The sequence below is a fragment of the Vulpes vulpes genome, chromosome 4 (genome assembly GCF_048418805.1).
Source record: "Vulpes vulpes isolate BD-2025 chromosome 4, VulVul3, whole genome shotgun sequence".
In the NCBI taxonomy this organism is placed as follows: Eukaryota; Metazoa; Chordata; class Mammalia; order Carnivora; family Canidae; genus Vulpes; species Vulpes vulpes.
The window spans coordinates 33,856,029-33,928,117 of NC_132783.1; the positions used below are offsets into that span (position 1 = coordinate 33,856,029).

Genomic DNA, 72,089 nt, shown 5'->3' on the forward strand with positions numbered 1-72,089 from the left:
CATATTGTTAACATGTACAGTTTCTAAAAATTTCACATACATGGTATTGTGCTATTGCTATCACTCTTCTTTGCACATTCCCTGCCCCACCTCTCCCTGTCCCCCTACCTTCACCAGCACTCTATCTGGTGTGTTCCTTTTATCTATTGTGTAGTACTTTGTAATGTTCCCCATATTGTATCTTTTCAATACTTCCACAAGGAAGGATATCCAAGTAGCCTTCATTTCCTGTTACCACTAACAACACTACAGTAAACAATTGTCATATTTTTTCCATTTATAGATCTTTTGAAATTTCAATGGGCTACATACCCAGGTAAATACTTAACTCGATTGAATACTGCCAGTGAATTCTTCTTTAGGGGGCTGACAGCTTCCATCAATGGTGTCCACATTCTCATCAACATGTGGCTTTCTATTGCTTTATAATTTTTGCTAGTCTATAGGGTATAGACTGAAATTTCACTGTGGTTTTAATTTGTATTTCTCTGATTAATAATGAACTTGAGCCTCTTCATTTTCATATAAACTTTTTGTATTTCCTCTTTCCTAAATTATCTATGATAGCTCTTTTTCCTTTTTCTATAGGGGGAAGTTGATTAGATTTAAAGACAGCTGTAGCAAAAATTCCTTTATTTTTAAAAATGTTTAATGTCATCATTACCTCTTATTCACTTTTATTTATTTCTTGTTGCGCAAGTGAATTTTTTTAACCTTAAGTTTTAAGATACATATTTTTGTTATCTACTTCATGTAGAAATGATAGTAATTTAGGTCTTTCTGTTTTCTCTAATCTGTAATGAAATATCTATGGTACAAAAATTCACTGCAGACACAATGTAAGTGAAGATTACAAGAGAGATACATTGTAGAGCTCTTGGTCTCTCTTTACTCTCTGCCAGCCAATAGTACTAGCATATTTTTGCTGAAAGGAAAATAATGTGATAGTAAACCAAGACAAGCCTTGCTTGCTGCTGCAGTGTCCAGAGTGTCCAGGCATTCCACACACACTTGTTGAAAAAGACACCCTATGAATATCTTTTCTTCAGAGATGAATGTTGATATATTTCTTCAAGGCAGCTGAGAGATATGTGCAAATAGTCTCTAAGGATATCTCCCCCACCTTCCCTAAGTCATTATGATTCTTTTATTTTTTCTTTTTCTTCTCCTTTTTCTTTTCTTTTTTTATTAACTAAGGAAGGCTAACAGGAATGGGATCCAAAGTTGCAGAAGAAAGAAAATGAATCAGGAAGCCAGCACATTATGATCACACCTCTCTTTTCCTGAGTGGCAGTGCCAAAGGCAGGCATGTTCAGATGGGGTTTTTGCTTCATACGTATTATTAAATTTTTGTAAAGAAACTGTTTTGCACGGTCTTTGTGGCTAGGCCATGCAAACAACATGATTACGAATAATCTTTTGCATTCAAGTTTCTGTGAAGACTTCTGGGGCTCGTTGGTATTAGCACAAATTGTTTTGTTGTTTGTTTGCTCTTATACAAAAGATTAAGGATATAGCTTCTATAACTCAAGTTGTCTATATATAATTGTTGGGAGAAATAGAGGTGTAGAAGGATGAAACATTTTTGGCAGGATTACAGGTGTTAATTACAAACATATCACAGAGGAAAACGCCGTATCTACTGAACTCCATCTCTTGCTCTATTAGCTAGAGGCTGCTTTCAGGACAAAGAGTCAATGTCAACTTGGCACATTAAAAGTACTAGACCTAAAACAACAAAGTGGAAGGTTATGAAGGTGACAATTTCATATTTGTTCATCTTCTTTGACTTCTTTAAATTTCCATTCTTGACTCCTCAAAAACATTCAGTTTCACATAAAATAACTTTACCTTATACTCACTGTTCAGTCTTTGTTCTGAGATTTCTTATCGAATTTTTAAAGTCTGATTCTTTCATGATGCTCCTGACCACCAAATATGTTGTGTTTTCTCTTGCTTTCTGCCTACAGCTTTTCTTTGGATTCAATTCTCAATATTTTATTTGTGCTTTTGTTCCTTACCCCATTATTCCATCAGTCACCTCAGATATGTAATCTTAGTTGCATTTGACTCAGAAGCTTTTTTTTTTTTTTTTTGACTCAGAAGCTTTTTACACTGAAACCACTATAAAGAAAGATGCTTTCATGAGCCTTGGCCTATATATTCAGAAGAAATAAGATCACTTAAAAGCCTTAATTAAGGTTTTAAAAGGTTAACAAAATATTTTAACAGATACTTCCAAAAAGAAGACATATGAATGACTGATAAACACATGAAAAGATGCTGAACATGGATAGTCAACAGGAAAATACAAAAATAAAACCACAATGAGATACCACTGCATACCTATTAGAATGGCTAAAAAAAGATGACAATACTAAGTGTTAACAAAAGTGTTAACAAGGGTGAAAAGCATATAGAACTCTCTACATTGCTGGTAAATAACATGATATAATCATTTGGAAATCAGTTTGACAATTTTTTAAAGTTTTTTAAAAATTATTATTCATTTGAGAGAGAGAGACAGACAGAGAGACAAAGAGACAGAGAAAGCACAAGCAGGAGAAGGGGCAGAGGAAGTGGGAGAAGCAGACTCCCTGCTAAGCTGAGAGCCCAATGTGGGGCTCCATCCCAGGACCTGGAGATCATGACTGAGCCAAAGGCAGATGCTTAACAGTCTGAACCACCCAAGTACCTTGACTACCCATATAAAGTTAAATACATAGTTACCGTGGGACCCACAATTAACCCACAGTTAATGTTATTATCTTGACTGTGATGGTGGCTACATGGGTGTGCATGTTTGCCAAAACTCATCAAAGTATACACTTAAAATGGGGACATTTTATTGTATATAAGTCATACTTCAACAAAGTTGATTAAAAATAAATAAAAATAAATGGCAAAAGAGAAATCCCCCCAGAGAAAAATCTTAATTAGAAGTTGTAGGAATTTGGGGGAGTTTACAAAAGATGTACAATAAACTAGGCAGTATTATAGTCAAAGCATGTTGCTTTGGAAAAGTGGAATCAATATCATTCCTTATATTCCTATTTTGTGTTAGAAACTATTCAAGTACTTTGTGACTGTTGTCATGTTTAATGATCAAAATATCCCAGTGAAGTGGAGTGGCCTCATTTAAAAGAGTACATTTCAGGAGTAAAAGATATTTTGAGAGGATTTGTTTAGAAACAGGATATAACTGGAGGACAGTAGGCCTGATATATGTCCATAATAAAAACTAGTGCATTCTCCTATTTTCTATGTAAATAGAAAAGTGACTGAAACACCTTGAACAAATAATTTATATTCTTCAGTAATATCATTCACATCTGATTATGAGTAATGCTATTGTAAAATATTTAGTGTTTTTATTAATATAATTTGACTAATATTTTTATAGATGAGGATTTAGCACATTCTTCATATTTTATGTTGTCAAGAGTCATTTTTTTTAAATGATTTTATTATGGTAAATAATTATGAGTGTTCTTAACAAATCTTAAAGCACTTAATACAATATTGTTGACTGTTAGTACAATGCTGTGTAGCAGATCTGTATTTACTTTGCTTAACTGAAACTTTATGCCTATTGATTAGTAACTCTCCATTTTCCACTCCCATCAGCCCTGGCAACCACCATTCCATTCTTTGATTCAATGAATTTGACTATCGTAGATACTTTACGATAAAGTAAGTAGAATCATGCAATATTTGTCTTTCTGTAGATGGTTTATTTTACTTAGCACAGTGTCCTTAAGGTTCATCCAAATTGTTGCATATTACAAAATTTCCTTATTTAAAAGATGGAATAGTAGTCTATTGTACATATGTACTACATTTTCTTTATCCATTTACCTTCTGATAGTCATTTAGGTTGTTTCTACATCTTGGCTATTGTGAATAGTGCTACAATGAACATGGGAGTACTAATATCTCTTTAACATCCTGATTTCAGTTCATTTGGGTAAATACCCACAACTGGAATTGCCAGATCATAAAGTAGTTTTGTTTTTAATTTTTAAAAATTTATTTATTCCAAAGCAGCTGCACCATTTTGCATTTTTGGTGTTGTATCCATGAAATCATTGCCAAGACCAATGTCATGAAGCTATTCTTTTGTGTTTTCTGCTAGTCTTATATTGAAGTGTTTGAGTCTTATATTGAATTCTTTAATCCATTTTTTTAATCCATTTTGAGTTTTGTGCATGAGTATGTGTATTTGATGTTAGGTAAGGGTCCAATTTCATTCTTTTGCATATGGATATCCAGTTTCCCTTTACCATCTATTGAAAACAACTATTCTTTCCCCATTGCTGATTCTTGGCACTCTTTCCAAGATCAGTCAATAGTATATGTATGAATTTATTTCTGGGCTCTGTCCATTGGTCTTTCTTTATGCCAGTACTAGCACAGTTTTGATTACTGTGGCTATATAATATATTTTGAAATCACAAGTGTGATGCCTCCAATTTTGTTCTTGCTCAGGATTGATTTAACTATTTGTTGTCTTTTGTGGTTCTATATAAATTGTGGAATTTTGATAGGGACTGCATTGAGTCTATAGATTGCTTTGAGTAGTATGGATACTTTAACAATATTAAGTGTTCCAAATCATGAACATGGGATGTGTTTCCATTTGTGTGTTTAATTTCTTTCATCAATGCTTTGTTATTTTCAGGGTATATTTTGTAACATAGAAAATGTCTTTGATCCAGTTTCTGGAGTCTCTGATATCATGAGTTCAATAATCTACTTCTGTGGGCTGTATAGGTTATGGTTAGCTTTTTGAGGGAATCACTGGTAACTATACTGTCCCCATATAACCCTCATTTTTTTTTTGCTTAGTTCTTGCATCATTCTGATTATTATTTGTCAACCTTAAAGAGGAAAAGAGGAAAGCTAATATTTCTTCAACTTTTGACTTTAGTTTTCTTTGTGATTTAATGTCTCAATTTCTGTTTTCTTTCTTAGAAAGTGTTGAACACATCTTCAGTTTATGTACCTTGTAAAAGCTCCTTTATCTATCCACATACATATTTCTCCCCTCTTTTTAAAAATCCCAATATACTTAAATAATAAAAATTGAACTTGCTTCAGTGACTTAACAGCTAAATGAGGAACACAGTTGTAAATACTATGTATAGTTTAAGGTTAATTACTTCTAATCTTCCATTTCTCTGGTCTATATGTCTCCATTCATAACAGTAGCAGAAATGAAAAGGATGAAAGGATGAAAAATGAAAAGTTTCATGAAATACAAGCTAATAATTTCAGTGTCTTCTTTAAAAGATGAGGTGGAGGGGAATGGGTGACGGGCACTGAGGTGGACACTTGACGGGATGAGCACTGGGTGTTATTCTGTATGTTGGTAAATTGAACACCAATAAAAATTAATTAAAAAAAATAAAAAAAAATAAAAGATGAGGTATTGCTTTTCCATAGTTTCCAAGAACTCAGCCCATTTTATTCTGAGATCAGTAGGCCTCCTCCTTTAGCAGATAGATGAAATGAGAGGACCACACTACCATCAGACTAAATGAAAGACACAAATGAGAACATTATAGAAATGCTTGTTTTCAGTCACTGTTTCTTTGTGGAGGATAGAATTCATTAGAAGAGAAATGTAATTGCTTATTTCCGTATTTTAAACACTTGCTTATCAATTTGTAGGACCTGAGTGGATAGAACTTGTATTTTCTGAAAAATTGTAAGTGCAAGATTTTTACCAGATTATCAGAACTAACGTAATTGTATATCTCATAAACAATTCCCATTTTGTATACCAGGTTTATCTTAGGACAAACTGCAATAGATTGATAGATTTGTCACTTTTGCAGGTAACCCAAGTCTGAACAACAGAATTCCAGGCATCCTGTAGCTTTATTTGTTCTCTAAATTCTATTACCTAATTTTGATGTTTAGTGATCTCCTTTGTTGGCTAATAGGACTTGTGTTTTGAGAGATGGAGCTAAACTCAAGTCACTGAAGGCACTTAAGTATAATGCCAGCACTTGACACTTTTCCAGTGCTAAATCCTTTGATATCTGTGTTTATAACTTCTGATTTCCAAGAAACTATTTTCTAAAATTACAAAAAATTGATAACAATTCTAAATGGGACAAAATATATAATGTTAAATATATTGATATGTACTCATGTGAACAATGCTTGGAAAGTTAAACAATGGGAAAGACATTAGGATGGTGAGATGTTAATAATTAAAAATTATTTAATTTTATTATTATATTGTTTTCTTGGAGATGGTAACCAGTAAAATAAGACTTAATGGTGAGAGCTCTTTCATTTTCAGAAATTATAATTTGATTTGATAGCTGTTAATCACAATGAACGGGGCAAACAGCTGATTTTATAACTATTATTTAGCCACTAGAACACTAGAGGTCACTGCAGCTAGTATTTGTGTCACTATTTCAATGATTTTGTTAAATTACTAGCAATTTTTTATTTAATTTAAATAATTGAGGGTTTTAGAGGGAATCCCATCTTCCTGATGTGATAGAATAGTTTATATATCTCTACATATTTATGTTCTTAGATAACTCTACCTATATTTTTAATTCTATTTTAGAAAACAATTTTTAAAAAGGGAAATATACAAGACAGATGAGAAATGCGTATGTCTGTCAAAATTGGAAAGTATATGTTTTTGCTTTGCTTTAGATGTTCTTTGTCCTACAATCAAGTCCCAATTTCAATTTCTCATGTTATTAGCCTGTAACAAAATAAACTTCAGGTGACAGATGCAAGTCACTTAGGCTCCTAATTGGTTAACTAATGCCAGATTTAATTGCAAGCCCTCAAGAGAAGTTGTTAGGTGGAGGGTGGAGATACTGCTCACTTGTGACCCTACATTATCATATTAATCCGGAAGGAAAACTTGTGATCTAAAAGTTGTCTTGGAAACAGGTCTCCAGCCTCTTCAGTGGCTTTAGGAGAGTCCAGTTTTACTGAAGTCAAAAGCTGGGTCTGCCTCTTCAACCTGTGTAGGCGGTGGGAGCAGAGTTCTTGAGTCTAATTGGTATTTATTGTTGCCATTGTTTTGCATTCCAGACCTTTGATAAACCTTTCCCAGCACAGCAAACCCATGGTTAACTCTACAGCAGTGAGGAAGCTATGGTAGCAGAACTGCAATTAACCTTCATGGGCAAAACAAAACATAAAAAACCGTGAGGTAGGCTCACTTTTTGCAGATGCAATTTTTAATGACAGCTGGCAGGTGAAGACAATATACCTTAAAATAAGAACATATTTGTGTTCATACATAATAACGAGAGAAGAAACATTTATCTAAAAAAAAGGCTAATTATTCATATTGAAGTGAAGAAAAAAAGGAAGAATGTAAAAGACAAAATAGTTATAATTAAAAAGTAGATTGTTTCTAATACTGGGATTCAAGTATAAGTGTTGTCAGGTGGCTTTTTATTTAAGTGACAATGCTCAAAGAGTACAAAAAAACCTAACCCTTTTCTCAAAACTTTTTCCATGTTGTTATGTGTAAGAGGTGGTATTTATAATGGGAAATATTATGTCTTACGAAGCTGCAAATTCCAGGTAATTATCAGTGGGCAAGACACTTGCTTTAAGCCTCAATTTCAGTATCTGAAAAATTCAAAGAGGCCCCTTAGCAGCCTGTAAGCTGAAGGCTCTGGCACATTATACTTTGAGACCCTTTGGGGCTCTAAGCTCTATGACTCTGTAATGCTTTGTAGCAGAACCTCTTCAGTAATTTATCCCTTAACAGACTGCTTCACATGTTAGTAATAACAGGAGGCTGAGGAAAGTTCATTAGATGAAGATTAAGGGAAATAAAAGTCAAAAGAGAGAAGTCAGGCTCTGAAAGTAGAAATGAACAGTAGTTGGAGGTAGAGGAAAGTGACCTACGTGGGAGAAGTAGCTCTGTTAGGGAGCAGAGGCAAGGTAGAGGTAAAAAATAGAAGAAAGGAAACCAGGAAAGGGACAAAGGTCAAGAGGGGAGACCCATTTAAGAGGTGGGATGAGCTACCAGAATCGGTGAGTCAGTCTTGTTGGTAGGAGGGGTCAGCCTAGCCCCCCTCCGAGTTCTTACCTGAGCAGTCACCATGGTTGTGAATTGGCTGTGCATAGTGCTTGTGAGCTCACTGGCGCTGCTGACTATAGAGGCTTATAAATTTGAAAGGCATATATATCTTCCCATATTCATTCCAAAGCGTTTTCCCTTCTCAGAAGCTGTGCTTTGAATTTAGAGGCTGCCATGAAGGTTGAACCCTCAAGAGAGTCAAGGCAATGCTGTATGTGGGATATGGTTGAAACCTGAGCCGAGGCCCAGAAGTTCTGATGCTGTGAATCTCTGAGTGTCTGCCTGGAACCTCTGGGAGTTGCTGATATTGTGGGCTCTCAGCTGGAATATATTCAGTACATTAAAATTTTTTATTGTGTCAGTTTTCATTCCAAATTGCTTGTCAGCTTGGGAATATGTTGGTATTAGCTTGTCCCCCGGTGTTATGGTTTTTCTTCCCCTTTTCTGAATCTGAAGCTATTGTATTATTAAATGAAATGCTATGTGGAGTAAAGCCTGGCTCCTATCTTCTCCCTGGCCATCTCTTTTCCCTAAAGTTTAGTCGTATTATTTAAGATTCAGAAGTTCTTAGAAATTTTATCTTAGTACTTTTGTTACTTTAAATCGATTTTCTATACAAGGGAAGTCCTCCTGGATTTGACCTCTATCTGTTTCATCTCATTTTTACATACACACCAGCTGTTACCAGGTGGTGAAGAAGATTGGACAATGGGCCTTAGCTGGAGACCAAAGCATCACTTTCTCCCCTTCTCTCTGAACTGTGCTGACATTCCCAGTGGCCGCTGGGGGGAGCCACATACCCATGTTCTCTCAGCCTTAACCTAGTCCTTCTTTAAGGAAGTTGAGATCATATTTACCTTGTGGCCAGTATGAAAAGTAAATTGTTTTAAATGCCTTTGAAAGAAAGCAGCAATTCAAACTGACAAATTTATGGGTTTTAATTTGAATCAAATATTGTACTTGACTTTCTCCCGTCTTTTCTCTAGAGGTTGTGAAAGCTAATGAAAAAGGGAATGTATTTTGAAGGAGAAATGCAGACTTGCAAAGCACTGCTTTCCTATCTTCCTTTTGCATGCACTTCTCAGGTTGGTAGTTGTGAGATTGTTAAAACTTCATTTATACTTGTCTTGTTATATAGGTTATAAGCCCATGTTGAGTATTATAGCTTCTAGATTGTCTAGAAAGATCAGATGAACAGCATATTTTTATTTCATTCTTTTTGTTTTGCATCTCTCAAGGGTCTCTAAATTGAATCTATTTTTTTAACAGTATCTACAAACAATCTTAAATTGTAACATCAAGAGATTTGGCATACTATGGGAAATAGAAAGATAAGTAGTAGAGATATAGGGGCTACTACTTCTTTATCAGTTTATACCAGTGGCTGTTTTGTGTACTGTTTGAACACAGCAAAACAAAACAAAACAAAACAACAACAACAACAACAAAAAACTGAGAAAAAGTAATGAAGTTAAAAGGAAGAATGGCATTTCACCTCAGGAACTGGGATTTATTTTAAATCTTTTTTGGAGGGATGGGGTCAAACGTATATTGAGAAATACTGGATGTGGGATTTAAGAAGATAGTAAACCCAGTGACTCGAAACCTTAATTAGTGTGTTGCAAAGAGAAGGGCCAGTGCCTCTGACACCCCTTTGCTAGGCTTTTCTGTGAGGAGGACCCCTCATTTGGTTATACTGTGTTAGTAGTCTCTTTATTTTCTCATCATGCATTTTACTGAGTTTCACAATCTTGCTCCCACTTCCACTTAACAGCAATGTAATCAGCTATCTCTTTGAAGAATAATAAAAAAATTCTAAAATTTTAAGCAGATTAATGCTGTGCCAGATTTACGTGAACTATATATTAATGCTCATTATATTTGAAAAGACACTCTTCTTCCAAAAAAAATTAAAGAGTATTAGAATTCTATGACCTAAAAGATCATATCAATCAAACCCTTTGTTTTTCATGATTAAAAAGAAGAGTCATACCCATGTTTGTGGCCAGACTTAATTTTGGAGAAAATTTAGTTATAGATGTGATTGGAAGATTGGTTGTTCACTACCAATTAAGATACTGTTTTTGTAAAGAAACATGCAGTATTAGCAGATTATTTTGGGGGATTTGTCTTGTAGAAAATGAAGATTTGTTGAAGATTTGCTCTGTACCAAACATTTTATATACATTTGTTCATTTACTCTTTCCAATAAAAATGCTATACATTTTACAGATTAGGAAACTCAAGGGCAGATGTTAAATAATATATACAACTTTGAGCAGCTAATGTCAAATCATAGTCAAAACAGGTCTCTGTCATACCAACAGCTATTCCCTTAAGAAAAAATTTGCCCTTTTGCCCCAGCTTTCTTGAGAAATAATTGACGTACATCACTGTATCAGTTTCACATATACAGCATGATGACTGATTCACATATACCGTGAAATGATTATCACAGTAGGTTCAGCTAACATCCATTTTCTTATATAGATACAATAAAAAAGAAAGAAGAAAGAATAAAGGAAAAGAATTCTCCTTATGATGATAATTCTTAGATGATAACTCATCTCCTTCTGATGATTTACTCTGTGAACAACTTTCCTGTATATTACACACTGTTATTAACTATAGTCAATATGTTGTGTATTACAGCCCAATACATATTTATCTTGTAACTGCAAGCTTGTGCCTTTTGATCACCTTCCTCTGATTCTCCCTCCTTCTACTCCCTGCCTTTGGTAGATTATATGAATTTGGGTTTTTTGTTTTTGTTATTTAGATTCTATGTAGAAGTGAGATCTTACAGTTACTTGTCTTTCTCTGTCTGACTTATTTCACTTCCATAATATCTTCAAGGTCCTTTCATGTTGTCACAAATGGTAGGATTTCCTCATTTCTTATGGCTGAATAATATCCCACTGAATATATATACCACAACATTTTACCCATTCATTCACTGATAAACAATTAGGTGGGTTGTTTCCACATCTTGGCTATTGTGAATAATACTCTATGAACATGGAAGTACAGATACCTTTTCAAGTTAGTGTTTTTGATACCTTTGGATATATTCCCAAAATGAAATTGCTGGATCATATGGCAGTTCTAATTTTTAATCTTTTTGAGGATCCTCCATACTGTTATCCATAGTGGCTGTACCAACTTATAGTCTCACCAGTAGTGCATTAGAGTTCGTTCTTCTCCACACCCACATCAGCATTTGTTATCTCTCATCTTTTTGATGATGATCATTCTAATAGCCATTGTGGTTTTAATTTGCATTTCTCTAACAACTAGTGATGTACAGCATCTTTTCCTAACTGTTGGCCTTACATGTATTTTATTTGGATAAATGTTTCTTTGAGTCCTTTGCCCATATTTTACATTGTTTCTTTTCTTTTCTTTTTCTTTCTTTCTTTCTTTCTCTTTTTTTTTCTTTGATGTTGAGTTGTTATGAGTCCATTGTATTTTTTGGATATTAACCCTTACTAGATACATGGTTTGCAAATAATTTTTCTGATTTTGTAGATTATCTTTTTACTTTGTTAATAATATCTATTGCTGTGCAGAAGCTTTTTATTTTGATGCAGTCCCATTTGTTTATTTGTTATTTTTTGTTGCTTGTGCTTTTGGTATTTTAGACAAAAAATTATTACCATGACCCATGCCAGGGAGCTTTGTTCCTTTTTTCTTCTAGGAGTTTAATTATTTCAGATCTTATATTTAAGTCTTTTATCTATTTCAAGTTAATTTTTGTGAATGGTGTAATGTATGAGCCCTGCTTAATTCTTTTACATGTGAATAGAATCTATAGATAGCTTTTGGAAGTATTCACATTTTAACAACATTAATTCTTTCAATTCATGAACATGGGACATCTTTTCATTTATTTGCATCTTCTTCAGTTGCTCACATCAGTGTCTTAGAGTTTTCAGCATAGAGATCTTTTACCTCCTTACTTAAATTTATTCCCAAGTATTTTATCCTTTTTGATGCTGTTGTAAATGGGATTGATTTCTTTATTTCTCTTTTAGAAATTTCAGTGTTAGTGTATAGAAATGCCAGTGATTTTTGTATGTTAGTTTTGTATCTTGCAAATTTACTGAATTCATTGATTAGATCTAAAAGTTGAGACTTTAGGGTTTTCTACATATAAAATCATGTTGTCTTCAAATGCAGGCAATTTTACTTCTTCCTTTCCAATTCTGATATCTCTTATTTCTTTTACTTTCCTGACTGCTTGAGCTAGGACTTCCAGTGCTATGTTGAAAGGGAGTAGTAAGAGTGCGGGAGCTTTTGTCCCTGATCATAAAAGAAAAACTTTCATTCTTCCACCACTATGTTGTTAGCTATCAGCTTGTCATATATGGCCTTTATTATGTTGAGATATGTTCCTTCAAAGCCCAATTTTTTAGGAGTTTTTATCATGAACGGATGTTGAATTTCATTGAATGCTTTTTTCTGAGTCTTTTGAGATAATCATATGTTTTTTTTTCATTCTATTAATATCACATTGATAGATTTGCATATATTGAACCATCTTTGCATCACAGGGTTAAATCCCACTTGATCATGGTAAGAGATCCTTTTAATCTGCTACTGAATTTGATTTGCTCATAGTTCATTAAGAATTTTTTCATCTTTATTTATGAGGAATAATGAATGGCCTGCAGGTTTGTTTTTTGTTGTTGTTTGGGGTTTTTTGTTTTCTTTAGTAGCGTCCTTTTCTGGTTTCAGTGTCAGAGTAATGCTGTTCTTGTAAAATGAGTTTGGAAGTGTTCTTTCTCTTATTTTGGAGGAGTTTGAGGAGCCTTGATGTTTATTATTCTTTTTGTTTGTTTGTTTATTATTCTTTAAGTGGTAAAATTCACCAGGGAAACCATTTGGTCCTGGTTTTTCTTCCTTAGGAGATTTTTGATTATTGATTCAACCTCCCTACTAGTAATTGGTATATATATATATATATATTTTTTTTTTAGTAATTGGTATATTAAGATTTTCAATTTCTTTCTGATTTAGTCATGGTAAGTTGTATGTTTCTAAGAATCTTTCCATTTCTTCTAGGCTATCCAGATTATTGGCATATTTTGATCTTTTGAATTTCCATAGTATCAGTTGAAAGTCTTTTCTTTATTTATAATTTTGTTGCTTTGGGTCTTTCTTTGTTTTTGTTTTGTTTTGCTTTGTTTTGCTTGGTTAGTCCAGCTAAGGGTTTGTCAATTTTATCTTCTCAATGAACTAATTCTTTATTTGGTTAATCATTTCTATTGGTTTTCTGTTCTCTATTTCACTTATTCCTTTTCTAATATTTATTATCTCTTTTCTTCTGTTAAAGTTTGGATTCACTTTGTTCTTTTCCTAGTTCCTTAAGGCAACATGAGATTGTTTATTTGGAATCTTTCTTACTTCTTAGTTTTCTTAGTTTATTATTATAAACATCCTCCTTGAACTGCTTTTACTGTATTCCACAAATGCTGGCAAGTTGTGTTTCCATATTTGTTTCCAGAAACTTTTTTCTTCTTTGATCCATTGGTTGTAAAGGAGAATGTTTTTTAATTTTCATGTGTTTGTTAATTTTAGTTTTCTTCCTCTTATTGATTTTTAGTTTCATGCCATATTGTCAGAGAAGATACTTGGCATGATTTCAATCTTCTTCAATTTTCTAAGATTTGCTTAGTAGCCTAACATATGGTCTATCCTAGAAAAATTTTCACATATGCTTGAAAAAAAATGTATTCTACTGTTGTTGAATGGAATGTTCTATATGTGTCTGTTAGGTCTATTTGGTCTAAGGTATTGTTCAAATCTATTGTTTACTTATTGATTATTTCTTGATAATTGTTGAGAGTGGGGTATTAAAGTCCCCAACTATTATTATATCATTGTTTATTTCTCCTTTTGGCTCTATTAGTTTTTGCTTTATATATTTAGGTTCTCTGATGTTGGGCACATAAGCATTTGTAAATGTTATATCTTCTTGATATATTGACCCCTTTACCACTATATCAACTTCTTTTTCTGTTTATACATTTTTAGCTTAAAGTCTATTCTGTCATACATAGGGTTGCTCCTACTTTTTTATTGATCACCCTTTGCTTGAAATGTTTTTTTCTATTCCTTCACTTTCAGTCTATGTGCCTTTAAGGCTAAAGTGAGTCTCTTTTAGGCAGAATATTGTTAGATCGTGCTTTTTAAAATTCATTCAGCCATTCTATGTCTTTTGAATCCATAATTTGATCTATTTAGATTTAAAGTCATTATTGATAGGTAAGATTTACTATTCCCTTTTTCCCCTTGTTTTCTGCTTATTTTGTAGCTCTATTATTCCTTGCTCTTACACTGTTTTTTCCTGTGTTATGATATCTTTTTGTATCAGTGTGCTTTGACTTCTTTATAATGGTCTTTTTTGTAAGTACTATAAGATTTTTTTGTGTGTGGTTATCATGAAACTTATATAACATATCTTAGCCCAGATGTGAACATTGCTGGGGTGCAGATGTGGGGAGGACGTGACAGTGGGCAGAGTATGTCTCCACTGAGCACTTGGATTCAGCTCTTTCATTTCCAACATGGAAGAAACTTACATGAATTCCCTGGACCCTAGAGGCTATTACAATGTCTGTATAATAAAACCACCAGATCAAGGTCTGCAGGTTTTCTTATCATATCAAGTGCAGAAAGATTCATCTTGATGTCGCAGATTGGCTACTTGTCCCTTTAATGTTTGCCATCAGTTTCCTTGGGCCAAAACCTGTCTCATATCTCAAGCTGTGATGATAAAAGTTGTATTGAGCAGAATGTCGTCAACCAAACCATGAACCTTGGACAAGAGATTCTGGCCAAGAGCACAAGGCAGTGCCTTCTTTGTAATGAAGACTGAGATAAAGATCTCTGGGACTAGACCAGCACACCATTGATCTGGGGCATAGCTAACTACTGTGGCAACAACAGCCCTGAAAACAACATAGTTATGGAACGTAAGAGTAACCTGGCTTCAGTCATGTGCATCCCTGAATCTCTGCTGTATGTTCTGCCATGGAAAAACCATGGAAATGCACAGTAAGTCACTATCTATCTCATCAAATACCAGACACTAGAAGACTCTTGCTTCCTGCTTCCAGCGGGTTCTTCATTTTTTTTTCTCCTAATCTAATTATAGAAAGATAAATTGTGATCTTTAAACAAAAAAACAAAAACAAAAACAAAAAAACCCCACAAAACTTCAACACTTGTAACACTCTGTTTTAAAATGATAACAACTTCAATAGAATTATCATATTTTACACTTTTACTTCTCTCTCTCACAATTCAGGTTACTGCTATTACAATTTACATTTTTTAAAATGTATTGTGTATCTAATAACCAATTATTGTATTTATGGTTATTTTTGCTATGTTCATTAAAAAAAAAAAACTTTTAAACTAGAGTTAAGAGTTATGCACCCCTATTACCATATTGCACAATCTAACTATGACAACATATTTACCATTACCAGTGAGATTTTTACTACTTTTTTGTGTTTTGATGATTTTTTTTTAGAGACTCTTTGGGGGGAGGGGCAGAGAGAGTGGAAGAGAGAGAATCTTTTTTTTTTTTTAAGATTTTATTTATTTATTCATGAGAGACACACAGAGAGAGGCAGAGAGACACAGGCAGAGGGAGAAGCAGGCTCCATGTAGGAAGTTCGATGTGGGACTCAATCCTGGGGACCCAGGATCATGCCCTGAGCCAAAGGCAGACATTCAACTGCTGAGCCACCCAGGTGTCCCAGGAAGAGAGAGAATCTTAAGCAGGCTATATGCCCAGCCTGGAGTCCATCGTGGGACTCCATCTCACAACCCTGAGATCATGAACTGAGCTGAAATCAAGAGTTAGATGCTTAACTGACTGAGCCACCCAGGCACCCCTGTTTTGATGATGTTAATTTGCAGTATTTTACTTCAACTTAAAGAACCCCTTTAGCATTTCTTATAAGGCAGGTCTAGTGATAATGAATTTTCTCAGTTTTTGTTTGTTTGAGAAAGTCTTTATTAATTCCTCCTTTGTTTCTGAAGGACTACTTTGGTATAAAATTTTTGGCTGACAGCTATTTTCTTTCAATGTTTTTAATATGTCTTTCCTTTCTCTCCTGACCTGAAAAGTTTCTGTTGAGAAATCTATCTGTAGTCCTGTGGGGATCCCTTGTATGTAACTTCTTTCTTTTATCTTACTGCTCTTAAAATTTTTTGTCTTTGACTTTTGACAATTTAATTATAATGTGTCTCAGTGTAGCCCTATTTGGGTTCAAGTTATTTGGGATCATTTGTGCTTTCTGGATCTGGGTGCTCATCTCTCTTCAGGTTGGGGAAGTTTTCAGCCATTATTGTTTTAAAGATATTTTCTGTCCCTTCTCTTTCTTTTTTTTTTTTCTTTAGAATTTTCAAATGCAAATGTTTCTTTTCATTTTGTCTTATAATTCCCATAGGCATTCTTCATATGTTTTCATTCTTTTTTTTCTTTTTGCCCCTCATACTGGGTAATTTTCAATAGTCTATCCTCTGGGTCACTGATTGTTTCTTCTGAATGGTCTTTTGAAACTTTTGAATTCTTCAGTTCAGTTTTGCATTTTTCAACTGTAAGATTTTTTTTTTTTTTTTGATGGTTGCTATTGTCACACTTTTCAGTTGTTTATGCATTTTTAAAAATTTTGTTCAGGTATCAATGTTTTCTTATCATTTGTTATACTTTCTTAAGATGATTATTTTGAATTCTCAGAAAGTTTATTAAATGTTCATTATTTAGGGTTAGTTATTGGAACTTTGTCAGTTTCCTTTGGTGGCTTCATGTTTACCTAATTTCCTTGATTCCTTACATAGGTATCAGCACATTTGAATAAGTGGTGTCTTTTTTTTCCCCCTAGACTCTACAGGTTGCTTGGCAGAGACAGTTCTTCATAAGTCTGCTCAGTTGGAGTTTTTGAGTTTCTGTTGGTAATGTCCTTGGGCAAATAGGGACTTCTATTATGCTCTATTTTTGGCTGAGGCAACTGTTCAAGCTCTGAGGCCAGGGATGGAATGTGTGTCACTGGCTGCTGGTTGGAATTTCTCTCTGTTACCTACCAAGTGAGGCTATAAGATGAGCTCTGTGATTACCTGAATTCTTTGGTCAGGCTTAGTAGATGGTTGAGACCAGACCCCATATCAGAAATAGATGGGCTATGAATTATCTTCCCTCCCCTGACAGAGCAGTAGGACAGGGCCCAGGGCCTGTGCAGTTCATGGGGGACCCAAATAAGGTCTGATTATGCACTGAATTCTCTGATCATGTGAAGCCACTAGTTTGCTTTGCAGATTATTGGCTCTATCTATGGAGAGACAGAGAACTGCTCTGACCTGTATAGCTTGGCTTAAGAACTGCTCAAGCTTTGGCTTGAGAACTGCTGACCTGCATAAGCTCTCAGGCATTTTCACTATCCTTTCTAGTTAGATGGGGCTAAAAGTCATGTTCCACAGGGGATGGGACAATATCTCAATTCCCTTTTCTGTGGAGGAGCTGGAGGACCTCTTCAGGCTATTGTCAATTTCCCAAACATGCTCTCTGATTGGAAGGGGCCAGGAGCTACCCTTAGCTTTGGCTATGAATTAATTCCCCTGCCTATGCATAGTATGGGAAGCCTCCTTGCCCAGTACTGGCTTTGGTTTGAGGATAATCAGCTCTGCTCATTTGCCTCTCAGCTTGAGTATCACTGGTATGCATAGCTTTTAGGAGTTGTCACTAGCCCTTCTAGTCAGATGAGGCTACCCAGCACTCTCCTCAATATGTGAGGCTGTGACTCAGCACTTTGCCTGAGTGCAGACTAACTGAATTCTAGGGATGGCAAATCCATTAGAGTATCTGTTCAGAAAGACCTGTACCCCAATGAGTTTCATGGTCAGAGTACCCTCAACTTGGTTTTGCAGATGAACAAAGCTGCTAATTGGTATTACTATGTGGGCACTGGAGGTATGAACTTTGTCTGTCAAGATCAATTTTTGGTTGTTGCAAGCAAACAATTTAACTAATTCTATTTTCCTAGAAATCAGACTTTTAGATTTATTAAAATTGCCACAGTGAAGAAATAAATGTAGGTGTCTTACTCTAGTATCTAATTAATAGTATGTGATCACGCTTCAAATGTATAATTAGATTTGATTCTAATGAGCCTATTCTTCCAATTTTGGCTTTAAGTACTATTTTATCATTTAAAGGTAGATGATATGATTATGAGTATTAGAAAAAGAATGGAGGGGAAAATGTGATTTCTACTTTGTAAGTAACTCAAATATTTAATTGAAGCAAGAGTTTATTGGATATTGGGAGAAGGTCATTGTGGAGAAGTTAAGTAGGATAATAACATCTACTTTAATCACAGGTACTGAAGAAATATTATAGAGAGCCACAAAGTAGCAGGAAGTGAAATATTATCCTTTTATTCCCTTAATTTGTTTCTTTGACCAGTATCTTTTGTTATTTAACGAAAAGCCTTAGTTTAGCAAGTGATGTCTTAGCAGTAAGTACAATTATTAGAGGAATAATCATTATTATCGTTAAGAGAAATATTTTTAAATGTTAGCGGATTTTGTTTCAAATTTTGCTGTATGTCAAAGTCTAGGCAGTCAAATAGCCAGTATGCAAACTATGTACAATAAATAAATTTTAAATTAGAAATAACAAGAAAGGATTCAAAATGACCTAGATAAAATTTTCCCATGAACATATTATTTGGCATGTTCTTATTTCAGTGTTCTAGGTACAAACTTGTCTTGAACAATTTAATCTGGTTTCCAGAGATCAGTTATTTGTATCCAACAGTCTAGCCTGAGTCTAGATTACAGATTTTTCAAATTGGAGAAGAAGAACTAGAAAGCATATTTTTATATTGTTTGTAAACTTACTTCTAATTTACTTAAGAATTAAGACAATTCTCATTTAGGTTTTTCAAAAAATTAAAAATAGAATTACCATATGATCCAATAATTCTGCTACTGTGTATTTACCCAAAGGAAAAAAAAAAACAAAAACACTAATTCAAATAGATATATGCACCCCTGTGTTTATTGCAGCATTATTTACAATAGCCAAGGTATGAAAACAACCTAAATGTCCATCAATAGACAAATGGATAAGGAAGAAGTGGTACCTACATACACACAATGAAACTTTACATAGTCATAAAAAAGGATGAGCTCTTGCCATTTGTAACAGCATGATGGACCTAGAAGGTATTATGCTAAGTAAAATAAGTCAGACTGAGAAAGACAAATACCATAAGATTTTACTCAAATGTGGAATCTTAAAAAACAAAATAAGTGAATAAACAAAATCAGAATCAGACTTATAAATACAGAGAACAAACTGAGGGTTGCCAGAGGGAAGGGGGGGTGGGGAGTTAGGAAAAATGGGTGAAGAGGAGAGGCAGCCACAGGCTTCCAGTTATGAAATGAGTAAGTCATGGGTATAAAAGGCCCAGAATAGGGAATATAGTCAGTGATATTATAATAGCAATGTATGGTGACAGATGATAAATACACTTGTGAGCATAGCATAATGTACAGAGAAGTTGAATCACTAGGTTGTACACCTAAAACTGGTGTAGCATCATGTGCCAACTATAGTTAAATAAAAACTTTTAAAAAAGAAAATAATCTGCATTTCCCCTCAACTTTTTATCTTGAAAATTTCAAAACTTCAGAGTAGTCTAAACATCGGCATAATGAACACTCACATATCCTTCACCTGGGTTCTGCAATTGCTAATATTTTGCCACATTTTCTTTTCTTTTTCTCTGTCTCTGTTTGTCTCTGTTTTTCCACATACCTACTATTGAAAATTAATTGCAGATATCATGACATTTTACCTCTGGATACTTCAGCATGCACTTTCTTTTCTTTTTTTTCTTTTGAACTTTCTGCACTTTTATTGATGGGCTCAAAGTAAAACAACAAAAGAATGTACGCTAAAGTGTTCTATACATTCCAATGTAGAAATACAATGCTTTAAATAGGTATTTTCTTTGTTTGGCAGAATAGTTAGAAAATATAAAATGATAAATAAAAGGCAAAACAAGGAATCAAACTTTAAAAGAAATTAAAATTAACTAGGATGGTAAGACAACTGTCTAATCCAAAAGCTGAAAATTGTGGGTTTGCAATAAAAAACAAAACCAAAAACATACTCTGCCATCCCCCAGGCCTCTCCCTGACTCCTTCACAAAAGCAATTCACATTCTACCTTGTTTTGTTCCTCTGCACACTGGCTTTAAAAAAAAATCAAAATGGCTTTAATATTACCTAGTTTAACAAGCCCCAACTCTCCCTGTTTTAAACATTTCCATTAGCCACCCATTTGATGCCTAAAAAGGCATTTAAGTTTGCAAGTCTTTTCAGCTGTCTTGAACATAACCACAATGTCCTAAATAAATACCATACACGTGATTACTACAATTGTAGCAGCTATTTTTTTTTCCTTACTGGCCTATAAGCTACCTGAGGACAAGAGCTTTGTCTAATAATGATCTTTACAGTCCCTGCAATGTCTAGCACTGACTAATGGTAGGAGGCTATCAGAAGAAATCAGTAAAGGAAAGATTTTTTTCTCCCAGGTCTCAGTTCTAGGAATAGTTGTACTTCTTTAAAGCAAATGGTTTCTTCCTTTGGACACTAGCAATCTATTACGTCCCAAGTGGTAGTTCAGGGGCTGACTTTGGCCCGTATGTATATTATGTTTGATCTATGTGGTGTTGGTTCAAATAGTGCTTTAAACCAGATTAGTGTCCAGTTTCTAAATGTTGAGGCAATTCATATAAAAAAATCCAAATTCGGGGATCCCTGGGTGGCACAGCGGTTTAGTGCCTGCCTTTGGCCCAGGGCATGATCCTGGAGACAGGGGATTGAGTCCCACATCAGGCTCCCTGCATGGAGCCTGCTTCTCCCTCTGCCTGTGTCTTTGCCTCTCTCTCTCTCTCTGACTATCATAAATAAATAAAATTTTAAAAAAATTTAAAAAAAATCCAAATTCCTGGCTTCTCCCTCAAGAAGTTGACAAGGTTTGGCCTTCATCCCCAATTGGCAAAGATTAATTGGGGGTGAAGAGTTACTGCCCCCTTTCCCTGGACAGTTGCTCAGAAGTTCAGGTTTTCATTACACTTGGCTCACTAGGCAGGACAGCATGTTGAGAGCACCAGCTCCAGAATCAGTCTGCTTGGTTTGCATCCTGGCTCCACCACTTTACTAGCTGTATGACCTTGGAGCATGTGACTCAACTTCTCTTAGACTGTTTTCTTGTCTGTAAAATAATAAGAAGAAAAAATACCTATCACACAGGGCTAAGGTGAGGACCGTATGAGCTAATGCATGTAAGCACTTAGAAGAGTGTCTGGCACAGTAGAAAATACTCAATAAATGCCAGCTATTGTTACCTGCCCAGCCCGGTAGGTGTTTTCCAACTCCTATGTACATGACGATGTTTCTTTACACTAGCTTCTGGTAGTTACGTAGATGAATTTATGGTTCCCCTCCATCAAGCGTACTGAAGCCAAGAAATTCAGGTATACCAACTTCATCATCTTTCCCTATCCCTGTTTTTTGTAAAGCCCCATTAAATGGGACGCCTGGGTGGCTCAGCGTCTGTCTTTGGCTCAGGGCGTGATCCTGGGGTGCAGGATCGAGTCCCACGTCGGGCTCCCTGCATGGAGCCTACTTCTCCCTCTGCCTGTGTCTCCACCTCTCTCTTTGTCTCTCACGAACAAATACGATCTTGGCCAGCTTCTCGCTGATCCACTGTGGCGCTGTAGTCCACTTCCATCTTGACGATGCGCCCATCAGCCTGCTCCAAGCCCTCTCCGCCATGGTCCCTCCTGAACGTCCCTGATGTCCCTCTGCTTCAGCCACCACTCGTCACCCACACCGGAAGCCCCAGCATGCGCTTTTTAAGAATAAAGAACTTTCTCATATATAGCTACAAAACCGTTATCATACTTAAGAGATTTTATAGTACTTCAACAATTTTATTTTATATCAAGTTTATTTTAAGAATTTTCCAATTATCTCCCAATGAGATCCCCTAATGCTCTTGGAGATTCTTTTCATTAGCCTAGCAGAAAACTTCACAGCAAGTCTAAATCTAGGTTAATTTCATGGAAGGTGAGGCAGATACCAGACACTGGTCTCTGAAGGCTCCATATTCCTGAGACCATTTCTTTAACCCAGGAGCTTCCAGTGTTGCATGGATCATTTCTGCCCAAACTACACTCTATAAATATGTAGAGCTTCATCAGTAGAGAAGGCCCTCTCTCTACTTCACATTGGCCAGGAACTTAAAAGTTATCTATGCCCAACCTAAATTGTGAAATTGTGAGAATTACGGGGACTCCATGCACTCTACCATGTTTCTGCTTTAACCCTTTCACTCAATAAACCCTACTATATAACCTAGTACAATGTGTCTGTGACCTCTATGGATGGCATCCCCCAGAGACTTAAGCGATATATTTTTCCTATGCACAATCTAGTCAGAGTTCATACATTCCATTTGGTTTTTATCTCTCTTTAGTCTTACCTGAAACAAGACTCGTGTCTTCTATTTTTACCCCATGACAGTGACTTTTGAACTCAGAGTAGTTTTCTCTTACCTAAAATGTCATATTTTAGATTTGTCTGATTGCTTCCTCATGGCATCATTTAATTTGTTCCTCTATCTCCTGTATTTACTATAATTTGAATTTATGATCTAAAAGCTTCACTAGATTAAGGTCAAAACTTTATGGCAAGAATATTTCATAGGTGATGAGCCATTCTTTGTATTACATTTTATCAGAAGGCATATAATAAAGTTGCCTCACTATTAGTGATTGGCTAAAGTGCAGACTACCAGAATTAGTATAGAAAAAAAACATGTTTTTGATATTTTTATTAATATTTAATATGTTAGATGATATTTTGTCACTATGTAACTATACTGTAGTACAACTACATTTCACACAATGCCTTTAACTCTGTTTACTGATCCTTACCTGAATCATTTATTACATTGAGGGGGTACAAGATGATTATTTTCTAATCTGTAATTTTTCCTCTATTAGCTGGCATTATTTTATAAATAAGACTATTCTTCCTCTCCACTTCCCTCCTTGCCTTGCCTTGCCTTGCCTTGCCTTGCCTTGCCTTGCCTTGCCTTGCCTTGCCTTCCCTTCCCTTCCCTTCCCTTCCCTTCCCTTCCCTTTCCTTTCCTTTCCTTTCCTTTCCTTTCCTTTCCTTTCCTTTCCTTTCCTTTCCTTTTTTTAAAGAGATAGACCAAAATTTTAATTAGATCAAATATATGTGTAAACTTTTACAAAAACTGGATGAAATATAGAATTGTTGAAGATAATGTGTGAGTTTAAAAAAAATAAGTCTAGATTTCCTATTTATGGTGACAATTTGAGTTCAAATAATACATTTCCCTCACTTTAACATTTTCTAGGGGGGACACCTGGGTGACTCAATTGGTTAAACGTCTGACTCTCGGTTTTGGCTTGGGTCATGATTTCCTGGTCATGATCTCAAGACTGTGGGATCAAGTCCCTCATCAGTCTCCATGCTCAGTGAGTAGTCTGCTTCACATTTTCTCTCCCTCTGCTCCTCCCCTGTTTTTTCTTCTCTCTCTAAAATAAATAAGTAAAATAAAATCTGAAAAATAGTTTTTTTCCTTTATTTTTTCTAACAGCTATAGACTGTTTTTTAAATTAATTGTATCTTAATCAATTATCATAGTTATTTTTATTGATGATCAAATTGGCCTAAATAGCCAATTTAATTGGAGCTCATTCAAAATTGTTCCTTTGCACATATGATCTGTGTAATCAGTAGCTCCTAGAATGTCTCCCAGTGATCTGTGCTTCCTAAATATTAATTCCCTTATATAACCTTTCCCCTTGAATTTGGATTATACCTAGTGATTCACTTCTAAAAGACAGCAGAGGGCAAAAGTGATAGTATGTCATGTCTGAGATTAGGTTATGAAAAGCCTATGGCTTCTGTCTTGCTATTCATTTCTTACTTTCTTGTTTGCTCATGCTAATAGAAGCCAGACACAATGTTGTCAGCTTCCCTATGAGAAAGCCCACATGGCTAGAAATTGAGAATGCCTTCTGATCAACAGCCAGCAAAGAACTTAAGCTTTCGGTATAATAGGCAATGAGAAAACACATATTGTCAATTGTTAACAGACACATGAATGAGTTTAAAAGTATATCTTCTCTCATATGAGCCTGGGAGGACTGCAGCCTGGTTGACAACTTCATTGCAGCCTTTTGAGAGACCCTGAGCCAGAAGACCTAGCTAAGCTGTTTTCCTATTTTAGAATCACAGAACTGTGAGATAATAAATATTTATTGTTTTTAGGCCCTAAGATTAAGAGTAATTTATTTTGTAGCAGTAGATATGTTAGTATACAACTTCACTAGTCTTTGAGCACTTTTATTTCTTTCTAGTGCAACACGCTTTCTTAGATTAACTTTGTGTTTTTCCCAACTTATTACTGTAATGAGTATTTCTCCAAATTTCTCTATTTTCTTTCAGTGGAGAATGGTGTTTAGAATACAAGATCTGGTCATAAAATGTCTCATTGTTATAGAAATGTCTTTGTTTCTACATCCATTCAGTGGATAGAGCTAGAAAACACATATAAAACATCTTGAGCTCATACTAATATTACCAATTCTCATTTAATAGTGCATATTTACCTTCTTTACCTTCTTTAATTACATATTTTATCTCTTTCCTCTTATGGTGAAGATCCCCCTTTCTTAACAGTAGAGGGTTAGTATTACAAGGAAGTGGAGTAGAGTGTCACAATTTTAGCAATGACAGTAAGTTCTCTGGCTTTCTGGAATATCTTCCTTTTTATAATTTCTCCATTTCTACCACTTAAGATTTATTTGTTTGATTTTTGAGAGCTTTCTGAGTGTTGGGTTTCCTTATCAAAATTTTTTAGAATTATTTTCCAATTTAGAAATATGATCCAGAAAGAATAGAATTTAAAAATTGATCAGAAATATCTAAAAATATAAGTAAGTTCATATTGTGATGAACTTGTGTTTTTGTTTTTTTTTTTAATTATTATTTGTTTACTTTCATAGAAAGCATGTTGTACCTCTAATATATGCTGTTCACTGTTTAAGACACAAGAGTCTTAAAATTTCTATTTCTGGTTAAAATTTATATTCTGGTAAGGGAATCATATAAATGTATCAATATAGTTAATATAATTAAGAGATTACATAAAATTACATAACACTTTCCCATGTTAAATGTTGTCTAAAGAACATATATTATTTTAATAGTAAAACATAATACTTTGTTTTAAAGGGAGTAAAGGATAAGGGTACCTGGGTGGCTCAGTGGTTGAGCATCTGCCTTTGGCTCAGGTCGTGATCCTGAGGTCCTGGAATCAAGTCCACATTAAGCTCCCACAGGGAGCCTGCTTCTCCCTATGCCTGTGTCTCTGCTTCTCTCTGTGTCTCTTATGAACAAATAAATAAAATCTAAAAAATAAATAAATAAAAAATTAAAAAAATAAATGAAGTAAAGGATAGATCAAAGGGAGATAATTCTTCCTTAAATAGGAAAAATGTCAAAGGCAAAACTAGTTAATTTCACAATTTTCATTAAGCTTTGATGAGTTTATCAAGAGGATTTCAGTTTTGCTTGTTAACCTCCCTACTTCAAATATAACTACAGATCTTCCTCACATACAATGTAGTTATGTCCTGATAAACCCATTGAAGCTGAAAATATCATAACTTGATATCATAAAATATCATAACACCAACCTACTAAATATTACAATTGAGCCTAGACTACCTTAAACATGGTCAGAATACTTAACATTTGCCTACAGTTGGATAATATCATCTAACACAAAGACTACCTTATAATAAAGTGTTGAATATCTCATGTAATTTATTGAATATTATGCTGAAAGTGAAAAGCAGAATGACTGTATGGACACAGAATCATTTTAAGTATATCAGTTGTTTACCCTCATGATAACATGGCTGATTGGGAGCTCTGGCTTGCTGTTTCTGCTCAGCATCACTTAAAAGTATTGTATGTGTATCACTAGCTTGGGAAAAGATCAAAATTCAAAATTCAAAGTATGGTTTCTACTGTATGTATATATAGCTTTTGTACTATCCCAAAGTCAGAAAATTATAAGTCAAACCATTGTAAGTTGGAGACTGTATATAGATTTTTATTCTGCATTTTGGTCAATAGTAGCATGCATATTTATAATCAACTGTCATGTGGTTAATTAAAAAGTATAAAAACAAATATTGAACAATTACTAAGGTGATTAAATTCTATATTTCTTTCTAAAAATATATTATTGTTATTTTAAATTTTGCATCTCTAGCTAAGCTCTCAGATAAAACCTTTAAGAAATCTGTACAACTGTAATTCATGCTCATGCTCCCAAGGAGCAAGAGTCAGGGCATTAATGCAATGATCTGTTCAGTATAATTCATAGAAATCCTTGGAGAAAGAAGAAGAGTGGGTGGAAAAACAGAAAAGGAAGGCAACTCAAGTCGCATTTACATTCTTATTTTTTGTTGTCTTTGGTAATTTTGTTTAAGCTTATCTATGTTGCTTTTCTTTTACTTATTTTGTCATTTATATTGATCAAACTGATGATAATCCTGTTAGAGGCGGAAAACATGCTATAAAAATGACTTTAGTAGGAAATAAATCAAGGCTGACATTTTAAACCTATTTGTTGCTAAATACATGCAACTGCAAAATTTCATTAGTATCAGAGAAATTAATTCTAGGAAAGTGCAGTGTATTTACAAATGATGGCCATCTACACTTTATGAGGTTCATGCTAAACCAATGGCCTATGACTGGATGAGAGAAAGCCACTTAAGATGGATTCTCTGGGCCCCTTTAATCATAATGAACTTTACTAAAAATTATAATTTACTCAGCTACTGGATTTTTTTTTCTTTTTCAGTTCCATTTCTTTTTTTCTTTTCTCTTTTTTTTCCTTTCTGGTTCCATTTTCATGAGCATAGTCATCGGAACAATGAATGTTATTCTTTTTTCAGAGAAGTTATTTCTGATTTTCAAAGCTAAGAAAAAAGTCAGAAATTGCTACGGTTGCCCTAGGCATTATAAATACAGAGGATAAGATAAAATAAAACCCCTGCTTTCCAACTCTCAGCTTAAGTACATTTGAGTCATTACCATGGACACAGACATTTGTATTAGGAATGTTTTATTGAGCAGTGTGAACCAATGAGGGCCTTGGAATATCACTGGAAAATACTCACTTAGGAGAATACCTTGTGGACCGTGTTGGCTCTTCTGTTCTTTGTAACACCTGAAACAAAATGAATTTATATACTTACTATCCTGTCACTGTGTGATAGATAACAGTGAAATAAATACCATGAGGAGCTAGCCTAATTCCTAGGCCTTGTAAACCATAATCAATTTGATGTAGTTGTACATACAAAGTGGTTGTGAGTCATGGTTAAGTGATTGTGATATGTTTGAAAGGCAAACTATGTCACAGAAAAGAAGAGCCCTCTGGATAGGTGGTTAAGTATAGTTTTGTAAAGATATTTGAAAAATTTGATCTGGAAAAGACCACATTACAGAGAAACTATTGTTATCTGAAAGCACACTGGTGATAAAAACCTTTCAAAACATATCTTAGCTAAATTTTATATGTGCTCAAATTGCCACCTCTTTTTGTGATCACTGGAGTTAATAGTCTAATTGTCTGCCTATGAAATATTACGAGTACCCATAAGGGTAAATAGATATTTAGAAGTCCTGGCAAGGTTTATACTTCTTTGATCTTTTATTTTTTAGAAAAATATTTTATTTATTTATTTGAGAGAGAGAGCACAAGAGAGTACAAACAGGGGAGAGGGAGAAGCAGGCTCCCTGCTGAGCAAGGAGCCCCATGTTAACTTTATCCCAGACACCTGGGATCATGACTTGAGCCAAAGGCAGAACCTTAAGTGACTGAATCCACCCAGGATTTTTTGTTTATTTGTTTTAATTTGAGAGAGAGAGAGAGAGAGTGCACATGAAAGTGGGAGGAGGGGTAGAGGGAGAGAGAGAATCTCCAGCAGACTCCTGCTGAGAACCCAGCCCAACATGGGGCTCAATCCCATGACATTAAGATCATGACCTGACATGAAATCAAGAATCAGACACTTTATCGACTGAGCCACCCAAGCACCCATCTGATATTTGATTTTACTTCCAATATTCACTCTAAGCATGGTAATATCAATACATTTTACAATGGATTTTCATGTTATAATTCCATTGTTTTCTCAAATGACTACAAAAATAATGGAAATCCAAGAAGAGTGTATTTAAGAAAGTTGAAAGGAAAGATGTTCACTTATTTGACATAAAATGCAGCATTCTCCATATGATAGCTCCTAACTTTCCAGTTTTAATTCTTGCCATGTCTCAGTGTACGTTTTTTCTTTTTTATGCATCCAAGCCAACCCATTGGCAACATTTTCCTAATGTTCAAATTCCTCCTAATTGGTATACATGTTGTCATCTCACTATGCTCCTTGTATACTTTTTCATATCTGCAACAGCCTAGAGGTTATTACCAGAAATAAAATTATATTTCTATTGGTCTATTTAGTCTCATGGAGGCCAAATTTCTTTTTCCTTCTGGTCCTATTTCTTTTCTCTTCTTTGCCCACACTTTCCTGAGCCTTTTTGACTCACCTTCCTTGTGACCATTGGATTCTCTGGGGAGCAGATATGGAGACTGAGTAGAAGTGCAAAAGGGGGAAGGAAAGGAGGAAGGGGGCAGAAATGGTCAATGGCAAAGCCATGAGACTATGATGCTGACCTGGTGAAGCTCAACAGAGAAGTCTGGAGAACGATTGCCCCTCAGAGGGTCCCACGTTGGAAGAAAATAGCCAGCTTCTTATACCAGTGTCTTTTTTTTTTTTTAAGATTTTTATTTATTTATTCATGAGGGACACAGAGAGAGGCAGAGATATAGTCATAGGGAGAAGCAGAATCCCTGTGGGGATCCCAAGACCCCGGAATCATGCCCTGAACCAAAGGTAGGTGCTCAACCACTGAGCTATCCAGGTGCCCCCTATATCACTGTCTTGTTCAATCATTGGCTAGACTGTCTTCTACTGTCCTCAGATAAGATTGACCTCAGCTACAAGGTGGGGACAGACCCTGATATAGTTAATGGTTGGAGGCTGTCAGTAATACACTTCATAGTTTGCAGTTGAGCAGCCAGCCCGTCCTTTCTTGAAGGGGAATATTTCTCACACCCTGCTCCCAGGATCCCAGTCCCACTTCTGAGATGCAGCAAAGTCCCCAACATCCCCAGTTTCTGTTTCTTTTTTAAGATTTTATTTATTTATTCATGAGAGACACACACAGAGAGAGGCAGAGACACAGGCAGAGGGAGAAGCAGGCTCCATGCAGGGAGCCCGACACGGGACTCGATCCTGGGTCTCCAGGTTCAGGCCCTGGGCTGAAGGCAGATGCTAAACACTGAGCCACCCAGGTGTCCTGTTTCTGTTTCCATCAAGGGGTATTTCCTCCTCTATTAGGAAGAAGTCTTAGATCTTCAGATTTAAGATAGTAAAAAAAATAGTAATAATAACCCTTTCTCCAGCTGATTTTTAAGAACCCCTCATAATGTAACCTTGTTAGAAAATTTGAAGGCTCTGTGTCTTTACTCTGTCTCCTTGATCTTTAGTACACTGTAAGAAGAAAGGAGAGAGGAAGAAGAATGATTCAGATGAAAGGTCACCTTCTTCATGGAGGTCAGCCTTCCTCTAGGCTGACTTCACTGTTTTTCAACTGACCTTGGACTGGCTGCTGTGAATGCCTCAGTTACAGGTCTTAGCATATTGTTCTAATAGTTGACTTTCTTGTCTGTTTTTTCATTAGACTGGATGCTTTTTACGGGCAAGAAAATTCCTTGTCCCTCTGTTTCTTAACTCTTAAATTTGTAATAGATTTTTTGGATTTGAACTCTGTAGTGTGCCAAACCCACTGTGATATAAAGCTGTATTTTCATTAGTGATTTCCAAATGATTATTGAAAAAACATACTCAGTGCTTAATACTTTATAAAATGTTTATAATATATACATATTGCCAAATTCAGGAAATACTGAATACTTTTTAGAAGGAAATAAACCTTGATAATTATATAATCTAAATATACTTAATATTTCATTTCCTTTGTTTTTTTATTTAGAATTTTTATAAGTTGACATATGTACTTTTATATTTAATATTATATTTAAAGCATTTACCATGTTATTCAATATTATTAAAAATTATTTAATTATTCTATTATTGGAAATTAGGTTGTTTCCAATATTTGCTTTTATGTATAACTTGTCATGAACTTCCTTCAATATGTCTTTATTCTCATCTGTGACTATTTCCTTCAGGTTAAACAGCTATACATTTAGTAGTCGTTTTTCATGTTTTGAATTATCTTCCAAAGAGTTTATACCAGTTTATCCTTTTTTGTAGCTTTGTGTGTGAGATCCTTCTTGCCATACTCTTAGCAGAATTCTCTTTAAAACAGGACAACTTAGACAACATAAAAAATAGTTCTGTTTTAATTGGTATTTCTTTTAGTAGCTTGAATATTTATTTCATATTTTATTATTCATTTATATGCCACTTATAATTTTTATATTCATATTATTTGTCCATTTTCAATAAAAACTTAGGTGTCCTTTTTATGAGTTTGAGTGAGTTTTTAATATATAATTATTTTAATATAGTAATAAATGGGTCATTGTTGATATAAGCATTTTTCTCAGTTTGAATTGTCTTACAATCTTATGGGCTTTTGCTCTTTAGCAAGCTTCATATTTTATGTAGATAAATTTAACCAACATACCCTAATGATCAATTTGTTTCTAAATTTAGAAAGTGTTTTTCCATCCTGAGATCAGTCATTAATCCCATCCATTTTCTGATTTTCTTTTTAAAAAATAAAACTTAATTTTAATGGATGATAGTTTAAAATTGTGATCCAACTTACTGTGTTCCTCAGAAGTATAATTTCCCCAAAACTTTTGGGCAATTAATCTATATACATTAGTTTACAATGCTTCTTTTCCATCTATTATGATCTTTTTTATTTTAGTGGTTTTAAGGTAGTCTATAATATTGCTGATTTGTTTGCCCATTCTTAAAACAATATTTACAAATGTTTTATGGATGCTTGAAAAGAAGGCATATTCACTGTTAGTGGGAAAGAGGCACACATGTATCCATGTATTAACCATTTGTTTCAGGTCATTCAAATGTTACAGGATTTTTTCTCAGACAGTGACCATGGTTCTTGGTCACGCCCCTTCAAAGAATGAAGAGATAGACCATCACCCAATTACCCTATCCTCCCACCCACCTCCCCTTCTACAACCCTCTATTTAAAAAAGAAAGAAGAAAAAGGAAAGAAAGAAAGAAGAAGAAAGAAAGAAAGAAAGAAAGAAAGAAAGAAAGAAAGAAAGAAAGAAAGAAAGAAAAGAAAGAAAGAAGTGGACCAGACAGAGTGGTGGGCAGCAAAGCAAGGTCTATTGAGTGACAGTAAAGTACTGCTACAAAGCGACTGAAGAGGGAGGGGACCTGAAAGGGTAGTCCCTGGAGTTTCTAAATCTAGGGGTTTTTATAGGCTTGTTGGCTGGGCTGTTTTAATCTGATTAACCCTCCCTGTGCTTGCATTCCAATCAGGTTTTTGTCATCTATCACATGGGAAAGGGTGGAGGGCTCCTTCCAAGTTGGTATAAAATCCTTTTATGGATGGTTTCCTCTTGGGATGGGGGGTTGTCCCTGCCTACCTGCCTTCCAACCATCCTTCATCAAATACCTTTAGAAATAAGGTAAGTGATATGAATGTGCTGAACAGCCAAAAGCAATTCATTAGGAAGTGATGCCAGTGAGCTTGGTAGGGAGAGCACATACCTGGCCTAGAGATACAAAGTCAAATATTATAGATAGATAGATAGATAGATAGATAGATAGATAGATAGATGATAGATAGATAGATAGATATAGATACAATTCCTCAACCCCAGGTATGTTTATAGGGTTAATTTGGCTTCTTTTCTCTACATAATCCAGTATGACTAATTACTGGGAGAAGGAATTTTTTTTTAAAACAAAACAATTGGGACACCTGGGTGTCTCAGTGGTTGAGTATCTGCCTTCAGCTCAGATCTTGATTCCCAGGGTCCTCAGATAGAGTTCCTCATTGGGATCCCCATGGGGAACCTGCTTCTCTCCCTCTGCCTATGTCTCTGCCTCTCTCTCTGTGTCTCTCATGAATAATAGATAAAATCTTAAAAAAAAAATAAAACAAGACAATTGTAACAGTCTTTACTTTCTGAGAGGAGGAAAGAATGATGTATATATTTTATTGGGAAAGAGATAAGGAGTAAGGAGAGGAGAAGGGAAAGATTGAACTATCAAGGCTTCTATTAGTTCTTCTATATTTAACAAACTGTGAGGTCATTTGCTTATCAGAGCATATGATCTAATCTTTGGACTTTTGGAAAGCTAAATTACTGTGTGAATAAATAGTGGTGAGGCCTGGGGCTAGCTCTTAGGGGTGTGGAGGGAGAAATTAGACACCTTGCCTTTATTGAGAAGTAAAATGATGAGAGGTTGTGCCAATATGTATTTAGGTTTAAATAATACTTTACAAATAAATAGACTGCTATCTAAAGGGGAAAAAATTCCACTGGTGCCAGATGAGATAACCTAGGTACACGAACCACTTACCATAATATAAAGACATGCCAGGGGAAGAACCTGGAAGTGCTGGCTTGATCTCCCATGCCAGAGAATAGCCACAGGATAAGTGGAGAACTCACACATGAGGGAGGTCCATGAAAAATCAACTTTTCAATGCCTTTCATGCAAAGAGGCCACTATCTGCAGCCAGAAGAATGGCACAAACTGGAATAAACCAAGAAGGAGTCTGTCACAGTGAGGGAACACTGAAGGGGATTTTTGGGTAGAGAGAAAAAAGACAAAGAAGAGGATTTTGGTCTGTTCTTGTTTTGTGTAAATCCCAAATAAGCACTGTTTATTAAAGGGTGGATCTCAACTGGGTGGAGTATAAGCCTAAAATTTTATTTTTCTCTAATCAGTGCTTTCAACATTTATCAAATCCTCCACTTCATTCTCTAAAAGGGTTATAGACAGAGTCCATAATCTTTAGACATTCTCAGATTTAAAAACTCAACCTAATTAAGTTTAAAATTATCTTCATACTTGATCTAAAGTTTTGCTTCATCAAATTACTTCTTAAAATAATGATTCAAGGGTTTTTAAGTGAGAGATTAACATGGACATTTCTTGTACCCCCTTACCTCTAGACAAGAGGAAAATGGACTGAAGAGTTAAGTTTTTTAACTGAGCATGTTATCCTTTTTTTGTTGGCTTGTACTGGTTTATGCTGCTCCTCTGGCTATTTCTGACAGGCTGCTGATGGTGGCCTTTCTGTGTGAAAGTCATTGAAAGTATTAATTTCTCATGGAGGGGCATGTATGAGTTCTTCGCACCATCCTGTGAGATTTTCCTGTGGCTCATTTCTCTGGCACGTTGCATCTTCTCTGGAACAAACATTTTTAATTTTTCCTACTCAGTTCCCATCCACAGTGATATATACCATAGCCTCTCCATGCTGGAGTCCCTTAGTCTAATCTAGTCTGCCTTCTTGAATGAAGTATTGGCAGAAAGATCTCAAGATTAGTTCCTTTTCTGGTATCGCCAGGACCTATAAGAAATTCATAGATCCTTGGAACAGCAAATGCTGTTGCGACTGCTCTACTGCCATCATCTCTCTTTTATTCATAGGGACAAGTCATCAAGTCTTAGCAGATAACCATTCCCCCAATGCAAGGCCACTTGACTCATTTTGGAGGAGCTAAAAAAGTTCTATTCAACAATCTCTAAAAGAACGCCCTCCTGCCATCTTGGCTTGAGGGCTGAGGAAGTACATTTTCCTATGAATACTACATTCACTAAAGCCCAATGACTTCAACAACCTTTCCTTCTCTGCTTCCAGTTAACTTTTTATATAGGTAGTTGGGGTGGAGTATGGTGGGAATGGGGCCTGGCTGAAGGTAGAAGGCTGATTCTTTAACTTTTCATTAGATTTTGTGAGAGATATTGATGCCCAGAGTCTCTTTAGAATATGATATAATAGCTTATTTTTGTCCTCAAGTTTGAACTCTAGTGAGGTTAGTGTACTTAACAAATTAAATTAATCAATTATACAGCTGCATACCTATGTTGCCTGAACAGTTCTACTCAGTATTGTTGCATAGAGAAAATCATGGACTAGAATAAGGTGGAATATCATATTCCTGTGGTCTGTGTAGGATCCAAGCAAGAGAATCATCTTGTTGCTCAGTGTCCTTGCCCTGCTTTTATTTCTGCCCTGGAGGGTTAAGCTGGTTCTTGTGGGAGGAGTCAAAAAACTTGAATCTTTTTTTGCAGATTAAACACAGAGCTTTCTAGAGTGTATGCTATGTGGTGCTAATAAACTTGTCCTCTAAATAAGCAAAACAAAACTAAACTAAAAACCACACAGAAAAACCCTCAAATCTCCCCCCAAACCAAAACAAAAATATTGATATTTGTAGCATTTGCCAATTTACAAGGTGTAAATAATTTCACTATGTGGATTTCAACCTACTTAACCTACTTATGTGAAGTAACTGAATGGAGAGTAGGAAGGAAGTCCATATAATTGTCTCTTGTGAGCCAGTACAAGCTGGCTGCAGTGCATCTTTATTAGGTATGACTCTAGGAGTCTGATGGAAATTATGGTGGTAACTCTTCTGATATGTTCTACCCAGCTATTTGTTGGAGTTATCTGAGAGAGAGAGAGAGGGAGAGAGAGAAATAATTCTTTTCTGAGATGAGGCAAAATGAAGTAGGCCTGAAAACAGAGCAACAGGGAAATGTTTGGGCAGTTTTCCTGGGGGGAGCAGAGATATGTAACAAGGCAAGAAGCTAGATTTACTAGAAAGATGGGAGAAATTCACAGTGGTGGTATAGCTAAACACTAATGACATTTAAGAACAGTCTGCCTAGTATGTATAAGTAGGTTGCTTATCAGGGCTATAGTTCTACCTACTTTACTGTCCCAAACATTCACTTAGGTTGACTACAAACAAAAATGGCCTTTATGAGCTGGTGTTAGATAAATGAAGAAAAGGGTCTGTGTCCCACGTCTGGGCCAATGCATAGGGGATGAAGTAGAATGAAACAGAAGGGAAGAATCTAAAGAGTCTCAGAGGACAAGAATAAGGCTAGAGGGATTTTTGAGAAGGAAAGACATAGGAATTCTCAGAAATGTTGGGGAGGCCATTGAACCTTTGCCTGATGTGTAATGAGGATGTTTACCAATTTTATTTCAGACAGAAAGTTTACCTTAACTGACATCTGGATATTATTTATTCTACTGTTAAAAATAATTATGACCTTATTTTTATTTATCTGATCTGCCAAATGTTGTTACTCTGTGTTTCTATGATTTATTCATATATTTAATAGTCTTTTTTATATATGATTTTGTTACAGTATTTGTTTTAGGCATTAAAATTCATGGCAATTACAACTTATTTGTGGATTATCAAGGTAAATTTTCTTGTTGTTTACCCAAAAATATGGTGTGCTTTTTCATTTGTTCAGATCTGTTGTATCTCTCAGGCAATTTGGAAAATCTTTCTTTGCAGATCTTACATTTTTCTTTTAAACATTCCAAGGTGTCCCCTAATATTACTTCTCCCCTTCTTTCTCTGTAGTGAAGGCCCTGAATTTCAGCTGGAACATGTCTGCCCAGAATGGATCCTTCATTTCAGCTTCCATTGCAGGTAAGCCTAGCTATTGACTAAATTTTGGACAAAGTAATATATGTGGAAGTGGTATATATAAGTTTTGAAAAGTGTTCTTTAAGGGAGAAGGTGTGTTCTCTCTTCTGTTTCTTGTGGTGAGAATGAGACAATATGGCTAGAGCAGAAACCAGAAAGGAGCCCAGGACTTTTAGAAGCCTGTGAAACAGTTATTCCAGTCTTGGATCCCTGACCAGTGGACTTTTCACATGAAACAATAACCAATTGTGTATCTAAGCCACTGTTTATTTGAGCTCTGTGTTGCATGCAGCTGGACCTAATGGTCATTTATTTACTAAGCATTAAAAAAATCTTTATTGTTATTGTAAATGCAATATTTTTCCCATTAGATCTTCTGATTGGTCATTTTTTTACATACAAAATGTATTGATACATTCACCTTAGACCTTACTATGTGACTGAATTTTCACATTGTTTGTAGCAATTAGGGAACAAGGATGGAATACAGAAAAAAGAGGAGGCATGAGCTTATGTGATAACGTTAGCATTTAAAACCTATTGTGGCAGGGGGCAATGTTTCTTATAACAATAGTGGAGATGATTTTCATTTGTTAACTGCCACAGTAGTTTCATAGGACAAGAATGACAGGCTCATGACAGCTAACTACCAAGGCACATCATGAAGACTAAAAAGCTTACAGAGCAGCATTTATAGAGAGCCACCTGTACTGAAAATTAGGCCTGAAATTTGATTATGAGACTGGCAGAGTTATAAGAGATTGAATTCATAGTTCCAACTAGTTCTCTGTGGTAAGGACAAAGACATGGAATGGAGATATTTGAGTAGATGCTCTGGAGAACTACAAACCCACAGATTCCCGTGAGTCCTCCAGAAGGGAAGCTAACTCACCTCCCTCTTGTTAAAGGATAGGAGTGTCCCACTGCATGGAGGCAAAGACCTTATCTGAAATAGATTTCTTGAAAAAGATGTTTAATCTCCTCAAGATCTTTCACTAGTTTTTTTTTTTTTTTGTATTTGTTTGTTTGTTTGTTTCTAAACCAATAGAGCCAGACCTCAGCATGGTCTTTCTAGGGGACTATTACCTCTTCAGGAGACATTTACTGAGAGCTGTGGCTCATATTTATCAGCAGGAATCAGAACAAAAACAAACAAAAATCATGTGTGAGGATGGATCTTGAAGATGCTCATCTAGGAGGGACAGAGTATAGAGCTGAGTATAGCTTTGTCTTTCATTTTTTTCTTCTCTTTCCATCAAACTTTTTTTGCTAGAAGTGTTATTTGGTTTTCCTACTGGAATCTAGGTATTAGGTTTTGGAGTCAGGTGTTTATGATGATTGGAATTTGCAAGGAGTACTACACTTGGATGATAGGAAAGTGAAGAAAGGAGATGACTTATGTATCAGAAGAGCTGATAGATATATTAAAGGATTGGTAGTCCAATGAAGCCAAACCACTGCTTGAAGTGAGAGGTTGAACAAGTGAGGTGGAACGAGAAGCAGTTGTGGGAAGAAAACAAGATATTTGATTGAATATTTTTGAAGATGAAGCAATTAGGAATTGTGACAAGGACTGGATACCAATCTGAATATCTGACTTGGAAGTGAAAGAGAAGGTTACATGGAAACAGTAGGCCTGGAAAGTGAAAGGGCTGGGTTTGTTAGAACAGCAAAATCCTTCCAGAAGATTATAGGATTTAACATGGAGAGAAAACTGGGCCAGACAACAAAGACCTTTAGTTCATCTGATGATGGTAAGAAGAAGGAATGAAGAATGTAATAAAATTTCCTGAATCTTAAAGAGCAGGTTTTCTATTCCAGAAGTCTGGAAACAAAGGTACATTCCTTTGAGTTCTGAATCCACAGAAATATAGTGGAAGAGAAAATATTTTCTTCCTGTGTTCTTTTGGATAGGAAAATATTTTTTTTCTTCATCCAGTCAGATGAGTCTTGTTGTTTGTAGAAATAACTTCAAAATTTCAGCAATATCATTTCTGTCAATATGAACACATTTCAAATGTAAAGTTGTGAGAAGCCAATTCATGGAGCTGCCAACCCACTGCCATTTTAAATGGAAGTTTAAATAAAATCATTATATATGTCAGTACATTATATATATGTCAGTGGAAAGCTATATTTAGTTTATATAAATGTTAAGGGTTTATAATGTTCTTCACCTATCAATGGCTTAAGCCAAAGTGATGCCAATACAACTGAACAACTTAATAAAAAATTCAAAACCATTTCTTTTAGGACAAATCTGGTTATTCAAGTTGACCAATCTGTTAATTTCAATACCAGTTTAAGAGCATAATTTTTTGGCCTTTCAAAGTTTTCCATGACAGCTGTTTTCTTTCATTTGTTTCTATTTTTGCCTGTTACTCCCTGAAAACAATAAACAGAAAATTCTGAAACAGATGGCTACTATTGTATTTTGTAGTTTATTTTTAAAATATGCAACCCCAAACATCTGCCATAATCTGGAACTAGTTTTCAGAAAATGAATTTGACTCGATATTTAATGTGGATCCAATTGAAAAATGATAATGATGTATATAGTGACTAGACAAACACTAAGGTGAGCATTTTGCTTTTGTGAAGGCATCTGAAGAAGTTTCTAAAGGTTTTATTTTATTTTTTAGTTAATTCTACCCTTGTATAAATAATCTATTGAATTTCAATTAGTCTTTGTACTTGCATTTGTTTTCTTTCCAGAAAAATCCCTACATTTGCCCGCTATTTTCTCACCAAAGCATACTTTATTTTATAGGTCTAGCCACATTAGAAAGCTAAGGTCCCTATTATTTCTAAATTAGCCCCACTGTCCCAAAATTTAATATATGGACCTCAGTAAGATGATCAGGATATATGTTTAAATAATTATCTGCTCCCAAGTTTACTTATTAACAAAATACATGCTTTTTCTAAGATTATCTTGAGAAATGCTGATATATTCAGACAATACCTAGACCATCATTTTTTTATCACTTTGAGGTTTAAAGTTCTCTATTGGTGTTCTAGAAAACTGAGAGAACTTGCAAATCAGAGAAGTGTTGACTTACTCATTATTCTTAGAGAAAATAGAAATACTAAAGAGATATTTAGTTAGGATTTCAGCAAGATTGCACTTGTGTTAACATAATGCAGCTCATCTAATAAATATGTGAATCACATATATGCATGTTTTAATATATTTTTTATTCTGATATTTTAAATTAATTGATTCTTTTAGCAAATACTTATTGAAATCTTACTATATTTCAGAATGCATAGATGTTAAATATGTGAACAAACCAGACAAAGTTTATTCAAATGGGAAGATAGATAATAAATAAATGTACAAATAGTATAATTTTAGAAAATCACAAATGCTAAGAAGAATTCCTTTTATTGAATTAGCTTGGCTTCTTGTGGCCACTTCCTTTACAATGTTCAGAAACCACCAACTGATGGCCTGTTTTACATAATTAACTAGGATCAATACAAAGCTTTCCAGTTTCAATTCATGTTTCTTATTTACTTCTGTTTTTTGTTTGTTTGTTTGCTTTTGTAAATTGAGACATTTCTCAATCTCTAGTATTCAGTGATAGATATATTACAATTTTATTTGTAAGTTATTTCAATATCTCGGGTTGTAACGTATTAGAGTCAAAAGCATAGAAATAATTAGGATCTGTTGTTCGCTTACCTGTATTGTTGAAAGTAGGCATAGTCTAGGGGAGAGAGTGATATTTATATTCTGAATATTGGAGTTTTCCCAAAGGTAAATAATCCATCATTCTCTTTGGCCTGCATTCTTTACGTACATTCAATATAATTGTGAATAACTCTTTTATTTAGCACGAGAGCAGAGTGTGTACACAACAATGTTTTATCCATTGCTTAGGCTGTGGTTTTGGCTAATACCAATTACCAATGGGCCCCAAAGGCCAGGAAACCAAGTGATACAGAGATGATAACCACTAATTGTACATTCATGAAGCTTCTTTTGTTTATTTCCTAGTATAAATGAAGGGCAATTCTGAGTTGAGGCTGTTCTGAACCGTAAATGTGGTCTCTTGAAGATGTCTCATAGTTCCACCTTACCTTAAATTCATGGTCTAATTGAGTTTCTGTGTGTTAAATATAATTCACAAATGTATTAATCCTCTCCTTTGAAAGTGGTGTTATGGAAAATTTGGTGCAAAGTTCCTGTTTGTTGATCTCTTGTATTACCACATGGAACATAATACATATGTTTGTATGCTGCCTTTTTTATAGAGTTAAATTTCTCTAATTTTCCTGTAAAGTTAATTGATTTAATGTCATTACACCAATTCAAATAAATCGATAATCTGCCTATCGGTAATGGAATGCATTAACAAATTATTTATCATTAAAATGAGCATCAGCAAAGTAAAGTTGTCATCTCTTATTTTTTCATAATACTTTTGGCTTTAATCCTCTTTTTGAGATAATTGAGTGGCCTTTTGTAATGATTGATTTAGGCCATTAATGACAAGTCCAACTAGGTTTTGGTTCATCCATCTTCTCTTAGTCTAGGCAAAAATGCTACTACAAATAAACATCATGTCTGAGTGATTTTTGACATAAAGAACTCCAAGGAGTCTTCTGTCTTGTTATATGTTTGTCTCTTCATCTACCTGACAGGAATGACATAGCTCCAAGTAGGACCTCTGGACCCTGAATTTAGCATGTCCAAAAACCTGTGAGATAACCTTTTTTTGGGGCACTACTTGACACCTTGAAATTCTGGTACAGTTTCAGGGGTCCCTAAGGCTATCTGGGTGTAGGTGAAAAATGACATATAGAAACACAAATCCTTACTATAATACCACACACAGAGGCTTGTAAGTGTGCATTTCTGCATGATGTCTCTGCATGTGGAAAGTGACAAAAGCAGTAGGAGAAATTGTGCTAATGGGGTACCACCATCTCTGATGACAGTAGTTTCAAATATGCCATTTCCTGGCTGTGACAAAAAGTGATTTTTTTAAAAAAGTTTCTGTTTCAAAGAGGGTGTGGATATGTCATGGATGAACTGGCATCATATTGACAGGCAGATTTTCCAGTGCACATTGGACTGAATGCTCCCTGTTCCTGCTTTCATTTGATTCTCTTGAGGATTCTGTTCTTGTCTCTGCAGGAAGGTATTAATTATCCTCCACTTGTACCTCCTGTGCCTCTAAAAGCAAAAATACCCAAAGCAAGGTTCTGAGTAATTTGAGAAACTCCTTCAAAAAGTAGAAATCCAGCAACTTTATTAGCATGACTAAAATCATTACATGACTAAAATCATTACAATTCTGTGCATGTCTGCTGTGCTTTTGAAGGGTAAACTCTTTTTCTCCTAAGCCTTCTGGTAATTGTCATCATTATAAAACATTTTTTTTCTTTTATAACTCAATCAATTTTTTCTTAGATATTCACACAAAATTGGAACCAAACTTGAAATTTGGGCTGGAAATTGTGAGATAAATTTAATATATGGGGCAGCCTGTGTGGGTCAGTGGTTTAGAGCCACCTTCGGCCCAGGGCATGATCCTGGGGACCCGGGATCGAGTCCCACATCAGGCTCCCTGCATGGAGCCTGTTTCTACCTCTGTCTGTGTCTCTGCCTCTCTCTCTATCTCTCTCTCTTGTGAATAAATAAATAAAATCTTTTTTAAAAATTTAATATATGAAAAGTTTGATGTTTACATTCTTGCTGCATTTAAATATGATGAAACTACTACAAAGGAAGATAAGTTTTTGGATTCATTTTGGTACAAATGTCTGAAGTTTTCCCTGTGTCTCCCCATTTTCTGAAGTTTCCAAAAAGAGATCACTTCCAAGCAGCTTGTAAGGATCTCGCTACCTTAAATTCACACTTCATTCTATGCCATTCATCTGCTGGAGTGTTTCCCTTAAGTATTATTTAGACCAGGTCACTCTGCTGTTCAGTGTCCATTACCTAGTGTCTAATGCAAACATAATGCCCTGTCAGGACCTTCTATAATTTGGGCCTATCACACTGTGACATCTGGTTAATAGCCTTTTTAATTCTAGTGACATTTCTGCTTAATTATTAGGAACCGTTCAGCAATAATCATACCACTTGTTTCCATAACATTTGATTTTACCAGATAAGTTCTATTTCTCTGAAATACATACTTGTCAATGTAAAAGAAATCATTTAACTTTTTCAAAGTATACCAAAGTCTTGGTCATGAAACTGCAACGACTAGATCTTGGCTCAATAAATCTCTATTCCACTTCTTAGACATGTGTTCACTTTAAGTTGAATGTGTACACCAACCCAAAAGAGATGTACAAGACTATTCAAAGAAGCATTACTTGTAATGATCCAAAGGCAAAGTAGTCTCTTATAAGTATAGATAAAATTTATAGTCTATAATTTAGCTAGATTAAAAAAATCAATATGTAAAAATCTATAGAAATGCTTTGAATTAGAAAGAACAATTTAAAAATTATAACAAAGATATCTTATTTGAAGTAACAATAAAAGAAATTTAATAAGCAAGGTATTCCTATATGGAAAAAAATTACATTATTGGAGAACTTTATATAAAGTTGAAACAACTGCAGAGTCATAATATGTTTCCCAGGGGAAAGAGTTAATATTATAAAAACATAACATTTCATAAAAATATTATTTCAGTTGGAATTTCAGTGGAGTGAAATTTTCATTTACTAGAATAAGATAAATGAAGTCAAATTTCATATCAGAGTATTATTGGCTGAGAGTAGCTATGCCAGTTTGAAAAAGGGCCTAGAGTACTCCCTTTACCAGATAATAACCGCTACAATAATTATTTAATTCAATTGCTTGTTCAAGGTAGTCTAATTGCTATAAACAGCAACCCTTGAAATTTAGTGGCCAAACACAATTATTTCATATCCTTGTAATGGGTGGTGTGGGGTGGGAGGCTCTTTTCCAACAGTCAGACAAGGATATGCTGTATTAGTCAGGAGACAGAAACTCTACCAGTAATTTGAACAGGGAAATGGTAAATTGAAGGTTTATGAACTAGGGGGAATGAACCATTAAGTTATAGAGAGAACTCTAAAGAATAGAGGACTAGCAAATATGGAAGCAGTTTCTACCTCTAGGGCTGAGGCAGAGTACTCAAGGAACAGACTTGGAAGAGCCTCCCCTTCAGCCTCTGAAAGCTGAGAGTCAGAGCTCTTTAGAGAGCATGTGCTTGTGGCCCATTGGAAGGTGGGCAGGTTTGCTGAGCTGCCACAGTCTGGCGCTGGCAAGCAGAAAGCTACCCACTATGTTAGACTCAGTAAGAAGCTGCCTGCTTGTGTGCCAGGGAAACTTGTGGGCGAGTGAGAGCCACTAGGTGTCCGGCACACCGTTGCAGTGTCCTGCAAGAATCAATAGGACAAACTACCTCAGAATCAGGATGAGAATCCCATTCCTCTTAAAGGGTCCCTCTAACACCTTCTGCTGACAAACTTAGCCTTGTGCCACCTAGCAAAGGAGAAGTGTTTGTTTATTGGATCTAAACTTTAGTGTAACAAAGCAGGGCAAAGAGGGGTAGATTTGGCGCGGAGAGGCAAAACATTGATAGACCAGCACACCTGTATTCTTTGTCTTATGGCTTTTCCTTTTCTCCTGAAAGTCTTCATCCATCCAGTGATTGGCAAAAAGATGGAGAAGTCTCACTTTTTTAAAACTTGCTTGATGAGTAATTACTAATCATATGGCTTCACCTAAATGCAAGAAGAATGAGGGGCACCTGGTGATTCAGTAGGTTAAGTGTCTGCCTTCAGCTCAGGTCATGATCCCAGGGTCCTGAGATTGAGCTCCATATCTGGCTCCCTACTCAGTGGGGAGTTTGCTTCCTCCTCTGCCCCTCCCCCGCCTGCTCCTGCTTTCTCTCTATTTCTCTCAAATAAATAATTTTTTTTTAAAAAAATAAATGCAAGAAGAATGAGAAATGTATTCTAGTGGTATACCCAGGAAGATGAGGAAAACACAGATACTGATGAGCAATTGTTCTCTCTACCACAACCTATAATCAAAACAATATGTTACCACCCTAGAAAAAGACAACTAGATCAGGCAAGTAGAATAGAGGAAAGATCCATGCATATTAAATAGTCAATTTCAAATTTAAAAATATATATATTCATTGGCTCTTTGAAAATCTAGCTTAAAATAAGAAATAAAAGCTCTATTTTGGAAAGATATTTATATAAGGCTATTTACCATAGAACTTTTTTGTAATGATTTACAAACACGTAAACTGGCAAAACAAACCCATGAATGTCCAAGCTGAATCAGTTGTGGTGTATCATCCTAGGGGATATAATTCTATAATTTGAAATGAGTTAGATTCATATTTATGAACTAGATGAATGTTTATGTTACATGAGTGATGCAATGTATTTGATACAATTCCATTTTTGTAAAAATAAATCCTCTTCAGAATTGTGTGTACAAAAAAAAAAAAAGAATTGTATGTACATATCTGCTTCTATATATTTGTATGGTCAAGGAGAAAAATGCTAACATTGATTACCCAGGGTAGGAGGTGGAAAAAGAGACAAGGAAGTCATTAACTCTTTTTTCATTCAGTTTAGCTTGTTTCATTCATGAATTTCTTTTCTAAGACAAAATAATAAAATGTGAAATGAAAAAAATAAAACTCTCTATGATACAAATAAACAAATGTCTGCCGTCTGGAAACAGACAAGAAGCTGCCTCTTCTGAAATGTTGACACACAAATTTGAACTAGTTTCTTGACTTGCCTTTACTTTGTCTTACAATAGTTCTCTACCTGCCTGTCTGTCTTTAAGTACTTGCAAGAGAGAACTGCTCTTAACAGGTAGATGACATTGCCGAAATAGTATTTGGGTGATAACTGTTTTTAGCTGAAATAATTCTGGATATACTTTTGTGGAACATGTGGGAAGGCAGTTTGGGTATAATGATACCTAGTGTGTGATATTCAGATTATGCTAATGTTTAATAATGATATACATACATATGTAAGTATGTATATATGTATATTCACATATACATATATATTTGTATTACCTTATAGAAATCTTTCTTTTTAAACATTTTTAAGTTAATTAATTTATTTAGTTTTGTCTTACAGCATCTTTATATCAGTCCTAAAAGGAAGAAGTTGCCCAGGCTGTCCAGGATCAGCTTTTAAAAGTGGAGTGCTATCCTACAGGTGTGAATGGATTTTCTTATCAAAATCTCATATTTCGATTAAAACTGTCTTCTGGGTAGAATAAGCTAGACCTTGGTAATTGATTTTGTTTATTGTGATAAAACATATATAGCATGGGCAGTCCTGGTGGCTCAGCGGTTTAGTGCCGCCTTCAGCCCAGGGCCTGATCCTGGAGATCCGGGATCGAGTCCCACGTCAGGCTCCCTGCATGGAGCCTGCTTATCCCTCTGTGTCTCTGCCTCTCTCTCTCTTTCTCTCTGTCTCTCATGAATAAATAAATAAAATCTTAATATATATATATATATATATATATATATAGCATAAAAGTTACCATTTTAACCATTTTTCAGTGTACCATTCAGTGGCATTAAGTACATTCACATCATTGTGCAAACATCACACCATCCATCTCCAGAACTTTTTTCATCTACCCAAAATTAAACTCCTTACTCACTTCTCCAAACTCCTGGAAGCCACGATTCTAATTTCTGTGTATAAATTTTGACTGCTCTAGGTACTTCATCAATGTGGTATATCATATAGGACATATCCTTTGGTGAGTGGCTTAAAGTGTTGTCTTCAAGGTCTATCCATTTTGTGGCATGTGTCAGAATTTCTTTCCTTTTTAAATTTGCATAATATTCCATCGTATGTATATACCACATTTTGTTTCTCCATTCACCCATCAATTAGCACTTGGGTTGCTTCTACCTTTTGGCTATTGTAAAAAATGCTGTTATCAACATGGGTAATACAAATACCTGTTCAAGTAGCTGCTTTCTTTTTTAAAAACTTTCATTCCACTTTGTTAACATACAGTGTTCTATTGGGTTCAGGTGTACAATACAGTGTTCAACACTTCCATACAATACCCAGTGCTCATCACAGCAAGTGTACTCTTTAATCCCCCATCACCTAATTCACCCATTCTTCCATCCTCCACACCTCTGGTAACCATCATTTTGTTCTTTATAATTAAGAGTCTTTTTCTTGATTTGTTTCTCTCTTTTGTCCCCCTTTACTTGTTTGTTTGGTTTCTTAAATTCCACACTGGCGTGAAATCATATGGTATTTGTCTTTCTCTGACTGACTTACTTCACTTAGCATTATACTCTCTAACTCCATCTATGTTACTTAAAATGGGAAGATTTCATTCTTTTTTATGGCTGAATGATATTCCATTGTATATATGCCACATCTTTATCCATTCATCAATTCATAGACACTTGGGCTGCTTCCAATAACTTAGCTATTGTAAATAATGTAGGTATAAATATAGGGGGCATGTATCCCTTTGAGTTAGTGTTTTTGTGTTCTTTGAGTGAATTCCCAGTAGTAAGGTAGTTTTATTTTTAACTTTTTGAGGAAACTCCATACTGTCTCCCATAATGGCTGTACTAATTTGCATTCCCATCAAGAGTGCATGGGACTCCTTTTCCTCCACATCCTCACTAACCCTTATTGTTTCTTGTGTTGTTGATTTTGGCCATTCTGACAGGTATGAGGTGATACCTCATTGTAGTTTTGACTTGCATTTCCCTGATGGTAAGTCATGATAAACATCCTTCATTTTAAAAAGATTTTATTTATTTATTTGAAAGAGAGAAAGAGGGGGGGATGGGGAAGAGCACAGAGAAATAGAGACAAACAGACTCTCTAGTGAGCATGGAACCCAATACAGGGCTCGATGCTGGGCCCAATCTCATGACCCTGAGATCATGACCTGAGCCAAAATCAAGAGTTGGACACTCAAATGACTGAGCCACCCAGCCGCCCTAATGACAAATGTCTTTTCATGTGTCTGTTGGCCATCTGTATGTCTTCTTCGTGTCTGTTCATGTCTTCTGCCCATTTTTTAATTGGATTATTTGGTTTTGGGGTGTTGACTTGTATAAGTTCTTTATAGATTTTGGATTGTAACTCTTTATCAGATATATCATTGGCAAAAATCTTCTCCCATTCTGTAGGCTGCCTTTTAGTTTTGTTCATTGTTTCTTTTGCTGTGCAGAAGCTTTTTATTTATCTGTAGTTTCAATAATTTATTTTTGCTTTTGTTTCCCTTGCCTCAGGAAGTATATCAAATAGCTGCTTTCAGTTCTTTTGGGTATATGCCCAGAAGTAGAATTGCTGGATCATGTAGTTATTCTACTTTTAATTTTTGAGGAATCACCATACTGTTTTCTATAGCAGCTGCACCATTTTACATTTCCACTGGCAGTGTACATTCCTTTACTTCCTTGCCAACACCTGTTTTCTGTTTGTTTGTTTACTTTTTGGATAATGGCCATCCTAATGAGTAAAATGGTATCATTGTGGTTTCGATTCACATTTTCCTAATGTGTAGTGATGCTGAGCATCTTTTCATATGCCTCTTGGTCATTTTTATATCTTTCTTGGAGAAATGTCAGTTCAAGAACTTTGCCTGTTTTTTAATTGAATTGTTTGGTTTTTGTTGTTATTGAGTTGTAGGAGTTAATGATAAATCTGGGTATTAACACTTTGTCAGATACATGATTTGCAAATATTTTTTTCCATGCAGTGTTCTGCCTTTTTACTCTGTTGAAAATGTCCTTTGATGCTGATAGTTTTTAGGTTTGGTAAAGCCCAGTTTATTTATTAGTTTTCTTTTGTTGCCTATGCTTGGTGTCATATCTGAGAAATATTTGCCAGATCTAATGTCATGAAGTTTTTCCCACTGTTTTGTTCTGAGGGTTTTATGATTGAGGTTCTACATTTAGATCTTTGATCTCTTTTGAGTTTATCTTTGAATATGATGTAAGGTAAAGGTCAGACTTTATTCTTTTGCATGTGGTTATCCTATTTTCCCAAAACCATTTGTTGAAAAGTCTATCCTTTCATGAAATAAAATGACGTTAGTCCATACAGGGGAAAAAAAATTAAAAGGAACAGTACTAAAATAATAAAAAAAATCAAGTCATAGTTATTAGGAGATTTAAAAGCAACAAGTTTATGTTGATCATGTAAACATGATTTAAATGTTTTTTTACCCCTAATATTTTATGGCAAATGAGGAAGAAGTAAAGACTGATACATATTTTTTTTATCACATCACATTCTAGATACTTATATATGCTATTTCCTTTAATCTTCATAAACCTATATATAAGTGGCCAAAATAGAATTTGAACCCAGGTGTAACTCCAGACTTTTGTTTGTCTCATATAGTGTTGGAGTCATTTTAAATATATATGTGTGTGTGTATGTGTGTATGTATGTATGTAACAAACCATTAAACATATTTTGAAAATGAAGTGTATATCTAAAATAGCAGAAATTAATTAATTTTGCAGAAAGTAGCTATACAGTTGATTATGAGGCTTGAGAATTTCTGTGCTAGTCATCCTTTCCAAAATGGCTGTAATATTTAGAATGCAGGGTCTTTTTTTTCCCCTTCTCAGATTACTTTGTGACCCTCTATTTCAATACATCATTGATAATTGCACTGAATTGGAGCTAATGGGAGACAGAGAAGCTGAAAGTGTGGTGTTCGAAGTTAGAGGTGGGTAAACACAGCCCTTTCACTTGAAGTAGTTGATGGAGCTTTGGAAGTACAGTCTTCAAACCTGACTGCCAAGTGATCCACTCTCAACATATCCCTCGGTTTATCTTCAGCTCTTCAGGCACTAGGCAGTATTTACGGGCAAATCAAAACAAAATGAGTGTCCTTGATTTTTCAAGTATGGATACATTTAGATGATTCTTTGAAATTTGTTCTTATCGGTTTGTATTGATAAAACTTTTTAAGAGAAAAAGCAACTTGAGTAAAGATTTTGATATCAGTCTTTTTCTGAGTGAAGCATTTATGTCAATCTAAGGGGAAGAAAGTGTTCGGAGGCTTGTCTTAAAAGGCTAGATAGGAACCCAGTGCCATTTGGTGCTAGGCCCCACTGACAGATTTACTGCCTGCTTGGAGCTGCGGCTGCAGTGTGATGGGAGTGGCAGGTGAGGGCCGCAAAGAAGAGGATTCCCATGCTCCGTGTATATGTGTAACTGGCGCATCCAGGGTCATGGAGGGGCATGCCTGTGTTTACAGTCAGGATTTGTGGTGAAAAAAAAAGAAGTTATTTTTCTCTTATTCCTATAGCAAAGAACTCCACATTTCTTGGCTAGGAGACATTTCCAAATGACCAAACCAAAAGACAAGCATGGGGCTTTAGAAATGGGGAAATGATTCTTCCTTAGGCAAGTTCTATAGTGTAGAAAAAAGTCACAAATGCCCCCAAATTAAACTAATCTTCCCCCTCCCCCTGTTAAAAGACATTTGATGTAAATTAATGGCAGTTAGGGCATGGATATGATGTCTCCTGTAAGTGGCAGACTGCAGAATTTTGAACTTAGTTCATAATGAATTAAACATCAGTCTAAAAACTATCCTAGGTAATTGCTAGAGACCTACTACTGAAGTGCAGTAATGCTACCTGAATGTAATATAAATGGTAAATGCATCTAGTTCAGACAGAAAAAGGACTATTTCAGTAAGTGGAATTATAGATTCAAAGTATTTTACGGACAGAGGATTGTGTGTAAGTGTGCATAGGCCGAAATTGGAGCTAACGTGCCAGTGCAAAGAGAATTCTCCCCAAACAGTGTTGGAAAGCACTTCTTTCAGTCTGTGTTAACACTTTTTGTGTGTGTGTGTGTGTGTGTGAGAGAGAGAGAGACAGAGAGACAGAGAGAGGGAGAGAGAGAGAGAGCGTGTGCAAGCCAGCAGGTGGAGGGGCAGGGGGAGAGAGAGAATCTTAAGTAGGCTCTATGCTCAGTGTGGAGCCAGACTTGGGGCTCTATCTCATGACCCTGAAATCATGACCTAAAGATCAAAATCAAGTCAAACACTTAACTGAGTAAACCACCCGAGCACCCCAGTATGCGTTAACATTCTAAGATGCTCTATACACTATTTACTTTCTGAAAAAAAGAATAATTTGACCCAATTAATTAGGGAGCATCTTTACCCCCCACCCACTATTTAAACATATCTTCAATATTTAGAGTTGGTAATTTGGTAACTAAGTTGATAGCTAATCTTTGGAAGTTAAAAATACCTTCAATACTTTAAATTGGTAGCTAATTAGGGAACAAATTGTTCGAAACAATTGTGTAGTCAAATTTGCTGGTAACTATTCTGTTACAGATACCAAATGTCTTAATCCTAGTTTCTTTTTTTTTTTTAAACAAATTTATTTATTTATTCATGAGAGACACAGAGAGAGGCAGACACAGGCAAAGGGAGAAGCAGGCGCCCTGCGAGGAGCCTGATGTGGGACTCAATCCTAGGACCCCGGGATCACGACCTGAGCCAAAGGCAGATGCTCAACCACTGAGCCACCCAGGTATCCTAATCCTAATTTCTTTATTTTAATTATCAGTTGCTAGATTACCTGATCCTGTCAGGCATCCACCATGTCTCATTTCTTTCTGAATCCTTAGTACCCAGCCTGGACCCTGTCTCATAGATGCTTAGTGAGTGCGTATTAAATCTGTGTTTAAAAGGAAACTTCTTGGGCACTTGTGCCACTGCATTTGTTCTTTTGAATCCTGAACACCTAAAGCGATTTTCACTTTGTGGTGCACTTAAAATGTTTATGTTTGCTTTGATGTGCCTGGAGAAGCAGCAGTACTGATTTTGCTTGCTGATAGGTGGATGTGTTGTGGCAGGGTACATTTTGAAATCATTTGATAATAATAAGGAACTGCTGCTAGGAATGGGAGTATGCAGAGCAGCTGAGTTAAGTTTTAATGAACTTTTATATTTAACACTTGGAGTGTATATCTTGGTGTGGTAGGCAGGGATGATATTACAAGTTAATGAGTTATGAGGAAACTCCTGGATGCAGAAGAAAAAGACCTAGACCAAGAACTTAGGGAAACTCAATTGAGCTATCTCTTGCTTAGGGTCTGTAATAAAATAAAAAATAAAAAATAAACTAACTTGGCATTTTTCACACTACATTGTGATTATCTGTTTATGAATGAGGTTTATTTTCTATTTTTTCTTCAAATCTCTCTTAATAGTGTGTGAGGTTTGCAATGTCATCTAACATATCTAATTTATCTTTATCCACTATTAGTGCCTGACCTTAATATATCCTCAATAATTAGCAATTAAAACAATAAAACAAGTGAAAGTAAACAGAATCTTATAGTGAGTATTGGAAAACTAAATTTGAATGTGTGTGTGTGCATGTGTGGAATATATATTATTTTTAGTATAGTATCCATATAATGATGTTGGTGTAAAAGTTTTGTTTTGGGCTTTTGTTTATAGTAAAATAACTTTCAGTGCAATGAGGTAGTTGAAAAATTAAATGAAGATAAATTCAAGATCAACTGTCCAGGATCTTGAGAGTTCTCAATACTGATATATTGCAATGTGCCAAAAGGTTTGTATCCCAATGATCTTAGTTTTGTGATTCTCGGAATGCTTATTCTTTATGGACTTATATTGCTCCCACATGTTAAAAAATTTGAAAAAAATACAAATATCATGTAGAATGACTTCAATGTTGATGAAGGAGGAATGAGACTTAAAACCATTTATATACTGTACTATGAGGAGAAAGCTCAGAGCATCTTACATTTTGTTGTTAGTGGAGGCTAATAGTACATGGCATCACTGTATGAGTGCCCTCCCATGCAAAAATAACTCAAAGCTTAGGGCACAATAAGAGTGCATAGATGATTTGACTAGGATACACATGCTTCTTAATAGGCTGTCTGTTCCTAAAAAAAAAATTAAAAAAAAAAAGAGTTAAGCATTTTTAAGCATGTTTCTTTCAGAAGCTGAGAAAATGGAATGGAAAAAGGGAACTTGCCTTTTCTCACTAGCCATGGACCTTGAGGGCATAGAACTGTCTATTTTTTACTGCACTAAATCTATTTCAGTTGCTTTGATCCCTTTGTCTTTGTTTTGAGCAAACTTGTTACATATTTCCTAAGATATATTTTTCTTATCACATCACATTAGGTCATTTTAAATTATCAAATAGTTTATTTGAGAGTTCATCAGAGTGACAAGTTGCTTATTTTACCTGGGTTTGGGGTAAGTTCAGTGGAATGTCCAGAATGCATACAGTTAGAACCACAACATGTACTTTTCACTGGAATTGTGCATTAGTTCTGCATTTGAGCAATAAGCATGGGCATGTGTTCAGGTCTGGAATTCAATATAATACCAGCTAGCAATGTAAAGCCTTGACGTATTAAGTACTACATTTAACAAAAACTGTAGTCATGTCGTATAGAAGGGACTATTGTGTAGCTTTTGGATATGAGAATTCAATTCTGCAATTCAGAGCTATTCATAGGGCCTCTGTTCCCTTCCCAATGGAAGCACTAGTTCTCAAGTCCATTTATTATCCTTAATTATGTCACTGGTCAATATCAATTTTGCAGTTAGATATTAAACAAAGGTGAATGAGGTCTCTTCTCCAAGTCTGTTTACCAGAAACCATTCAAGAGAGCTATTAGAAAGTTTGTTGGGAAAAGCCTCGATGAATTTAGCCTATAATTTAAGAAACATGTGTTTCAGCAAGCTTATATGCATCCATACTGTCAGTACAATAATATACTATCACTTTCATTTTCCCTCATATTAGCTGGTGATGTCAGAAAGAATGTTTAGTTCTCAATATTGTGTGATTTATACTTGACTGTGTACAAATCTCTGATAGCATTATTCTAGTAAGCCAGAAATTAGTAAGAAAGCAGACTCAGGAGCTAATACCAGGTTCTGGACCAGGGCAAGTTTTAACTCCTTAGTTTTTATAAGTCTATAGTAAAAATACATGGATCTAGTACTGAGCCTTAATGGGAGAAAAGAGTAATTTTGTTCTGTTAATAAAATGCCTTACACTTTCATGTTGCAGGGTAATAATTTGGGGTAAAATTGAGCAGAGTAAAGCAATTCTTCTCGATGCAGACTTGAGCCCTGAGGTACTTTAAAAAGACATAAGACACAGTCGCAAGTAGATCACTTTCACAGACTTTCTTTGTCCAGAATCCATTTAGAAAAATGGCATGTATTATTTTGAGGGGCACTTGAAGAAAGTGGTAACTTCAACATTACCTTGGAAAATTGTGTGTGTATAAATTTTACAACTAATAATTCTGTTTTTTAAAGCATCATATTTTCTGGTTTTCCTTAAAAGAAGTTAGTTTCACAGAGAATTATGTTTCCACAGAGTCTTTGAAAGTTTTAAATTAAATTTTTGAATTTTGTCCAAAGAGCAGTCTAGAGACTATAATTTTTGTATTTTTATGTGTACTAGCAGTAAACCAGATGAGAAGGAATGGGATTATCATTTGCCACCACCACCAAAGCTTGATGCACTTTCATTTGTTTGGTGTAAAGTTTACCACTATTTACCAAATATGTCTATTAAATATTGAGTCCAGATTGTTTTTGGTCAAAACTTGACTGAAGAAATAAGTTGATGAGTAGGCTTGAAGAAGCAAAAACAAGAATAAAGTCAAATTTCCAAATGGAGGAAGTGATCTCTCCTAGAAAGACAGCCTTCTGAGACTTTAAAAAGAATTGGGTGCGTAGGCACTCTCCTCTCTCAGACTGTTGAGCACAGCATATCTGGCTGGAAAAAATCTCACCACAACACGTACATGGCTTGTGTGGTAATCCTCACAGTGATCTGAGAAGTTTCTGCTCACTGTGGTGGCATGCTGTGTTCAGCCTTCCTGCAGCCTTATGCAATGGATTGCATTTTATTTCAGATTTGTTTTGCCTACAGACTGTTTAACAGCTACTTTGGCACCTACTACTATACTAATGTTATTCACTTATATTTGTATAATATTTTAGAGCAGTTGTGCTCCAAGTGTGGCACCTGGTCCAGGAACAGGACCATTGCCTGGGAACTTATCAAAATGCAAATTCCCAGGCCCCGCACATGACCTACCGAGTCAGGACCTATTAGGGTGGGGCTATCCGTGTGTCAACAAGTCCCTCAGCTTGTGCTGAAGCACCCTAAAACTTGACACAGATGGACTTGGAGATTTCACAGTGTTTTCACTTTGGTATAGGTGTTAAGGCACTAATTTTGTTTTATAGAGCAATCTAAAGTTTAGGGAAGTTGATTGATGTGCTCAAACTCACTCAAATCCAAGTGACATAATTTAGATTTCAATCATATTCTTTTTGGTCCAAGCCTTATCATTCTTTCCATCCTATGGTTGCCACCGGGACTTGTCAAAATGACTCAAACTGTGGTGACTGGAAGTTGGGGAACAGACTCAGGCTCTTGCCAAACAACTTCATGATGATGAGTGCTGTCTGGACTCTAGGAGTAACTGGCTTAAAGGGGCAAGATTGTTTTACTTCTCTTCAATGGGCAGGCAGGAAAGTGAATCTTAACATAGCTGTAATTCTCGTTAAGTCCAGAGAATCATGTCATGGATTTGGAGACTCCGAACAGAGGATGTTATTTCTCTGGTGAGATGCCCACCACACTGGCCATGTGATTTATTACCGCATCCATGATTTTCTCATTGCAGTGATGATGAGGGACATTTTTGTCTCTCTACTCAAAGTATGAACCCAAACTGGGCAGTAAGACACTGAAGGATTGTTAAATGAGCTGATTTAATTTATGATCTACAACATTTATTTGGAAATACTGATCAAGCTTTACTTTCCATGCTGATGCCACTTCAAAAACAATCCTGAGAAATCCTATTTATTGCTAACTTTTCCTAACTCTTCTTCCTGTTTGATTTTTTTTTTTTAAGGAAAGAAAACCTTACATACTAAAGAGAAAGTTAATCAAGTTCCTCTCTCTGTAAAACATCAGTTAATCTAAAAGTGGTTCAAAAAAACCTACATCATACTGGGCTACCTGCGTGTTGGTTCAGTTGGTTAAGCATCTGCCTTTGGTTCAGGTTATGATCATCTGGTCCTGGGATTGAGCCTGGGCTCCCTGCTCAGCAGGCAGTCTGTTTCTCTCTCTCTCCCTCCTCTCATTCTCTCTCTCTCAAACAAACAAATAAAATCTTTAAAAAAAAAACTTATATGATACTGACACACTATTCCCTTACTATTTTGCCTCCATAATATATAAATATTGGAATGTGAAATACATGAGTTTCTGAAGAATGTTGTTTTGGAATGGAAGCAGAGGACTAATTATACTAAATTTTAAGGATAAGTTATAAAATACTTCAAAACTGGGTTTTGGTTAGCATTTCAACATGTAGTTTTCTCCCATCTTCCGATTTGTAACTTCAAATCTAATTTTAAAAAATGCATAATAAATCTGGAAAAGAACAATTTCTTATTTGCTCATATTTAGCAGTGTGATATTCAAAATGGTAAATATAGTGATTCTGATATAATCTATGTAGTACTTTTTAATTTTTAAATAAATTCCATCTACGTATTTTTGTTTAATTCATAAAATAAAAGTGTGATTTGGGACACGTGGGTGGCTCAGTGGTTGAGCATCCGCCTTGGGCTCAGGGAGTGACCCTGGGGTCCTGGGATTGAGTCCTGCATTGGGCTCTCCCGAGGGATCCTGTTTTTCCCTCTGCGTACATTTCTGCCTCTCTGTGTCTCTCATGAATAAATAAATAAAATCTTTAAAATAAATAAAAGTGTGATTTAATTTTTATCGCATCTTACTTGATAGGTGAAGAAGCTAGTAATGAAGGATAGTTGGAAGAAAGTCAGGCAGGGACAAGGAACCCCCACCCTAAGAGGAAACCACCCTTTAGAAGGATTTTACACTACCCAGGAAGGAGCCCTCCATGCTTTTTCATGTGCTAGGTAGATGACAAAAACCTGATTGGATGACGGGTTTATGGATGGTTAATCAGATTAAAACAGCTCCGCCAGAAGCCCATAAACCCCGCTAGACTTGGGAACTCCAGTGGCAACCTCTTGGGTCCCCTGCCACTTTGGGAACTTTGTACTCTCAATAAACTTTGCTTAACTATCACTCAATAAACTTTGCTTTGCTGCCCACCACTCTTCATCTTGTTCTACGTCTTCATTTTTCAAAGCAGCATGACCCAGAACCGTGGGCACTAAAGGAAAAGAAATCGTGTAACTTTAGGCTTTAGGGAAGTGACATGAATTTTCAAAACGATAGCAAATTGGGCCCTCTGTCTTGAACTACCATTCACTCACTTTCTTTCCACCATACTGAGCCTACCACAAAGGACATGATGAGCTATGCTTCTGGGCCCTAACTGATGTGAAAATGTTATTGATAAATCTATAAGGGATTTCATATGTACATATATGTATTTTCATATATGTATGATAACATTTTACTTTTTCAAAATATTGTAAAATAATCTCAGTTTAAAAACCTAAAAAAATAAAATAAAATAAAAATAAAAACCTATATTATCTTGATCCATGTTTGTCCTTGAAGTAGACTTTTTGTAGCTAATATTTCTAACATTCAAAATACTTGCACTTTGAAAATTATGATCATTTACTCAAAGTAAATTGCTTCTTTTTTTTAAGATTTTATTTATTTATTCATGAGAGACACAGAGAGAGAGAGAGAGAGGCAGAGACACAGGCAGAGGGAGAAGCAGGCTCCATGCAGGGAGCCCGATGTGGGACTCGATCCTGAGTCTCCAGGATCAGACCCTGGGCTGAAGGCAGCGCTAAACTGCTGAGCCACCCGGGCTGCCCAGTAAATTGCTTCTAATGTAACTTTACAAAATATTGCAATACACTAAATCAAAATTTCTTTCTTTCTTAATGTTTCCTTCTATCTTTTTCTTCCTATGTTCCTACCTTCCTTCTATATCCCATATTTTAGGATCCTGAATTGTGGGAACAATTGTAAAAACGTTGGAAACTCTGACTTGTTTCATCTTTAGTATTTTTGATCCTGATTTGTGTTTCTCACATAACTGGCAAAGAGGAAAAAAATATCACTGTTTGACTGGAGAGATTTATTGGTATCCAAGACTGTAAGCCCCACTCCATATTTGTAGAATCTTCAATTACTGAGCTTTAAAAAAAATATATTCATGAAAGTCTAGAAAGCCTGACTTATGGAGAAAAACTGGAAAAGCCATATAAGATAATGTTGCATTTTATTGACAGCAGTGAATACTTGATCTGAAGCCAGAGTCAGCTATTAAAACAATTTTAAACAATTATCTTCAGGGAAAAGAATGTGTTATCAGTTGAATTAAGCTGCTATTTAAGTAAGCTGTGGTTTTGGAGGCTACTGCTCCTGGCACAACCAACTAAGGAAAATGGGTTAGCAATATTGAAATTGGCAAATTAAATATTGCCAGTAATCCATTTAGTCTGATGTCTAGTATCTATCAGAAATCTTTTTTGATTACTTCTTAAAGACTTCTTTCCATAACCCCCCAAAAAAACCATTTTTAGCAAAATATCACATGGAGTATCTTTTTTCCTAAGGCATTTAAACATAAATAGTTATTCCTTGAAATGTTATTTCACAAAAGGTTAGCATGAGGGAACGAGCCATTCCTTGTTTTCTTTCAAGACTGAGACACTTATAAGAGTTTTATTCTTATTCAGGCCCTGAGAATTACCCAGATCAGTTGACTACCAACGGGTTAATAAGAGAATAGAGAAAAGTATGACACTTAGTATGAAGAACATAAAAGCTTGTCAGCTTTAATTTGAAGTTCTTAATGTGCACACATGCCATATTATTTATGAGATAGAATGAAAGTATAGTGCTAGTGTTTTTTTATTTTCCTTATGGAAAAATGAACTCAGGTCATTCATTTTCCTTTCTCATAGGGAATTGCTATAGTAAATAATTTTGTCCAAAAATGGGACAAGCATTATTGTTGGTCCCTTGTGCTTTTCCAGAACTTTGCCAGCCAGCCCTCATCAAGAAGTTAGATTTCCCCTTGTTTTGAAATTAGATGGGCTTTTGTGAGACCCTCCACAAACAAAATGCAGCTGAATGATAGACTTCAGAGTGCATGGCTTCTGAAGTGAGGTCATAAGATTGGTAAAGCTTCCTCCTGGCTCTCTCTCCTTTGGGACTTTTGTCCTTGGAACCTAAACACCATGTTGAGAGGAAGCCAAACATCCACATATAAAAGTCACATCTAGGTGTTCGGGCCATAGCTCCAACTGAATTCCCAGCCAACAACAACAACTAAACATGTAAATGAGTCTTTAGATAATTTCTGGCCCCCAGCCTTCAAGCCACTCCATTTGATGCTAAGTGGATTAAAGATGCACTGTCCTCACTGGGCCCTGCCTCCATTGCAGATTCATGAGACAATGAGTATTTGAGGTGGTTTGGTTTATAACAATAGATAACTAAAAGAGCGCATGCTCCAGACCAAAAAAAAAAAAAAATTATAACAGCATTTCATATAATTACAATAAGAGAAAAGAATTTGTTGCACATACATGAAATGCTTCTGAAAGCCAGACCTCATAAGAATTAAAATTCATCAGAAAATGAGACAAGATAAGGAAAAATTGCCATCTCTGAACATCCCTTTTCTGCTCTACACAATTCTTGACAGCATTTTAAAGATTATTGCTACTTTCACTTCCCAAGGCAGTCAACTGACTGAACCATCGAGACCACCCCAAGACCACACATTTCTGACACCAACTACAGAATTTGGGGGTTCCAAAGATCACCCTCAGTTTTGCTAGTTCACTAGAAGGATACATCATACTTACTGTGGGCTGTTATACTCACAGTCACAGTTTATTGTAGGGAAAGGATAAAGATCTTTAAAAAAATCAGCCAGTGGAAGAGATTCATGAAGCAGAATCCAAGAAAGTTCCAAACAAGGAGTTTCCAGTTTTCCTTTCCTCAGGGAGTCATGGACAGTGTTACTTTTCTGGTGATGACGTGTGATGATACACATGGAGTACTGCCAACCAGAGAAACTCACCTAGGCTTCCATGATAGAGTTGATTGCCTAAATGTCTGACTGGGAGGCAGGGTTGAAACTTTTACTCTCCAGCCCCAAATGAGGTAGAGCGGATGCTGCGTGGCCCCAAACTTCCATCATAAGTCACATTGTTAGAATTTCTTATGTGTCCCAAAGCTCCCAATTTAAAAAAGATACTCTTTCTAGAGATCATCTTCCAGGAGACAAGGGTAAAATCCAGACCTCTTTTCTGGCAAGATTAACTTTTTTTCAACCTATTCTGAAGTTGAACTAACTTAAGTGACTAAATAGCTGATCTGTCTCTTTCACTTCCTGCTAAGGAATGGAGTTGGTCCTGATTATTCAAGAGGTGGCATAGAATATGTTTTATTGCCTCTTCTTAAGTAGTTATTATGTTTTGGTGATAATTTCCAACTTTTTTTTTTTAAGATTTTATTTATTTATTCATGAGAGACAGAGAGAGAGAGAGAGAGAGAGAGAGAGAGAGGCAGAGACACAGGCAGAGGGAGAAGCAGGCTCCATGCAGGGAGCCAGACATGGGACTCCATCCCGGGACTCCAAGATCACGCCCTGGGCCAAAGGCAGGCGCTAAACCGCTGAGCCACCCTGGGATCCCCCCAACTTTTTATCAGTAGGGAAACAATGGGAATGTGTGATGGGTTTGGTTCAGCTTTTCAGTACACATTCAAAGGTAAATGTTCTGGTTCTAATGCAGTAACCTGAGGCCTAACACAGTCATTAAACCATAGAGCTTCTCTTTGTCTTTTCTGTATTACCCTAGCCTTACCCTTATGAATTGATACTGACTCTCTTCTTCCCCTAAACATCATCACCTCCCTATCTCCTCTCCCCATCATTGTACAAATGTTAATTAGAAGATAACATTCAAATATAAATATAAATAATAATCAAAATCTTTTGTTTTTTTCAGAATGAGTTTGCTGAATGATTTGACTCAATTCAAATCATTGGATTGAGTGCTGAATTATTCAAACTGGAAGTTTTTGTTTTATTCTGTTTCACTCATTCATTCAGAGTCTATTAATCTCCTGTGATGTGTCAGGTACTGATATGCACACAAATATAAATGCAATATATCTTCTCCCTATAGTGGGTAACTTTGTCAAAATATACATGACCTCTCTTCTCTCTTCTTTACTCCCTACCTTCCTGTGTTTTGTTAGTCTTTAGGATGGAGTAGAAAGTGCTGGGAAGGCGGATGTATATAAACAAAAGGTCTTTAAATGACCACACACCTCCTCTCCAACCACTATCAAGAATTGCTGTTAGAAGTTTCCAGTCTGAAGGGGACAGGTGAGATGAATAAATAATTACAACCCTCCAGGTGAAACACTAAGAGAGGTATGTTCAAAATGTTGCTAAATACTTTAAAGTGTTTGGCTAACACTGTCAAAGTGGAAAGGCAAGTTAGAGGAATGGATTCTCTATTAGATTTCCCAAATTTTCATGAAAAATAGAAAGTAATTGAAAGGAGAAAAAGATGTGTCCAGGTACTTTTAAAGTTTGCATTATATTTTGTTTAGATCCTATTAATTGATGCTTGTTAAATGCTTGGCATGGATTATTTTCTTGATTAGATAGAATGGTGAGTTACTGGTAGTGATGAGTGTTTTAACCATGGTCTGACATATAGTTTTAGAGGAGAATAAAATTAGGTAGCTTTAGAATGGTAGAAATTTAAAACATATATATAGTCATTAATTATATAACACTGTTCATAGGCATCTTACTGTAAGCAGAAAAATAAGCCATTTTTTCTTTTTCATTAAAAAGAAATCTATATAGATGTAGCCTAAAGAGGATGAAAGTGTCGGTTTTTACATTTAAGGATTTGTGCTTTATGAGCCTTGATATGTTAATGCTTCCTCTGGGACTCTTCTGGATGAGCACATTGCACAGGTGGCCCATTGAATTTATAGACACAATAACTAAACAGGAGAAATAAGAGGCCAGATCATTTGTGGCACATGGGATGCAGCTGGCTTGGCCACTTAACAGCCAACATAAGTTTTATATGACATAGCCACTTACTAAAGCACAGGAGATATTCTTTTTCCTGGGACTCCAACCTAGTGCTTTTTTTTTTCACTCTTCCTTTGCTCTGGCACAGATCAGGAAAGGCTCTGAGAGCTGCTTTGTCAAACTCCAAAATGAGCAATTAATTTACAATAATTTATAAGGTTCTGAAGCTCCTTGAAATGAACATCTGTTAAATGCAACTTCGCTTTGTAACATTCTGAAACGTCAGTTAAGGGGCTTGGAAACTGAAAAAGGTAAAGTGCCTGTGTCTGAAGAAAATTTAAAAAAGCCAGGGAACTAGCTTTTGCAAGTTAAAGTGGTTATTTTATTTTATTATTTTTTAAAGATTTTATTTATTAATCATAGAGACACACACAGAGAGAGAGGCAGAGAGAGAAGCAGGCTCCATGCAGAGAGCCCGATGCAGGACTCGATCCAGGGTCTCCAGGATCACACCCTGGGCTGCAGGCGGCGCTAAACCGCTGCGCCACCAGGGCTGCCCTAAAGTGGTTATTTTATTATTTAAATTGCAACCACCACTTGGTGGGTGGGAGTAGGGTACTTGGAACAGAATATCCTCCAGAACATCAAGATATCTATTGCCAAGCTTTGTTGAGAATAAAAAATAAAAATCATTACGCACGAACATACACAGACTCTAACTTTTGAGACTTAGAATTAGTCATGGGCAAATACTTTTAAAGATTTTCCTGCCAGTTTAATCTAAGCTAGTGCCATATTCAACATGGAGGTGGTCTAGAGAGCATCACTATTTCCATTGAGGTATATGAGTCCTGGAAAGAGAGGAGATGAAAGCATGAAAGAAATGGAAAAAAGAAAGAGTAATATATAAAACAAGAGTAAACATGAGGGGGATCCCTGGGTGGCTCAGCGGTTTAGCACCTGCCTTTGGCCCGGGGCGAGATCCTGGAGTCCCAGGATCGAGTCCCACATCGGGTTCTGGCATGGAGCCTGCTTCTCCCTCTGCCTGTGTCTCTGTGCCTCTCTCTCTCTATGTCTATGATGATAAATAAAATCTTATAAATAAATAGATAAATAAATAAATAAATAGATAGATAAATAAATAAATAAAACAAGAGTAAATGAGAAGTAGGATATGGTAGAGAGAAAAGAGGCAAAAATATTGTTTTCTTTACTTTTGCATATTATTTGTATCAAGATAAGTTAATAAGATATTAATCAGTTTTTCTCTATTATTATTTCCTGGCCTCAAGCCCATAGCCAGACTCTGGTGCCCTTGGACAGTTTGTTTAGAGGGCTAAGGTGGAAGTTATTCACAAACAACCTGTGTTTTTGGATTTGTTTTCTAGAATCTTGAGCTTTTTGAAGAGGAAGAGATGAGAACAAGGACGTTCTTAGATGCTGGAGCGGGCCTGGAAGACATTTGGTCCCTAAATGGGAGGTGGAAAGTCCTCAGAAGGCCATGCTGACAAGATGGGCCCTAGAGCTGGGTCCTTAGGCAAGGACTCTCTTGTGTTACATATGACATAAAAGCAGTCCCATCTAAACTTGGTCAACGGACATCTCTGCACCAACCTGTTCAGAGAAAAAAGCAGAGGAAACATCCTTGATGTACTGACATGGTGTGGGACCTCTGGACTATTGTGATACTTGTGTGGAGGAAGGAAATCTTCCCATTAATTGAGGAAAAATTCTCTGTGTTCCAATGGGATGAGGGTTCAGATTAGGGTGAGAAGTTTCACATTTCTCTCTGCTACATTTGGTGTGTGGGCTTGGAATTTCCTTTTTAATAACTCCCAAGTACATCATACCCATTTCTTGTTTTATTTGTAGCAGAGAAAAATATTTACAGTATTTTTATCTTTGTCCTTAGAGATAGGTATGCGTGTAGGTTTAGATATATATGTATAAATGTAGTTATTTTCACCCTACCTTTTCCCGCAAATGATTTTAGACAATATAATTGCTTTGTTTGGGGAAATTATCAATTCAGTGATAAAAATCTCTCTTCCACATTGACAATAAAATATAGCTAAAAAATATTGTGGTACCAATTGACTTGAGACTAGAGCTAAATCTAAATTTACTCATTGTTTAAGATACATGGTTTATTTAAAAATTAAGAATTTACAAAATTCTATGGGTTAGAGAGTTGGTATTTTCATGAGCCCACATCATGTAGCAGCTAATGAATTTAACCTCTAAGGCCAGACATACCTGAGATTCAATTCCAGGTTTCTTAATGCTATCTTTGTAATATTGGGCAAGTTATTTTCTCCTTAGTTGTATAGGATCATTGTGAGGATTGACTGTAAATGTGGGATAAAGCACTTGAGCAGTGCCTGCACAGACTTCATGTTTAATGTGTAATAATGCGAGTTAGTTCTTCCTACTAAAGAGTCCTGCTATCAAGAACTTAGGATGTACCCATGTGAGGCAAGCAATCCATTTGTTCAAAGCAAGTCATAATCCTTGGTTTATTTAAGTTAGACTCCTAAGAATCCCCAAAAACACATTTTAGCATTGCTACTATGTGTACCCAGAGAAATAAATCTATATTTCTTTGGGATGTCTTATAAGTCAAATGATTTACTACTTCAAACTGATACTTCCCTAGACTTACAATGAAAAATGAGATGTCTTTATTCAATGACAATACCTGTGTTGGCTTGCTTTTTCCAAAAGTAGTAATGGATTACACTAAATTATTAGCATAGTTTTCCCACTTTTACCTGTTACTTCTACATATTTGTCTGTCTCTCTGTGTATGTGTATGCTTGCCTGTGTGCATGTGCACATATGCCTACATTCATGTCCCTAAAGAATGTAAAGTTAATTAAGTTCAGTACCTTAATAGGTGTTGATGTTATCACATTGGCCCAATAAATGCTGTGCACCAATTTTTATCTATCATCTATCATCTATCTATCTATCTATCTATCTATCTATCTATCTATCATCTATCTATCTATCATCTATCTATCTATTATTTGGGAGACAGTGAGTGAGCAGGAAGAGGAGCAGAAGGAGAGGAACAAGTTGACTCCACACTGAGTGCAGAGCTTGATGTGGGGCCTGATCCCAGGACCCAGAGATCATGAGTGGGGATGCTGAGTTGACTGACCCACCCAGGCACGCCCTGTGCACCAATTTACAAACTAATTCAGACTACTGAGAATCCGTGGCAGGACTAGATAATGCATTTTTAGAGCATATTTGTACAATACATGACATATGCTGATATAAATCATTTTTAAGAGGGATCCTACAGGGGGTGATACTTGCTTATTCAGCAGTTTTTGTTGTTGTTCAGCAGTTTTTTAAGGAAAAAAATGTGATCTTTATTTGAATAATGTAACTTCTACCTCATTCAAGATATTTATTAGAAAGTTATTTTTACTTGGGAATTTATTATTGCTCATAAAAATAATTAGAATAACCAAACACGTACAATGGAGTGAAAAATACACACTGTTAAGTAACAATATGTGGTGATTATTTAGTTCAAAAATACCAAAAACCCATAGGGTGGTAAGATTATCCTTCCTTACCAAAAAGGGGTGGAAACCTTTGTCAGATGGAATTGGCAATATGGTTTCCTCATTGACTGCATTGGAAGTTTTGTTTTCTTACATAAGGCTTGAATACGGATTGTGGAGTTGTTTCTCCTCTTGCAAACATTCAGAATTCTGTCTTTAAGGTTCTCTGTGCTTCCTGTTATCTTCTAGATCTAGGCAGAGCAGACTGTGGAAGGGTTTGCTCTGATGGCACATGCTGTCTGTGTTACACATTGTTTTACTCTGGAAATACTCTTTTAAAACTACAGTTTGTTTCCTGTCTCCTGGAGTTCATGTCAGAGGTGGGAGGGACTCAGAATGTCCTAGGTCAGGGTTTTACTGAAAAAGGTTTTCATTTTTTACTTGAAAAAGTCATGGAGGGAAAAAAAAAAGGAGGGGCATGTGAAATTACAAAGTAAATTGTTTCAGTTGCAAACATTACCTTGAATATTTTCTTAAGGCTCAGAGAGAATTATTTGTGGCAGCAGAATGAATGACTCCAAGAGGTCAATATCCAGTTGACTTTTTACAGAGTTTTACTAATCTAGGTAAAACATTATCCTATTATTGGGAATATTGGATTGCAAAGAATGATTCATTGATAAGCCCTGCTTAAAAAAGAGAGTTTAGCTATTGAGCAGAGCCAAATAATAGATTTTTGTAACTTCTAAGAGTTTATTCCCAAACAAGAGTATATGGACAGACTTGACTATATCAACTTGTTCACTGTAGCTTTATAGTATGTTTTTTTAGCTGAGAGAACAAATTTCCCAGTATAATTCTTTTCAAAAAATGCTGATCATGTATTCATTCAGAAAATCTCAGGGGCATCTGAGTGGTTCAGTGGTTGAGCGTCTGCCTTTGTCTCAAGTCCTGATCCGGGGGTCCTGGGATTGAGTCCTGCATCAGGCTCCCTGCAGGGAGTCTGCTTCTCCCTTTGCCTGTATCTCTGCCTCTCTCTGTGTCTCTTATGAATAAATAAATAAAATCTTAAAAAGTAATCTGTATATCTGTCATATTCCATCACCTTTGCCATAAGGTATATTTTAATGTAAATTATATTAACTCTGCAAATAAATATAGTAGAATTAAATCTGTACAGTTTTGAGTTTTTCATCTAAGAATATTGAATTTTTTTAACATTGAGGAAGTACATTATATCTAGCATTATCCAATTTTATATTTGTGATTGGACTCATTTTTATGCTTGTCAAGGTAATTTTTAATCTTGTTTTTGTCACCTGTGTAATACACATTAGATGTATAACTTAGCTTCAAAAGTTTTGGTGAGGATATTTTTATATGTTCAGCAAAGTCAGTGTTAAAACTGTTAACGGGACAAAGCCATGTACACGAAGCCAATAAAATTCACTGAATTAAATGGCATAGATTTGTGATCTATTTAAGAGGCTTAACCAATCTCTAACTCTGTTTAACATAAAAACTATATTTTTGACATAGAATTTAATTTAAAAATAATATTTAAAAATCATTCAGGAAGCCTTTGAGGGGCTTTATTGTCTCCATGTCATTTTATATGGGGTACCATTCATATATAAAGTATTGATAACTGATGCTAATGTTTGGTAGAATGCCCAATAAACAGGTTTCATTTCCTAAATACAGTAGTAAATATCACTCCTGCCCTACAAAACTCCACATTCTTCTGCTCCCTTTTCAAAATCTCACCCTTGCTCAATGGCTCTCAGCAGATCTCTTCTATTGAGTCTGTTCCTACTTGTCCAGTTTGCCCAGTATTTAGCACAGTTGCTGAGGTAATGCAAGTCAGTTTTGCCTACTTATTAAGAATCCATAAATCTTGCCAGGGAAGAGATAAGCAATCTATCTGTTGCTCTCAACTTTGAATCTGATGTTCAGATGAGCCCTGACTGTACTAGCTTGGCTTTTTTCTAACTAACTTCCGGGTTTCATTCACATCCTTAAAACAACTTTCTAGGAAAATGTCAAGGAAATAAAAACTTTTCAAAATTTATAAGAAAAATATCAATTGCAATTGCATAGCATATTTTTCCCCAAATTTAAATTCACTCATATTTTTATTATCCAAATGTAGATCCCATGATTACTAGTTTATAATTTAAGTACAACCAAAAATGAAATCTTGTCCGGAATATCAGGCTGATTTGGGCCCTACCCTCACTAACCCTTTATTTCTGAGAACTTGATTTCTATACTTAACACCCAGCCTTGCTGACTGAGGTATCTGAGGCATTGGTTCATTCTATCTTCTACTATCTCACATCAAGATACTACTTGCTTACATTGTGTATTGTCAATTTGAGTGGAACTCCAGGTCATGAAACCCCATTAGGCATTTGGTTTAGTGTTAGTATTTCTGCTTGGGCCCAATTCCAAAGTTATTTCACTTTTCACAGACTCAGAATTATTGCAGTTCTGAATACTTGCTTTTTCATGCCAGCCTACTGCTTAGGTAGCCTCAGACATTTTATATGAGACAATGAAGACAATGAAATTATCATATCTTCCTGGACATCTCTAGATTAATTATTTTTTTCATGCAGTTTGCAATTCAATTCCAAACTTTTCAAGGGCAGGAATTAGGTGTTATTATATCTCTTGTTGTTGCAGCCATATATTTTTGAAAAAGATCCAGATACATGATTTGATAAAATCTGGTATCTTATAAAATCAGAGCATGGATTATTTGATTTAGGACCTGACATTGTATTCTGACTACTATGGTTATTTCTAGCATAGTTTCTTATATATAGTATTCAAAGTTTGCTTCTTGGTTAATCTGTATGAGTACTACATAAAATGTATTGTTGAAAGAAGCATTTTCCTTAGATTATTTAAAATTGTAATTATTCTCAGGGAACTTTTGAATAAGTTTCTCTACTGAAAATTCTTAACATGCATAACTTGTGTTGGGGAACCTCTTCCACTCTGCACATAGAACAGTCTTTTCAGTACAGCACCTGAAGGGGTCACTCATACACAGGACAAATAATATTCTCCGTGGCATAGACTCGAATAGTACAATGCCTTTGAGTGGTCGTGGAAGCATTTGACTGACTTCTTAGGACAGAGCAGTTGAATTCTTTCTGGAAATAAAGGTTGTTTTCCTAAGGAGTATATTCAAACTTAGGAACATAAGGGATATTCATCTTATCAATTTTGAAAAGTTCTTATTTCCTTGACATTTTCCTAGAAACTTGTTTTAAGAATGGAAATGAAACCCAGGGCACATAAGTATTAGAGAGATTAGACTTTCAAAGGCTTTGAAGGAAATGAGGGCAAAGTTTTTTCAGACTTTTACTCTCTATTTTCTCAAGAAGAAAGGATTTTTTAGGAGCAGGGTTGAGAAAGGTTGCAATTTCATAGCATATCTTCTTTTCAAAATTAAATTTACTTGTATTTTTATTACCCAAAATACAGCTCAAGAAAGCATCCCCTTCTTTCATGGTTTATTACTGATTTCACTTATAGACTAAAATATATGAAAACAAGCAGCTTCTAGCAATTAGATATTGCCGTAATAAATAATACTGATATTTTTCCCATTAAAAAATTAGGGTTGATTAATTTCACACAAAGGGAGATTACCTTGAGAGTTCTGTCACATGTATGATTGTTGTATATTTAATGTATTCTGAGTTTTTAAAAATAAAATGTGTGTGCCTAAAAATCCTAGCACAATGAATATATGATAAAAGTTCTTGATTTTGAAATACTTTAAGTCTATTTGTGACCAAAAATTAGACGAAAAGCCTAGTTTTTCCACACTTTCTCTGAGTAGGTTTCCCTATTTCTAAATTTAAATTAAAGTTGACATCTGAAAGTCGTTTTATAGACGAAAGAATTGTTATATGTCTAGGTTCCTTATGTTTGACACTTGCATTTCTCTAAGCAAGCAATACTCATTGATTACCTAGAAGGTTTCTTTATGCTTTGTTAATTTGATAGACCCAGCAATTTATTAGGTGTTTCCTGTTTTTAACTGTAGTCTGATTCTGAAGGAAATGAGCAGTGTCTGTGGCACAGCAGATGAGTCTGTGTCTGATGAGAGCCATGTGGGCCAAACTCTCATTTTTCATAAGTGCTGTCATTTTACAGATGTACGACCTTTTTCTTCTTTCTTCAGAGGAGGAGGGGCTGGAGGAAGAAGATAATGCACAGGGTTCATTTGAGAAACTCTTGTAGGCAGATACACAAATCATGTCATGTAAACCAGAACAGGCTAAGGAAACCTCACATCTCTTTTCCGAAGACAATAACAGATAGGACAGAGAAAGATGGAGTCGAAGATGATTAGGAAAACAGGAATGGTTAATGGATAACAGCAACGTGGCGCCAAGCTGTTCATTCCATGTCATAAAGATATGAAGCCACACAAACAGAGGCCAGGTAAAAGGTCTTTGAATGCATATCCAATCAATGCACATGTAGATTTGTGCTTTGAGACTATTTGATGGAGAATAATATGAAACAGGGAGAAGTTACTCAAAGCAAATTAAGCTATTCATTCCTTACAATTCACAGGACACCCAGGGCTGGCTTCATGGATGTATGGTGTCATCTGTGGAGCCATACAGGACTTGCCTCTCCTTTGATGCTCTGGTGTTTTCCCACATTTCCATTTTGCACTGGGACCCAAAAGTGACAGAGTAATTTCTTAGCCTGCCTAATAAGTTTTGGACCTGTATTTCCATTGTGTTTTAGTACATGATTTTTGACTTCTCAATTCTGAAACCATAGGTCCACACAGTCTTGAAACCAAGACGGTTTAAGTGGTCATCACAGTGGTCAGCAAGAAGCGATCTCTTAGCCAATTTTCCTACTCAACATCTGACTTACCTTTACTTCCTCTAGGCTTAGGGGCTTTATTTAAACAAAGTCATATTTGATGAAAAGCTGATGTTATATCTGGAAGACTTTCACATTGCAACTCATGTTTATGATAGAATTTTTAAAAAATTAATTCTTAGATTCTGTTCCTGAGGTGAAACTCCGTGTTATAGTCTCTACACTTGAACACACATATGCCCTATACATTTGTATATACATAGCTAGGGATGTTTAGTGATCAAAACTACATATTATTTTAAAAACTACAATTTTATTTTTTTTAAATTTTTAAAAAAAAATTTTTTTAAATTTATTTATGATAGTCACAGAGAGACAGAGAGGCAGAGACACAGGCAGAGGGAGAAGCAGGCTCCATGCACCGGGAGCCTGACGTGGGATTCGATCCCGGGTCTCCAGGATCGTGCCCCGGGCCAAAGGCAGGCGCCAAACCGCTGCGCCACCCAGGGATCCCCAAAACTACAATTTTATTTCACAATATAAAAACAAACGACCAAGCCTAATGTTTTCATCCATACAAAGGACCACAACTTCATAACATCTCCTTATGGAAATGTCTCCACCATTTAAAGTCTTCATTTGAAATAAATGTTCTATAATATTATCATCTCACCATTAGAAAGTGTTCATTGAGAATAGTATTAGGTTTTACTTTACTCTTGCCAAAATACTTGGTAATATCGAGCCAGTTTCTGTTTTGTGATCACGCATGTGTGTTAGGCCTAACCATGAGTCCCATTACTGTAGCATGAAGTCGGTTTCTCATTTCATTCTGGAGAACTTTTTTGTTCAATTCATTTACTTGACTTGGTCCTGCCATAAAACGAGATGAGAATGTAACTGATGAAAGCCCAGGGAATGATCTTGCCTGAGGTTTATTGGACTTCATTATTCAAGGGGGTTCTTTAATCTGAGCTTCTGGAGAGCAACCTCCATCTACCTCACATACATTACAAACTGTACTGGGAGACGGGGAGCCATGCCTCATCCTCCCGTCTCTGACTCAGGAGTTAATGTTTATTTTGGGGGGAACTACAAAGGGAGAATCTCTTTCCCTTTTGTTGATCTTTTTCAAAAAGAAGATAACACACAATGCACAACACAGATTGTATCTAACGATAAATGGGAAGAGAGCTCTGATATCAATTAAATCAACTTTATATATTCATCTTAAAGAACACTCAATCAATTTAAATGCTTTCCGGTTGTGTCCAAGCAGAACATTAAATGACAGTTGCCAAGCAATTTCTATTTTACAAATCAATTTGATGCTAAATTGGGGTATATGGTAAAAATGGCTAATCTATTACATAGGGTTTTTTTTTTTTTTTAAAGACCCTTCCCTTCCCCCAACCCAAACTGTTAATTATTGCACAGTCAAGGGTGCAATTAAAGGCTGGAGAGATTTGTCTAGTGAGATAACAGGGGGGGAAAACAAGGACACATCTCTCTATTGGCGGTTACATCACACTTGATAGCTCTCTCATGGATGCTATTGTGTTTGTTCCTTAGCAGAATGTCCTAGTCAATAGATACGTAAGAATAAAGAGCAATTGAGATGTACATCTGCCTGATTATTGGAGAGGAATATATCCTATGAAAGGCCTGAAAGATTCTCCTCTACTCAAACATCCCAAATGCAACTCTTTCTCTTTAGTTAATGCCTCTGGAAAATGTCATTGATTGGAATACAGCTATCCAATCACTTATTTATTTTAAGATAAGGGACTATAAACTCACTTAAGAGAGACATAGCAATTCTTCTAAGAAACAAGCAAGATTTTCTCATAAGATTTAATTTATCCAACAGAATCGAGCTAAGACAATACAAAGATATTTAAAAGCAAAGATAATCTTATGAGATATCCTTTTATCTGCATTCTAAACTTGAAGGCTCTAAACCTGTAACTTTAAGGGGACTCAGGTTTGTTTCAGGCAAAACCTTTTCCATTACTTATGAAGGCCTTGTTCATCTAATTTTCATCTTCCCTCTTTAATTTTTAACATCATCTATTTCTGCAAATAAATTTTTCCTTGTTTTACTTTCTTTTTTTAAAACAATCGTCAACTACTTGTCATAATCTTCTGAAGTCGCGACATTTGAAGCTGGAAAAATAAATCTTCTAATTCAGTTTTTACTTTTTTTTTTTTTTTTGAATTGTTTCTCACTTACCTAATCTCTTTTAAGAGTCTCCATTGCATATTTAGTTTAGTTACACTCACATTAATCTTTCAGCAATACTATCCATCTTGATACAGGGGGCATTGATTAAAGTCTACCTAGAAATTAAGTACTTTCTCCTTTTAATAGTTACCGTATTATAATATAGTTTCTACATACTTGAGATTAGAAATAATGTATTTTCATCTATTTGTTGAAATCTCCATGAAATATATATAAAGTACTACAATGATAAATAAATCATGGTGATGTTTTGAATTGAGTCTCAAGTTAGGTCAAAAAGATATTTAACAGATTTTTTTGATAAATGCAACTATCATAACTACATATTTCTATAGTCTTACAACTTAAGGGAAACATTTTTTCTTGCCATAAGATTGA

The 72,089-nt window shown here is 35.5% G+C and overlaps 1 long non-coding RNA gene and 1 pseudogene across 1 annotated transcript; one reads left to right on the forward strand and one right to left on the reverse strand.

The window, feature by feature from the left end:
* The first annotated feature begins 14,649 nt into the window (after positions 1–14,649).
* LOC112930989 (gametocyte-specific factor 1 pseudogene) lies at positions 14,650–15,143 on the forward strand (annotated as a pseudogene).
* A 10,321-nt stretch (positions 15,144–25,464) lies between these two features.
* LOC140598575 (uncharacterized) lies at positions 25,465–59,169 on the reverse strand. Its single transcript, XR_012001028.1, has 3 exons — positions 58,901–59,169; positions 27,409–27,458; positions 25,465–25,620 (listed from the first exon to the last, which is right to left on the reverse strand). It is a non-coding gene; the product is annotated as an uncharacterized lncRNA (long non-coding RNA).
* Between the last annotated feature and the right edge of the window lie 12,920 nt (positions 59,170–72,089).